The sequence below is a fragment of the Nothobranchius furzeri genome, chromosome 4 (assembly GCF_043380555.1).
Source record: "Nothobranchius furzeri strain GRZ-AD chromosome 4, NfurGRZ-RIMD1, whole genome shotgun sequence".
NCBI lineage: Eukaryota > Metazoa > Chordata > Actinopteri > Cyprinodontiformes > Nothobranchiidae > Nothobranchius > Nothobranchius furzeri.
The window spans coordinates 15,287,874-15,356,341 of NC_091744.1; the positions used below are offsets into that span (position 1 = coordinate 15,287,874).

Below are 68,468 nucleotides of genomic sequence, written 5' to 3' on the forward strand. Positions count from 1 at the left end.
CAAATATTTTGTTTAAAATTGTTGTTAAAAATGACTAGATACGAATAATAGAGGCGAAAGAGGAAGAAGAACAATACGATGCTGGTGAAACATTATTATTGACAATATTTGATGCTCAACAGCCTATTTGAGGTAAACAAAGTGCTGAGCGGGTCTGGTGAAGGGATAAATCTGAGCCACTGATCCACAGAGCTGCTGCAGGGGTCCACAAAGTCACTCCAGGTAAAGCCTGCTAAAAAATTTAGGATGTGCCAAACTAAACTCACTTCAAGTAGACAATATTGGATAAATGAAGCGGTGCAGAAGAGAGGTCAAGTGGGACAGTGAGAGTGTGTATGGGGCCACGTGTGTGGGTGTGAAAGAGTGGGAAAATATGTAGAGCTGCAGACTCTTGTCAGGTCTTGTTTTGGGGGGTTTCAGCATTCACCAGTGAGCTAGGAGAGTTTAGGCTTCACCATATCTCTCCCTTATTTATGTCCCTCACTCACACGGTTATCAGCCTTTTTCTGTTTTTACCCCCCTCAATGTTTCTCCTTTTCTCTCATCATTAGTCTCTCTGAGTGTCTCCTCATTCTCTCAGGAGCTCAGAGAAGATTTGGGTCTCCTCTCCTCCTAGTCTCACCTACATCCTTTCATCTTCTTCTTCTCCTCTCCCAGACTCTTCACCTGAACTGCTTCATGACCCCCCTTCCATTCACACAAACCCCTTTCCCCCAGAAAAATAAAATAAAACACACACACACACTAACTGCAGAACACTCTGTGCAGAAGCACAGAATCAAGCTCAAACCTATCTGCATCCAACAGCATCTAATCCCTCATGCTTGGGGAGGAGGGGAACCTTGCAATCACTCCTGCTTTTTTCCTACTCCACCATTCATTTTCTTATCTTTCCACTCTTCAATCATTTTCTCCATCCTTGAATGCACGCCCAGCATCCCACTGAGAGGTGTAGCCTTTTGAGGATGGACCAGAGGGCTGCTTCCTTTGAACATTTTGCATCATGCCCAGTGGTTGTCACTCATAGGGGCAGACCTGCGTACCATGCGAGACATAATCAGTCGTCGGTGCTCAATGTAACAAAATATAAAACACCTTGGTTAGACATTTATTTGGAGGGCAGCATGCTGTCTGTTATTTGTGTGAGGCACATGGTGTCTGAATTGAGAGCCACTGGTCTTGAGGTGATGATGCTTGTTTCCAGCTGCGCTGGATGATGCTGCCATCTTGTGGCCATCCAAGGGATCTGCAAGCCCCTCTGATATAACGACCATCTGATTTTTAGAAGAGTTGCATCACGAGCCCCTCCACACACACACACACACACACACACCACCTCTGCTTCCCTTCCCTTCTACATCCACACTACCAACACAACCCCTCCTCTCTCGTGAGATAAATACTGCTGGAAGATACATAACGTGTTGCCATGGTGATCAGCATGTGAGGTTTTTTCTCTTTTTGGTGGTGCACAGGGAGCTCAGAAGATCTGGTGTGTGTGTGTGTGTGTGTGTGTGTGTGTGTGTGTGTGTGTGTGTGTGTGTGTGTGTGTGTGTGTGTGTGTGTGTGTGTGTGTGTGTGTGTGTGTGTGCACGTGCGTGTGTGTTTAGAAGCACGTTTGTGGTTTAGGAAAAATTAGGAGAGAGGGAACCGGGTGGAGGAGATGGGGGAATCTTCTTTTGAGGAGGAGGCACAATAACAAAAACTGCACAGTCCAACACATAAGAGACACCCCCTCAGACCCGGTGATTTTATTCATGCCACGCACCGCATACCTACTGTTCCGTATGAGCTCAAAACCAAGAGCCCTTACTAGCGGCCTTCTCCAGGGAGTGTTTAACCTCTCTTCCTCCTCTTTCCTCCTTTCCAATTTCTTCAACCACCACTTCATCTACCATCACCACCCCTGATCTCCGGCTGCCCCATCTCTCTAGGGACACATTTTCAGACTGCCTGATTGGCTTCTGCATATGTGCATGTGCTAATGTGGTAATCTGTGTGTGCGTGCATGCAAGAGCATAGGCGTGCTGTCTTCAATCAATTAGCGCAAGCTGGCGCAGCAATTGCCATTATCCGTTGTGTTTTTGCTGTATGTTGACACGCATGCACGCGAGGGATAAGTGGTGCATCACTGATCACCAGCTGTCTACCACTGAAGATTCCCAAACGGTCAAGCCCGCACACACACAATAGCTACGATGAAATACACATTTGTGTGTGTGTGTGTGTGTGCGCGCGAGCGCCGCGTGTGTGTGTGTGTGTGTGTGTGTACACCACCAGCTCTCTCCCTCAGACCAGACGGCATCCTTGGAGACACCTATATGTGTGTGTTTATGAGTGTCTGTGTGTGAGCACGGTCCAGATGGCCATCTTCGAGGGGTTTTCTGGAACATTCAGACACTTGTTGCTTCTTGTCATGTCTTTCTCTTTCACTCTCTCTCACTTTCTGCCTTTCCCACACACACACACACACATAGTGCTTCTTTTGAAGTGTGAAGCAGCTTGCGGTCAGCTCTTTTCCTCTTCCATCGCTCTATCAAACAGGAGCCTTTAGAACTTTCAGATAAATAATGAAACAGAGACAACCGTACAGTATTAGCAGAGGGGAAACAGCAGATAGTTTTGCTTGATGTGGTGTGAGACACCGCTCTTCCTTTATTCAGCTCTGCAGTGATGGCTGAGGGGATTAAAATGTGTTTTTTTACTTGGTTGAGCCCAAAACGTGTGAGGTCAAGTGTGTGCTCTTGACCTGGTAGCTTTCCTCTCTGGCATTTCAAGCCTGCAGCACCTGCCGTATGGCTGTTGTTCCTGGTAGCCTCTACGTAGTGATGTAGTGAAGACACACAGCGGTTTTGTTGGCTCTAAAACCCAACCTGCTATAAGATCAGTCTGAACTGTACAAAGGCCAAACATGAAATAAGAAATGACAGTACAGTTTTTGTCTTTTCTCCTCAGCTTTGAGGAGATTCTGGTCCACCATCCGACGCCTCAGGAGGGGAAAGCAGTGTGCTACCAACACTGATCAGTGAGCAGAGTACTTCAAAGACCTTCTCAATTCCGTCGGCACATTTTCCAGTGAGGAAGAAGAGCCTAGGGACTCTAGGTTGGGCTCTCTAATCTCTGGGGCAGAATTCACAGAGGTGGTCAAAAGACTTCTTGATGGCAAGGCCCCAGAGGTGGATGAGACCTTCTTGAATATCCTTAAGGCTCTGGTATGCTGTAGGGTTGTGTTGGCTGATGCGGCTCTGCAGTATTATGTGTTCATCAAAGGCAGTTCCACTGGATTGGCAGAATGGGGTGGAGGCCCCCCATTTAAAAAGGGAGACCGCAGGATGTGTTCCAAATACAGGCGGATCACACTCCTGGTCCTGGGTTCTGCAGAGGAGGGTTTGTCGGATTGTCGAACCTCAGACTCAGGAGAAGCAATGTGGTTTTGTCCTGGCCGTGGAACACTGGACCAGCTTTATACCCTTAAGGGGGTCCTGGAGGATGCGTGGGATTTCAGCCAAACAATCTACTTGTGTTTTGTGGATTTGGAGAAGGCGTTCGGCCACATCCCTTGAGAGGCCCTGTGGAGGGTACTTCAAGAGTATGACATACCAGGCCCTCTGATACAGGCTGTTAGTGTCACGTTCTGAGGATGTTAGGACCCAAATATGCAGTTACCCAGGATGACACGAGGCAGAGATGATGAAAAGTAAGAATCCTTTATTTTTGAAGGCGGAACAAAAGTAAATCCAGGCAGCGAGCCAAAGTCCAAAAACTCCAAGGCTGAAGAAACATAGCTCACCAAGAGCACGAGCAAACACTGACAGAATTAACATACAGATACATTAATGGACCGACACAAGACAGAGACAATACTGGGCTTAAATAGACTGGGAGACAAATTAAGGAAACAGGAAGCAGGTGTGTGGAGTGAGGGCTGGAGGGAAGGCAGGTGACACTAATCAACTCAATGGGGAAAACAGAAATAGAGGAAGGCAAATACCTGAACACAGAACTAAACAACAATTACCTAAAGACAGAGAGAAGAACTCACACAATAGCTGGAGGAGGACATAGCACATACACCCACACACACTGAGCGGGGGACAACGAGGCTGGAGCTGACCTGGGAGGAAAGAGTAGAAAAGATAACATAAGACACTAAACTGACACGCAGAAAAAGGACACATGAGGGCGCCAAAGAGCTACAGCATAAGACACATAACAGGGATGCAGACAAGGACACATGAGGGCACTAAGAGAGCACAAGGGGGGGACCTGGAGTGGAGCACAAGAGGAGCTGGGGAACAAAGGGACACAAGAGGGAATCTAGAGAGGGATGGAGGACACCAGGAGGCACAAAAAGGGAAGGGGCTGACGCAGACCATGACAGTACCCCCCGCCCAAGGGGCGGATACCAGATGCCCAAAACAAGAACAACAAACACAAAACAAAACACAGGACACGAGAAAACCAGAGGGAGGGAGAGGAGGGAACCAACAAAACACCACCCAAAAAGGGCGGGCGAGGAGGGGACAGAAAACCCCGGGAGACCGGTGACAGGGAACCAGGAGGCAGGACCGGAGAAGCCTAGGAGGCCGGCGACGGGGAGGCAGGACCGGAGAAGCCTAGGAGGCCGGCGACGGGGAGGCAGGACCAGAGAAGCCTAGGGGGCCGGCGACGGGGAGGCAGGACCAGAGAAGCCTAGGGGGCCGGCGACGGGGAGGCAGGACCAGAGAAGCCTAGGGGGCCGGCGACGGGGAACAGGAAGTCTCAGAGGAGGAGGATGAGGAAGGAACTCCGGCGACTGGGGTGACTGGAAGGCTAGAGACTGGGGAGGCTTGTAGTGACGGGAGGCGTCTGCTTCGGGACTCCAGACGGGAGGCGTCTGCTTCGGGACTCCAGACGGGAGGCGTCTGCTTCGGGACTCCAGACGGGAGGCGTCTGCTTCGGGACTCCAGACGGGAGGCGTCTGCTTCGGGACTCCAGACGGGAGGCGTCTGCTTCGGGACTCCAGACGGGAGGCGTCTGCTTCGGGACTCCAGACGGGAGGCGTCTGCTTCGGGACTCCAGACGGGAGGCGTTGACTTCTGACCCGGGGGCCCATGGATGGGCTGGACCGGAGCCCGTGCGTCCTCCTCTGCCGAGGCAGGATGCGATGCGTCCTCCTGGACCATCACGGAGACAAGGTGCGATGCGTCCCCTTGGACCACCGCTGAGGAGAGGTGCGATGCGTCCCCTTGGACCACCGCTGAGGAGAGGTGCGATGCGTCCGCCAGGACCACCGTGGGAGCAGGAGGCAATGCGTCCACCGGGACCACCACTGAAGCAGGAGACGATGCGTCCACCGGAACCACCGCTGGAGCACGATGGTTGCTGCGGCGTCGGCGTGGGAGTTTCTTGCTCTGAGGCATGGAGATGATGCTGGCAGGAACCGAGGAGGAATGACAGCCCACCGGAGAGTAAGTGGTGGCGCTGTCAGGATCTGGTGAGGGTGTGGCGGTGTGACTCATCTGAGAAGCCGAGGAGGCTTCAACATGCATAGGGGAGAATGAAATGAATCTGGTTCTGAGGGTCTGAGACGGGGAGGTGACGTCAACAGGTGCAGATGAAGTGATACAGCCCACCGGAGAGGAAGTGGTGGCGCTGTCAGGACCTGGTGGGGGTGTGGCGGTGTGACCCATCTGAGATGCTGAGGTGGCATCAGCGACTGGTGGAGGAGGATCTCGGCCAAAAGTGCGGAGGAGCAATGCAGCAAAGTCCCAAAACGACACCGCCTTAAGATCCTCTACGTCGAAGTGGTCAGCAACCCACCGCATGGCTTTACCCCTCAACCAAAGCACCATATACGACACTTTGTTGAACTCTGAGGATTCTAAGTCCAAACAACGGGCACAGTCCCGAATGAACTTCACACAAAGGTCTGGATCACCATCGTAATAGATCATCTCCTGTGTACCTGGAGTTCCTGCTGGGTCCTGGGTTGGTCGGTCCATTCTGTCACGTTCTGAGGATGTTAGGACCCAAATATGCAGTTACCCAGGATGACACGAGGCAGAGATGATGAAAAGTAAAAATCCTTTATTTTTGAAGGCGGAACAAAAGTAAATCCAGGCAGCGAGCCAAAGTCCAAAAACTCCAAGACTGGAGAAACAAAGCTCACCAAGAGCACGAGCAAACACTGACAGAATTAACATACAGATACATTAATGGACCGACACAAGACAGAGACAATACCGGGCTTAAATAGACTGGGAGACAAATTAAGGAAACAGGAAGCAGGTGTGTGGAGTGAGGGCTGGAGGGAAGGCAGGTGACACTAATCAACTCAATGGGGAAAACAGAAACAGAGGAGGGCAAATACCTGTACACAGAACTAAACAACAATTACCTAAAGACAGAGAGAAGAACTCACACAATAGCTGGAGGAGGACATAGCACATACACCCACACACACTGAGCTGGGGACAACGAGGCTGGAGCTGACCTGGGAGGAAAGAGTAGAAAAGATAACATAAGACACTAAACTGACACGCAGAAAAAGGACACATGAGGGCGCCAAAGAGCTACAGCATAAGACACATAACAGGGATGCAGACAAGGACACATGAGGGCACTAAGAGAGCACAAGGGGGGAACCTAGAGTGGAGCACAAGAGGAGCTGGGGAACAAAGGGACACAAGAGGGAATCTAGAGAGGGATGGAGGACACCAGGAGGCACAAAAAGGGAAGGGGCTGACGCAGACCATGACAGTTAGGTCCCTGTATGACCGGTGTCAGAGCTTGGTCCGCACTGCCAACAGTAAGTCGAGCTTGTTTCTGGTGAGAGTTGGACTCCGCCAAGGCTGCCCTTTGTCACCGATTCTGTTCATAACCTTTATGGACAGGATTTCCAGGCACAGCCAAGGTGTTGAGGGAATCTGGTGGCCTGAGGGTCTCTGCTTTTTGCAGATGATGTGGTCCTTTTTTGCTTTCTCAGACCGTGATCTCCGGCTTTCACTGCAGCGGTTCACAGCCGAGTGCGAAGCAGCTGGGATGAGAATCGACTCCTCTAAGTCCAAGACCATGGTCTTAAATTAGAAAATAGTATAATGCCTTCTCCAAGTCAGGTATGAGTGGAAACATATAAGTATCTCAGGGTCTTGTTCACAAGTGAGGGAAAGATGGAGCATGAGACTGACAGGCAGGTTGGTGATGCGTCTGCAGCGATGCAGGAGTTGTACCGGTCTGCCGTGGTGAAGAGAGAGCTGAGCCGGAAGGCAAACCAACCCCAGATAAGCGGATGAAATTGGACGGATGGACGGACGGATGGATGGACGGACGGACGGATGGATGGATGTTTGTCTCTTATTTTAGGGGATAGGAGTATTGTTTTATGGAGAGTTATGTGTGATCATACCCTAGGTTCTGGTATAAAGTAAGGCTGGGTGATGTGGCTTCAAATGAATATCATGGTATTATGAACATTTCACCTCAGCAACAATAAACGATAACTACCCGTGAGGTGACGGTTAGGGGGAGCAGTGGGAGATTTGGATGAGGAGAAACCTGTTTCCCATAAAATTCCTTCAACAACGTTTTGGCAACATTTTGGCTTTTGGGAAAGTGTTATGAAGGTCTCTACCACTAGCATAACACTGTAACTCTACAACAGACACAGCCATGTTAAGCTTACTAGTGTTAATTAGCTGCGGAGACTATCTTGACTGAGGTTGACTTCTGAGGTGGATAAGCTGAGTATTTATATCCAGTTAATGTTTTCAAGAAGTTCCATGAAAATCTGTTAAGTGATTCATGGAATATTTGCATCCGACCTTGGTTGTTTGACATTAAAACATCTTTTTTATGTTCATTCTGTGCATTTCATCCAACTGCATTATTTGGTTGTTTTATTCAACACAGCAGAAGAGTTGATTCCGTATTTTTTACCGATATCTAAGTCTTAAGTTCTGACATTACATTTTAATGCAAAAATCGGCCGATAATAATGGTAGACCAATCATATCCGACATGGTAAGCTCACACAGACACAAGAAAAAACTAAGCAGTAAATAATAACTACTGTTTAATTATCATGGAAATCCTTTTAAAGAGAACACGTTGGGATATTCTGAGTGTCATTCAGTATGCATCAAGACTAATAAAAATTGTACAAATGGGAAAATAAAAGTTCAATTTGAGAATAAGAAATCTGTGAATGTGTCGATGGTAGAATAAACGGGTATGTAGATGATTTGTGTTGCTACAGTTTATCCTGGATTTAATGTGTATTTTAAGATCCATCAAGGGCTGTGGAAACAATCTCCTGAACGAAGGTGGATTATTCGTATCATTTTAGGTTGCTCCTTTGCATGTGTTCACTTATCTTTCTGACTAGGTGGAGTAAGCACATAAGTACCTTGAATTACTCATCGGCTGTGTGCATCAGTGTGTCATCTGCACACCAGAGAATTGAGTCACATCCAACCTCATCTGAAATGCTACAGTTTGAATAAATTTGTCACGTATCACTCGCTGTTGTGGTAACAAGCTTTGTTTGATGTTTTGTTTGGGTTTTTTTTTTTGGGCTGTTTTATGACAGTTTGCTCTGCAACTGGTGCGTAAATAATGCAGGTAAGTGTAAATTTCCACAGGGGGGAAGGATATAATACAAAGCATGAAGTTTTAAATAACCATAGAGCATAAATGGATCTGGATCTGGATAAATACAGCGTATTTTTTAAAGGCCATGTGTGTATTGCACATTTACTCCTTGTTTCACATATTTTCATTCTGGATTATGTTTCAAAAACTGGGGTTTTGTTTATTGATCTTATGAAGCTTTTACACATCCGATTCAAAGGATGAATCAGAGTCGTATCTGCACACGAAATAATTTGACATATTAAACTGTATTTTGTTACCTTATTAGCTGTTGGAAAGACGTGTTTGTTTCCATCTATAAACAACAAAATGGATGTTTAATAAGCTTTTTAAAGTCTTGTTTTATCTAGTTTCTAAAGACCGAATAGGTCCGTCAAATGTTCACAGAATTGATAAATCTCTGGACGCATGCCAAGATTTTCTCAAGTGATATCTCTTGATGGTGCAAAAGTAGGATTTTATGCACATCAAGTTTTATTCAAGATTTAATTTATCCTCTCAGGCTCAAAATAAGTTTTGATAAAAGGACGAACAACTAAGTCCTTCAGCGGTACTTCTGAGTTTAAAAATGCTCATGAAATTCGTACGTGGAGTAACCAGGTAGGTAGGTTTTAACGTTGTTAATCTGCAACGCCTGCCTCCAGAGGGTTAAATAAGCCAGGCCTCACAATGTGCAAAGACTCCATTCAAAAGAGATTCTTTGCTAAACTAACTCAAAACCAGTTTATACTTGTAGTAGGTCTTTTTATGACTGATTTATTTCAGTAGTTTTTAAAAAGGAGAAAAAAATGGAGCAAAAAGATTCCCCATAACAATGACTCCATGGAAGCAACAGATTAGGAACTGAAAGGTGGCTCAAGATTGCTTACCTAGTCTAGGATTTAGAACTTTACCTTCCAATATGAAAAGAAGCTTTTTAAAAAGGAAAGTTGTCGCCCTCGTGTGATGAGGAGTGGAACTGCACAATGTCCATAAGCACTATTTATATTTATTAGATGGGGGATAAGAATTGTAAGATAGATCACATTAAATTTATTCAGGCAAGGACTGATTAAAACATTCCACCTGAATGGTTTATGTCACATCGTTAAATGAATAGACAACCCACACTTGTACAATCTTTAATTTCATAATCATTGTACAAGGACATCCCCATGGATTAGCACTTCTTTTTACAATATGTACCACATAACAGCACCTACATATTATTTACACACTTACACAAGATTGCATCACAAAACTGAGTGAAATTAGCAAATAAACTAACTTTTCTGCTGAGCCAACACACCCAATAATCCATGAGCTGACTAAACCAATATAATCTCACAGCCACCGGCCCCTTCTAGAGTTAAAGCTGAAATTACAGGTGTGAATTCATGAAAATCAAGGGACGTAAAATGATGGCAATGCAAAAAATCCCTAATCCTAATAATGGGTCAAATGTAAACACTGGGCAGGTGAAGCGAAGGCGGTTAAACACCGTTACTGTCTGCAATGCAAAACTCCTTTGTGTTGAAATGGAAGCTGCATGTAAACTTTATCATTGATACTACTGCAGTTGATGGAGAGAACAGCAAAAACAAACATTCGTTTTGTTAAGAATGCATTCATCCCATCAACCCGTTTGTCGGTGTGAATTTGGCTGAAGTGCAGCAAAATCCTAACTTGGAACAAGAAAATTAAATGGAGAAAAACAGATGGTCAGTTAGAGGAAACGTGTATGGCACACACACAGATATTGTAGCAGCTTTCTCAAAAGGCAGACATGTACAACACAGTCAGTGGCAGTTCTGCTGAGATATGCGAGCATGTAACAGCAGCAGAATGAGAGCCGCATGTTTCGAAGGATTTTAAAGTCAAACCAAACTACGAGCAGTTCGGCCTCCCAAGAACCCGGTCCAGTCCGGTTCAGCGACATTCGGCTCACACTCAACATAGAGACTAAACACGAAGTGGTGAGAACTAAAGGCAGGCAAAAGTCGGGTTTATTTAGTTCAAATCTGAAACACAAATGAGAGGTTTGAAAAATTCTAAGTTAGAAAGTGCTTGCTTCAGTTTTGACTGAGGACAAAAAAAAAGAAAACACACAAACAGAAGTAAACCATGCAACGGACAAGTATTCTGTTGAGAAAACAAAATGACAATGAAAGTAAAGAGGGGGCTAAATATGCAGGCTGATAATATTTCAAGCTTTACTTTATCTGTAACATTGCAACTAAAGAGGAAGATTTTAAATGGCTGGCCAAGGCATCAGTCCCCGTCGCCTGTCCAAACGGCCACCCAGGAGAGGACAGCTGAGGAATCAAGGTTGTCAGAAAGGTTCAGAGCATCCGGTTACGTTTATGAGTGGGTGAGTCTGTGATGACATCGCTGCAGGGTGCAGTGCCTCGCTTACGACTGGCAGCAGAATCTAAATGAAGAGCCATCTCCTCGGCTATGAAGGTGTTAAGGTCCACGTCATGGAGACCATTCCTACGCCGACCAAGAGACTGGGCAGGGTGAGTTGGGGAACCAGGAGGACCAGAGCGCACAGAAATGCTGGCCATGGCACCGCTAAGTCCTGAAAAGAAATAAACATTTATATATATTCATATGAAGACACATTAAAGATACTTTGACCATGCAACAGCTTCCATTGGAACATGTCATCATGACTAACCATGCAGGGCTATTGCCTCTCTGAAAGGCTGCAAGTCAGCGACCTCAGAGCTGTCGGTCTCTGGTGGTGATGGTCGACTTGCAGATACCATAGCGACTATGGGTGGTGCTCGAGTTGACCGTTGAGGTGGGACTTTGCCACACAGAAAGCTAATGAGTTCTTCTCGTCTGATAGTCCTTCGTCGCTTCTTCACCCATGCAATCACCTCCTTATTCCTGCGTTGGTTGCCTAAATGAACCCCTAGGTCATAGTTTCGCTGGTGGGCATCAATACTCTCTGGTAGCACAAGAAGAGTTTTAAGTTTAAAAAGTGAACTTTAAGATAGAATTGTTCTTTTAAAAAACTTATTGATTACCTTTATACATGTTGGTGACCGCTGTCGCTGCATTCTGGAAGGGAACCCAGAGAGAGAGACCTTGCTGCTGACAAGCACGATCTAAAAAATGTATTTAAAAAAAGTCAATGACACTAGATTTATGAAATGATGCCTATGGTGACTAATTAATTTTCGAATGTGTAGTTTTCTTTGAAAACAATTAAAATATTTCTTTCAAACACATTCATGTATGCTCAAAGTGAAAACCAACTGGGTAAAAGCGTTTGTTGTTTCAGGATAACAAATAGGCAGTATTACGGTAATACCGTATACACCCGGTGTTAAAAAACAACAACCATGTCAGTTCCAATATCATCATGAAAAATCATTTAAAAAATAACACTGTGCACGTAGGTGAGAAGGACAAACAATAAAAGAAATAAATATAATTCATTTAATTATAGAAAATTCATAATTATAGAAAACAGATGCATAGTTTAATTTTCTGTTTGAATTAAATGGTTTCAAATGTTTTTTTCCAACCTTTGGAAATGTTTGATATAGTTTATGAACGTGACATCATGTGACAGCGCAGAAGACACACACCAAGAGGGACAGGGAGAAAAATGGCAGAACGTGCACCAGTTGACTTGGTATCTAAACTAGGGTTGTCACGGTAACCGGTATAGCGGTAAACCCCGGTAAAAAAGTTGACAATAAAAATAACCGTCCAGTTTTTAATAAACTAAATTATCTCGGTGGGTTTACCGTGGCCGCGGTTTCGGCGCGGTGACCCTTACCAGCCACCGTCGCTTCAGCTGAAGTTCCCGCGGCGCGCACACGCACTTTTTAGTTTGCAACGGCACCAAAACTTTGAAGCTGAAATAATGGCTGAAGGAGGAGACGGCAGCGCCCAGGACATCCATCAGCCCTCAAAGAAGACTAAATCGGAAGTATGGGCATATTTTGGATTTCTGAAAAATGCTGAGGGACAGTTAATAGAAGACTGCTATCCCGTTTGCAGAACGTGCAGGAAACAAGTGTCTGCAAAACACAGCAACACTTCGAATCTAATGGCACATCTGCGTGACCATCACCCACGTCTCTACAGCCAGTGCAAGGTAAGCTAACATTAGCATTTTAGCTTAAATGCATGACGTGAGGACTTTTGGCTGAGGGAGAATGCAACGAGTCACTATATACTGCAGCCGCAGCGTCCTCTGCCAGCATTTAAACCGTGTCACGGACACCCTGTTGCTGGATGAAGCATCTTATTTGTTGATGATGAAGAGAAATATACAATTAGTTCCTTGTCATTGATTTGTTTACTTATTCAATGCCATTTATACTTGAACATTTGGATTTGATTACATAGTGTAGTAGTTATTTTAGTAATTTGTTTAAAGTGGCTATTTATTTTAAATACATATTTTTTAAGGTTGACTTGTACAGTGCTCAAGTCAAGTGTGGACTGGAGTTTTAGATTTTCATTTTGATAATGAAGAAAACAAGTATATGAGAAAACAAGTGGTGTTTCTTTGATTTGTTTACATATTGTTTATGTTTTGAATGTTTGGATTTGTATAATTTAAACCTGCACTGACTACTGTAACATGTTCCAGAAAAAGAAGCTATTTGTTCCTTTACTTGTGAAAAGTTGCACTTTTGCTAAGGCTTTGTGTTATTTTAGGTTTAATAAACATTGTTAAACCTTTTCAAAACTATTTCAGTTTGTGTAGAACAGGACTATCAATGCTTTCTGAACATATGCAACACCGTTTAAAAAATACCGCGATAATACCGAAAACCGTGATAATTTTGGTTACAATAACCGTGAGGTTAAATTTTCATACCGTGGCAACCCTAATCTAAACAGAACACAAATTCTGCAGTTTGGGAGCATTTTGGGTTCGAAGCGAACGATAAAAGAAAGCGATTAACACTGATGAGGTAATTTACGCAAACAAAAGATGCAGGCCATGTCAGCATAGGAGCGCGAGCCTGAGCTGAAATGGCAGCCTTCTGTTTGGAGCCTGTTATTAAAAGAGACAACGCACTTTAATGGTGGTCTTCCCCAGATGTCGCGACTAGCCCCAAAGCACCAGTGTGTCTTTGCCACAAGCTCATCGAGGCAGGTTTTCAGCTCTGAGGCAAAACTGTTGGTCCACAACGTCCAATGTTGAAGCCTGAAAAGGTAAACATGCTGGTTTTTCTGGCAAAAAATCTTTATAAGTTATGTATTTTTTTAAGTTGTTAATATTATGTGTGTTATGTTGTTATTTTTTAGCAATAATGTCTGTTATTCAATGTCTGAATGGTAAAGGTCCACGCCAACAGTTTGGTAATTCCATCCACTTTAAATGAATCCCGGTAATGCCGTACATCATGGTAAAATGTAGAGGAAGTTGGACGGTATTACAATTTGGATACCGCCCAAGCCTACTACCAACGTCACATGATGCCAATAATTACTTTGTTTTAATGTGTGATCCTAGGAAAAATGACTATGCCACCTAAATAATTCAAAGGAGTAAGACCACTTGACTACAAATAAATGTAAGTTTGCAGTGGAAACACCAATACAAATTATTTCTCAAATGATCAATTTCTAATAAATCAAAATTTCAATCATTCTGAACCTCGTCGCAATTCTATAATCATCCCCATGTTCCATTCACCCATCCATTTTCAGCCACTTATCCGGAGTCGGGTTGCGGGGGCAGTAGCCTAAGGCGAGAGGCCCAGACCCCCCTCTCCCCAGCCACTTGGGCCACCTCCTCTGGGGAAATCCCAAGGCATTCCCTGGCCAGGTGAGAGACATAGTCCCTCCAACGTGTCCTGGGTCTACCTTTAGGCCTCCTCCCGGTTGGATGTGCCTGAAAAACCTCACCAGGGAGGCATCCAGGAGGCATCCTAACCAGATGCCCGAGTCACCTCAACTAGGGATGGGTACCGAATTCGGTACTTTTTAAGGTACCGACCGAATTCCATAGTACTGACCGAGCACCGATTCACGTCGTTTCAAACGGTGCCTCGTTTCGGTACCCGTCCTTCATAACGAGAACTTGCCAAGACAGCTGCGCATGCGCAAGAGCGTTATGTCGTCGCTCGCTGCGAACCAGTTGTAAACAGAGCAGCATGGTAGAAAGAACGCACGCCAATGCTTGGGTCCACTTCACTAAATGTGATGGGTAACTGGGTGATGATGAAACCAGCGACAACGATCTAAGTGAGACATCCTCATCTCAATCTGCTCCGGTAGGTAAATATAATTAGCTTGATATGTTAGCTTCCGTTTCGCTAATGGTGCGTTCGCTTTCTCCTCGGAACTCCGAATTTCTGACTAGAAGAACATGAACGCGCTCTAAAGTTTGGCTTCACTTTACTAAATGCGACGGGTGATTGGGTGAAGATGAAACCAGTGACAACGTTTTAAGTGTGAGGCATCATCGTTTTAATCTGCTCCAGCAGCTAAATAAACTGTTAAAGATAACGTTAGCTTGATATGTTAGCTTCCATTGCCACCGTTGTTATCAGCTAATGGTGCGTTCGCTTTCTCCTCGGAAATTCTAACTTCCCAGTAGGAAAAATCAAATGAAAAAAGACGGCAAAAGGAATGAAGATACACAGTAAATTTAGTTCACAGTAAAGATGTTTGCTTCAGTTTAATTATCAGCTTATAAAACTACAAGGACGATGTTAAAATACAAACAGTTGTATGTTATTTATCGTGATATTTATCAAATATTGTTATATATTGAGAAAAATATATATTTAATTAAAAAAGAGAATTAAAATAATAAACACTCAAAAGTATCGAAAATTGGTACCGTTAAGTACCGGTATCGATTCGTAGGTACCGGGAATTAGTACCGGATCGATTCAAATGTCAAAGGTACCCATCCCTAACCTCAACTGGCTCCTCTCGATGTGGAGGAGCAGCGGGTCTACTCCGAGCCCCTCCCGGATGACTGAGCTTCTCACCCTATCTCTAAGGGAGAGCCCAGCCACTCTGCGGAGAAAACTCATTTCGGCCGCTTGTATCCGCAGTCTCGTTCTTTCGGTCACTACCCAAATCTCATGACCATAGGTGAGGGTAGGAACGTAGATTGACCGGTAAATCAAGAGCTTCGCCTTCTGACTCAGCTCTCTCTTCACCACGACAGACCGGTAAAAGTGTGACTGGAAAATTTGGAAGTTCTGGAAGAATAATGTCCCATACAAAGGAGCCTGAAAACAATAATGAATTCAGTAAATTGTACTTTTTATTTTAAGAAGATGATTAAAGAAATATCTTAAAGCCTAAAAATAGAACACTTTACAAACAAAATGAAATAAACCCTACTGTGCTAGAGGGTGTTTGGGACCCACGTCTATGACATTTCATAGTGAGACAACATACTTAAACACAACGTAATTTCAATACGGACACATTTACGTTGGACCTTTCGCCATTTTGTCGTAGCAATGAAAAAAAATCATAAATAAATTGAAGGGCGTCCTGGTCTAAAACACCATTCTGTAGCAGCAAAATAATATCCACAGATTCTTAACGTGTATTAGCAGCTCTTCGCAAACACGAGTGTTGTTTTAAGTCTACTATCTCCTCCCTGGATATCGCCATTTTGACAGATAACAGTTAACTGGAAGACAACATTTGCACCGAATTACATTCGAGCAGGAACAACAAAAGTGTTGTAAACTATCAATACGTTAGCTAGTGTTTAGGATAATAGCACATCTAAATGTTTGTGTCTGTGTTTTTAGACGTATGGGGGCTTTGTTAGCTAAGGCCACTGGGAGCAACATCACCGGTGTTGTCAAATACGCTGACACGGTCACCGGTCGGTGTTGTGTTGAGTTGTGTACCCCTGTCGAAATCCCTTTACCCCCCCACCCCCAGTTTCGCACCGTCTGACTAGTGAAAGAAGTGCAAACTTACTTGACGTCACCGGTTGGACGGGGCAACACAACTTGGCACAACACCAGCTATTAGCGGCTGTCTTAGCGTTAGCTAGCAACGAAACAGGGTCACGATGTCGAGATCAGAAAGATCCTTTCATATCTTATTAAAAACAAACCCATTAAAATAATGGAACGGGAAACACTTGTACTATATCACGTAACACGAAAAATAGATATTCGTTTGCATGTTTTGCATTAACAGTGCCCTTCGTATCTCTCCTAAAGGATACCGTTAGGATTAGCATTTGTTAGCACTAGCTCAGACGCCTGGCTCAACTTGAACTTTGGTATGTTTGGAGCATACCTTTGTAGAGCTGCGCCACAGCAGTGGCCGAATTCTGAAAAAGGTGCCACAGCTTTTGTTGATTTTGTTCTGTCTCCTCTTCGTTCGGAGTGTCCTGTTCAGCCTCTGCTAAGCACTGTCGTTCCCATTTGGAGAACCAGTGCTCAGGGCCGTGCTCTTGGATTTCAGCTTCTCTTTCCTCCTTCCTCTCCTCCATAGCTAACGTTCAGTCTTTGTCTAAAATATAGCCGTATTTGCTTGTTTTCTGGGCTACTTAACTACCCCTTTATATTAGATAACTATATTACACATCTTTATCAACCGACAAAACAAGTACAACAGCTGTTAGAGCCTCATTGTCAACATTACCCGGTCCGCTCACACACCCAACATTAAACATTCCAAACTAAGAACGCGGATGACAACACTTTATAATTTCTGAAACTAGCTCTTCCCACTTTTTCACCAAACTGAAAGCTGATTGGATAGAATCGTTTTGCAGGCGGGTCTTTTTTCTTAATGCGCATTTTGATTGGTCACATTAAAGAAGAGGAAATGTCAGCGTAAACCGAAGTTGGACGGGAGTTCCTCCTTCCTGCTATTTAACATTCTTTACAGTAGAGGGCGTACTGACCAATGAAATCACGCATCAGAAAGTTAAAAAGGGTGGGGAAACGTTTGACCCTATATTAATGTCGATGGTTTGACCATGTTCTTTTACAAATACATTTTACTCAGCTCATTTTTACAACCTTTATTGGCTGGTTTTAGCAATCTATACCTGGGATTTAAAGTTATTAATAATTGCTTTCCACAAAAAACCACTTCAATACTCTTAAAAGACAACATAACTCAACAGACTTGTTCAACTTTGTTGTTTTAAATAATATTTAGAAATTGTTTCACCAGATCTCAAAAAAGCTTTTTGTAGCATGTGAACACTTTAATGCATTAGTCTTGCTAATACCAATATTTTATAAAAGTAGCCAACTAAAAATATCCCAATTTCCATTATTGCCCTTTCTAATGTGCATGCCATTTTTATTGCAATATTATCAGAACAGGCTGCTTTATAATATAAATGTTAATATTTTATAAAATTTGTTATCCCAGAGTACTTTAATCATCCTGTGCAACAATTTTTTCTTGAAAAGGTCACAGGAAGCTGATGCCTAACGTCAGTCGTCACCAGGTAAAAGACACTCTGACAGGCCCATCCATCACAGGGCGTGATCACAGGAGTTAAAAATATATTTTACAAACTATTTAGGTCAGACCAAAATATTTAGTTTGTAAAATAAATATTTTGCATACTAAGGAAATATTTAATTTGGAGATAAATATTTAGCAATCTTAATATTTAGCTGCAACAAAATATTTATTTTCCAAAATAAACATTCAAATCCTAGATACATATTTATTTTGGAGCTAAACATTTAGTTTGCAAAATCAACATTTAGGTTTAACACCAAAATAAATATTTAGAGGGAAACCAAAAATGTTTTTTTTTTAATTATTATTTAATTAAATGTTTAGTTATTAAGTTAAATATGTATTTTACAAAGTAACCATCTGGGTCAGACCTAAATAATCTGTAATCTAAATATTTAATTCAAAATTTATTTTATAAATATTTATTTATTTATTTTATAAACTACATATTTAGGTCTGATCAAAAATATTTAGTTAGCTGTGACTAGTCATCAGAAGGTTGTAGGTTCAATCTCAGCTCTGTACAGAGAATTTTGCTGTTGTGTCCTTTGGCAAGACACAACCTGTCTTACCTGCTGGTTGTGGTCAGAAGGACCGGTGGCGCCTGTACTCAGCAGCTTCACCTCTGTTAGTGTGCCCCAGGGCAGCTGTGGCTACATCGAAGCTCATCATAACCTGTGTGTAAATGGCTGAATGATACACTGTAGTGTAAAGCGCTTTGGAGTCCTCTGACTCTGAAAAGGTTCTATACAAGTGTGGGTCATTGATTCATTAAATATTTTGTTTACAAACTACATATTTAGGTATGATCAAAATATTTAGTTTGTAAAATCAACGTTTAACTCTAAATTAAATAATTAAATTGTGAGATTAAATGGACATTAGAGCAAACATCACCCTCCGACTGTGCAAAGACCTTGTTTGGACGTCCTACAGACGTGGTCTAGACCAACAAACTCAATATAGGCATGAGCTGCACGTCCATGCGACATTGACCAACTACCCCTGACTGCCTCATTAGGACCCTCCCGACGATATCACAGAGAAACCTTATGGTAGGTTTATCCGGCGAGTAAGGATTACCCGATTTGGTGGCAGGGTTGACAGGGTTAGCCAGGGGCGGCATTAGGTCCGGCTACTTGGGCTCAAGCCCCGAATGTTTTATGAAAATCCCCGGATCTAAATCGCGGAAGTAACATGCAGTACCAAAGTCCAACAGAGAGGGAGCAGCTGGCAGTAGTTTGTACACAGCCTGCCTGAGCCTCCACCACTGAAGAAGAAGCCCTTCAGCAGTCAGCTTCTTCTACAGTCTCTGCCTGAAAGGCATGAGTGAAGATGGACATAAGGACGTTTTTTAGACCAAAAGTACCGCGACAGAACCCCAGCTTTGATGAGACTGGTGTTGACTCAGGTTTGTGAGTCTTATTTGAAAATATTTGTTGTGCTGCTGGTTTGCCTAAAGTTAGCTTACTATCAGGTAAAGTTGATGGAGAAAGAAAGGGAATATTTACTATCATCTCACACTAAACACTAACAGGATCAATACTCTGCCCTGAATATGCTTAATATGTAGCTTCAGATTAAAAATTATGTGGTACAAGACAAATATATATGAAGTTGACTAGTGCATGTCACATGTGTGTGTGTGTGTGTGTGTGTGCGTGCGTGCGTGCGTGCGTGTGTGTGTGTGTGTGTGTGTGTGTGCACGCGCATGTGTGTGTTAAGCCCGATCTTCTTCAGTCCTAAATCCGCCCCTGGTTAGGACCACTGATAACTGCTTAATTTTATGGCTAAATGGTGTCTCCTAATGAGAGCTCGAAACGTCCTGTTATATTTGCTTTCTCAGTTCCTTTTTTAAAATTTATCTCAACGTCAAGACCCTATTGATGTATTTAACCCTTAAAGCCCTTACTTGCCAGTACAACCCCTGACTGCTGCTTTTTAGTGTTATAACTGTGACTTTTGCTTATATAAATGTAGGAGCTACAGACGGAAGGAGTCCAAAGGTGAGATGAGCAACGCGTTCTTCTAACCCTTCTCTATCAGTCTGCACAGGACGTTGTGTCAGACTGTACCTCTGTCGCTTGAGTTACATCTTACGTTTTTATTTTAATTTTTTTGCTTGTTTTGTTTTTAGATCTTTGCTGATAACATTTTAGTGTTTGAAAATGGTGAAAGGGGGGGAGGTCATTTCTGATGCTGAAGCCTATTTTCAGGGACCTGGACCAACAGTCTCGTTCACCAAGCTGAATTATTGCGTTCAAGAGTCAAAGTTCTGCCGCAAAATCGGTTCTGAGAAATATATCCTCAAAGATGTAAGGTAGGTCATGACACCCACAGGTAAGAGTGAGAATTTGTGTTGTGACTCAGTCAGAAACAACAGTGTAATTACTCTATGTCAATGTAATATGCTGCATATCTTCAAAAATCCTTCTAGTCATACTTTAGGACCAGATGTACGTCAGTAACAAAAATCATCTTAAAGTTTTAACATTTGGTGCCATTAAAAATGCTCTCCTCAGTTAACATATTCAAGCTGAATTATAATTTATCTAAGTTGTAATGTCAAAATGAAAATGCCAAAATTATGTTTTGCATAAAACACAACACAGACGAGCTCTACTCTATGTATAAATCTTTGCAAATTAAAACATAACATTGTCCTTAAGAGTTTATTGGTGTGCGTGTTTAACCTCATTGTTAAAGTTGAGAGAAAACTGACTTGTTTTTTTTTTTGTAGCGGCATCATGAAACCAGGAATGAATGCTATCATGGGGGCAACAGGAAGTGGCAAAACATCGTGAGAAAATGGATTTTACAAACACATATACATACATTCCAGGGATTTCCATGCTTATCTATAAGCAACTTTTGTGATTTCTTCACAGACTCCTGGATGTAATTGCAGGCAGAAAAAATCCGGCTGGACTTCGTCAGGGACACGTTTTGGTGAACGGCCGACTTGTCACATCTGACCTCAGGCTGAGTTCTGCATATGTGGTTCAGGTAAATAAACACAAACAAGCTGATTCCTTTGTTTTTTGGTGGCGTTTCCGCAGCAGCCATTTTTTTCATTTATGTAGGATGACATCCTAATGGGAACGCTATCTGTGAGAGAGAACCTCATGTTCAGTGCCAACCTGCGTCTCAACCCAAAGCGTTACTCCTCCTCTGATAAAACCAGCAGAGTAGAGGCCGTCGTAGAAGACCTGGGCCTCACGGACTGTGCAGACACAAAGGTACAGAGATCAGCTGCTTCTGGTGGTTCTGTTTTTGTCAGAGTGAATGGGTGAATGTGTGCGTGTGAATTGGTGAATGTTGTGTTGTAAAGTGTCTTGGGGTTGTAGAACTCAAAAGGATGTTGTATAAATACTATTAATATTATTTCTGTTAGATGTTCCACATTCTTATGAGACAGAAGATCAGTTTCAAACTAATCTTTTCTATCTTAACCAGCACAGTTGACCGTAGCATCATGGCAAAAACCTCTCCTAATCCATGTTAAACAAGCAGTTCAATCAGTCTTGGCAATTTGCTAAAGGGTTTATGAGTTTAATGCAAGGGGCAATGTCCTGCAGAAGTGACAAAATGGCAGTTCCCCCCTCATCGACTAGGGCTGGCTCCAGAAAAGACAGCGTTCCCATTGACTCCCATGTTCAAAATACCAACTTCACAGCAGACTGGTACAAATAGCAATTTTAGGTTTATTAGATCAAGTTTGCCGTCAATTTTTTTTGTAACTCATTTGTTTAAATTTAATGAAAGTTTAAAATAATGAATACTTAGGGGTGTTTCCTGTTGATTGACAGGTGTCCCTCCAATGAGCAATCAGTGCTAGCAGCTTGCCTCTTGCTTGCTCCAGGAAATGGCTCAGTCTCATGGTAAATGTGAACCCTACTTCACACTGGAAGCATCAGCAGAGCAGAGCTGCACTTCTGGAATGATGCTGGAAGTAAATAAGCTGTTAAGTCACTTGTATTGATTTAATCTAGACAGGAATTTGCATCGCTGCAATTGTCTTTTATTGTGAAAATTAATTATATTTTCAAAACCGTATGTAATGTCCTGTCTAGTCCTGTGTTAACTGTAGAAATTTTCATGTCTCCGAGATGGCTTGCAGCAAATATAGAACCCAATCGCATCTTTAGCAGCGCGGCACATCGAGCCTCTTCTTGGACGCGCTCTAAATTTTCACGTTTTCATCACCCTCATAGACTATAATGGATTGTGGCTTGAAGCAGTGGCGTTCCGCGCTCCTGATGTTTCCAGTATGAAGTAGCAGCCTAGATGGCCAAGGGTCATCAGAGTCGCTCAACATGGTTTTCTGGCTGAAAGCAACCCCAACCTCCATTAGCTTTGGTTAGCTCTGTTAGCTCGTAGTTACATCGTCTCAGAGTTAGATGGGTGTTAATCATCTGCCCCCAATCTCACAGCCTCGTTCTCCGCTCCATTTTTGCATTAGTGACGAGATGTGTGATGCATCAAAGATGGCGTTGGTGGGAACCGCCCACTGGGCTTCAGCTCAGCTCATCAAAAACCTACGGGTGGTGGCGTGGAGGGCTTGTCCATTATTTCTATAACCATTGGTTTTATGATATTTGTTCACGACTATCAACAGATATTTTTAACAGGCACTGATGTGCAATCCAAAAGGTGAAGTGAGGGCAGTGTTGTGATTATCTTGGTACCCTCATTAAAGCTTGATGCTTACATAAACACCTTTAAGCAATTTTGTATGCTTTAACAGTAAGCTTATCAGGCTCTTTGTATTTTTAACCTTCTGATGCTTACATGAAAAACATATTTCTGGTTTTAGGTCATTTATTTTATATTGTGTTTTTATTTTGATAGTTTAAAAGTTGTGTTGCATGTCGAGGGGTTACATGTAAAGGGAATTTAGAGTCTAAAATGTGCTCCACCATAAATTTTCATATAGTTAAAAAAATAAATAAAAGGCTCTGTGATGGATGGGCCTGTCCAGAGTGTCCCCTGTCTCTTACCTCATGGTCTGCATCTGCCCCTTCTTTCATGTGCCTCCTGGTGTTTCTCCATCCTCTCTAGGTGCTCCTTTTGTGTCTTCTAGCGCTCTCATGTGTCATGTCTGCGTCTTCCTCATGTGTCTCCTGGTGTTCCCCATTTGCCCTTTAGGTTTCCCCCCTCAGACATCCCTTTCCCAGGTCCTGTGCTCTCTTGGCCCCCTCTTAGCCACGCCCCTGTTGTTTCTTTCTATGGTGTTTTCCTTTAGTGTCAGCTTCCCCTTAGTATATTAGTCATGGTTCATGCTTTCTGGTCTTTTGTTTTTCTCTTAGGTCATTTTCCTTTGTTACAGCCTTTCAGTAGCCTAGTGAACTAGACCAAATTCTTGCTTTGCAAAGTTTAGGCACGCTCCATTGGAACCTCCACAGCTCCTACCAGGACTCTGGCTAGCCAATCACGGCTCTCTAGAGGGGTTTCAAACACATAAAGAGCTGTGATTGGTCCATAATGGTGGGCCAATATGCCTGGTGGGTGGGATGATGCAACAGAGTGAAACAAGAGTATGTCACATTCATTGTCCAGTGGAATGCAGAGATCATTTGAAAAACAACGGTAGAACCCACCCCACAACCGAGAGCCGTCAATGGAGCGTGCCAGGCTAGCCTTTTAGTATTCAGTGTGTTTTCCCCACCAGTGTTTTCTTCCTCCTCCCTGATTTAGTAATTGTATTCACCTGGTCCCTCTCCCCACACACCTGCAATTATCTCCCTCTCACCTTCCCAGTCTATTGAAGCCCTGTCTTGTCTCTGTGTTGTTGTCAGTCCATTGTATATTTGTCAGCATTGTTTCATGCTCTAGTTGAGCTTATGTCTCCAGGTTTTGGTGCTCTCAGTGAGCTTTTGTTTTTGTTAACAGCGTTTTTGGATTTTTGGACTTTTGGCTCGCTGCCTTTGGATTTATTTTTGTCCGTCCTGCAAAATAAAGCATATTTACTTTACATCATCTCTAGCCTCGTGTCATCCTGGGTTTCTGCATATTTGGGTCCTAAACATCCTCAAAACGTGACATTTACGGCTAGTTGTTCCTTTCTTTCTGATTGGCCTGTTTCCCTTTTCTCACTTCAGTTATGAATATTTTATTTTAATGTGTGAAAAGAAATATGTGCCTTGCAAGGGAAGTGTCAGCTATGTCACACTCAGTATGTGTCACCTGCCAGTTTGATTCTGTGACTGTGACTCTTGGTTCAAAGATGCAACAAATTTGATCTTTTTCATCCTTTGGAGCAACTAAGATCAATCAGCCATCTTGGATTGAACCAGCGGTGTTAAAACAGCTAGATAAAGTAATGAGCTCTGAGAGAAAAAGTGGCAACAGAGTAGCAGTCAGTGACAAACTCCCAGGGTAAAATCTTGCAGATGTTTCTCTCTTTCTGATACAAAAGAAGACAGTGATTTTGTGTTTATGGGCAAGGGTGGCAGAGGAGGTTTGAGTCCCATTCGTCTCAGTCGTTGTGTCCTTGGGCAAGACACTTCCCCGTCTTTGCCTGCTGGTGGTGGCAGAAGGGACTGGCGGCGCCAGGATTTGGCAGCTTTGCTTCCGTTAGTGAGCCCCAGGCAGCTGTGGCTATTGTAGCTCATCACCACCTTTGTGTGAATGTGAGTGTGTGTGGATGAATGACTGGTTGTGTCATAGAGCGCTTTGGTAAGTTTTTGAACCCAAGAGGTGCTATATCAAACAGGCCATTTACCGTTTTTCCATTTTTGTGTGTGAACTCAGATTGGTACGGAGTTTCTGCGTGGTGTGTCAGGAGGGGAGAGGAAACGGTGCAGCATCGGGATGGAGCTCATCACGTCTCCGTCGTTGCTGTTTCTGGACGAGCCAACCACAGGGTTGGATTCCAACACGGCTAACTGCATCATCGGCCTTCTGCACAAGTACAACACTGTCAATTTAACAACAAATACCCACATAAAACAAAAAATGTGACCCTTAAGAGCACTTTTCACAATTAAAGCTGGAGTACGTTAGCCTAGAATCTCAACCATCTGTTGCTGAAGCAAAATTATTTTGCATTGCGTGTCAGTCTAGCCACGCTCCAGTGGAACTTCCACAGCCCCAGATTAGTGACGGTCCAATCACAACACTCTATCTGTTTGGTGGGCGGGGTGTTAGTGCGACTGATCAAAACTAAGATGGCGGCAGCTCATTTGGAACAGCTTTGACATCAACTTTGGGCTATTTAGGTTTGGCTTTCTTTGAGACAAGAGTAGATAGACATACAAGTTTATTTAGAAAAAGGACGTATTCTTCTTCGACAGAGTGGGGGACTGCCTCATTGACTGACATCCATAGAGGTGAGTACAACACGTTTTTTATTGTCAAATAACATGTGGAGACAGTTTCAAACACAACCGTAGATCCCGCCAAATGACTGAGCGCCATCAATGGGTTGTGGCCATCCTATATTTTCACATATATAGGATGGCTTGCCAGGCTAGGGGTGCATAGTTTTAAAAAATAAAGTAGGGTTCTACATCCCCCAAAGTGCTTCACAACACACAAGTAATTCACCCACACACACACACGTATTCACACTCTGGAGGTGATGAGGTGCAATGTAGCCACAGCTGCCCTGGATCACAAAAGTGAAGCTGCTGAACACTGGTACCACCGGTTCCTCCCACCACCACCAGCAGGCAAGGCGGGTTAAGTGTCTTGTCCAAGGACATGACTGCGACAGACTGATGGACCCGATCCCTCAACCCTCCGGTTATGACCCTGTCACTTACCGCCTCTGTCACCGTCGTCCCATCAGGGGCGTGCTAGCATCCTCGAGCTGGATTGCTGCTGATTTTTTTAAATGAATGATTAGGAGCTCCTGCAGAATCTGGTAAAAACTAGTGTTTCTGAACAGAAACATATAAAAAATGCAGCCACAATGGCTCTCCGTAAGCGCTACAAGGCCATTTGTGAAGCTATGTGAGGCATGGCTTTTAGCTAGCCCCCAGAAGGGGAGGGGGGAGCAGGGGCAGGAACTATAACTTACATTTCAAAATCTTATCATTCTCTCCTCGATGATGTCACACTATGGACCTCAGCTTTAATTAGCATTTTCTCGTCAACCTCTTCTGATTTTGTTCTAACATGAAAATGTTTAAACATCTCCAGGCTGTCCAGAAGGGGGAAGACTGTGATCTTCTCTATTCACCAGCCACGCTACTCCATCTTTAAATTGTTTGACCACCTGACACTGATGCATAAAGGAGAGATTGTGTATGCGGGAGCAGCGGACCACGCTCTGGAGTACTTCACAGACCTCGGTATGCTCTCCTCATTATGAAAGACAGAGGACTTGGATTAAGAGGTAGATGTTGAATACTTACAAAACAATTTAGTATACGTACAGTGCTCTACATAAATGAGTACACCCCCTTTAAAAAGTACAAATTTAATCAGCAGCTCAATGAACAAAAGAACAATTTCCAGAATTTTCACAAGGCTGGGTTTTATTGAACACTTGTTTAACTCCCTATCATGACATGAAGGTTAATAATATAACTTGGATCACAAAATCTTCAGTTTTACTAAAATTGGTTGAAGCAAAAATGAAAATACCCCACAACAAAAACTACTACATCTAGTATTTTGTATGACCACTGTGATTTTCAAGGACAGCACCAAGACTTCTAGGCATGAAATGAACAAGTTGGCGACTTATAGCAACATCTATCTTTTTCCATTCTTCAAGAAGAACCTCTTTTAGAGCCTGGATGCTGGATGGAGAGTGATGCTCAACTTGCTGCTTCAGAATTCCCCACAGGTTTGCTGTGTTCATGCTGTGTTGAGTTTCAAATTCCATCTTTCAGTTCTTTTTAAAACACAGAAAAGGTTTAATTACCTGCAACGTTTTGTTTGCGGCTGCAAACATCATCAGGCTCATGCCGATGGTGGCGTCACTTCTTTCGTTAATCTGCGGGCAGCAGAGGACTTTGTCGCCCTCTGCTGCCCGCTCTCCCCTCTCGGATGATGCAGTTCCATGCGCGATCCAACGAGTTAACTCCATCTTCCCTGTTCATGGTCCCACATCCACGTCTCCTTATCTCGATTGCTTATTTTTGTCACACCTTGTCCTGTCTCCCCTTTTGGTTTAGTCCTGTGTCTCTGTTAATTGCTCCCACCTGCCTCTCATTTCCCAATCACCCAAGCTCCCAGCCCTCCTGCATTTAAACCCCTTCTGTTTTGTGTCTCGTGTTGGATCATTGTTTCTATGTCCTGCGTGCTTCAGATTAAAGTTCTTGTTAAACGTTCCTACCTGTCTGCCTGTCTGCCTCACCCCATTTGGATCCTCACCTCATCTCCGCTTCGCTCACCGGCACGTTAGTGACAGAATGATCTAACCCTGTACAGGATCCAGCGGGGAGATTCTCCCCTGGGAGTGCCTGCTCCAGTTCCTCTCCTCGGACCACCGGCCGGCTTCTCCTCCTCCGGCTTTGCCTTCGCCTCGCCGCAGACGCCGTCACCGACCCTCAGCCTCGGCGTTCCTCTCCACCCTCCCGGAGCCAGATGAGAGGTTGGACCGGGAGACGCTTCCGGATCGCTCCAGCTTCATGGGCACCAGACTGGCTGTGTTCTCCCCCGGAACTGGCCCACGGCGTGGGGAAGAATGCCGGGCTCCACCGCAATCCTGTGTCCCAGGACGGAGCCGTGAGCTCACCGCTGCCCCGGCTCGGCGCACCTGCTTGGACCCGCCCCCAGTCAGACCAACAGTCCCGTCTCCGGTCCAATCCGCGCCTCCGTCATCTGCAGGCGGAGGAACCACGCCCACAGCCCAGCTGACAGAGCTCGCAGGGCTCCAGGCGGAGCTTGGCCGGATCCGTCAGCCTCAAGGAGTCCCACCTGGACACCCTGTCCTCCCCGAATCACCAGGAGAGGGTTTCAGTCCAGCCAGCAGCTCCCTCATCTCAGAGCCAGAGGAGCTAGCCTGCAGTCCACCCAGCAGAGCTCGCCGGTCTCCGAGCTGAGCTGGCCCAACTCCATCAGAGCCTCAGTCTCCAGGAGCTCCAGCTGGACACTCTATCCTCCCTCCTCTCCCAGTTTCCAGCACCACCAGTTCAGTTGCATCCTGTTCCAGTGGTGGTCCCGGTGGATGCACCACATCCTGTTCCAGCGGTGGTCCCGGAGGTCGTACCGCGTCCGGTCCAGCCTGTCCAATTGGTCCCGTCTGCAGCAGCTCCTCCTCCACTCCAGAAGCCGGCGGTCCAGAAGCCGGCGGTCCAGAGGCCGGTGGTCCTGAAGCCGGCGGTCCAGAGGCCGGCGGTCCAGAAGCCGACGATCCAGAAGTCGACGCTCCCGGTCCAGAAGTCAACGGTCCAGAAGTCGACGCCCCCGGACCAGAAGTCGACGGTCCAGAAGCCGACGCCTCCGGACCAGAAGACGTTGGTCCAGAAGTCGACGGTCCAGGACCAGAAGTTGACGCCCCCGGACCAGGGGTCGACGGACCAGAAGTCGATAGAGGTTGACGCCTCTTCCAGTCCTGTGGTCGACACCTCTTCCAGTCCTGTGGTTGACGCCTCTTCCAGCCCTGTGGTTGACGCCTCTTCCAGTCCTGTGGTCGACGCCTCCTCGTGTTCTGAGGGCGACGCCTCATCCACTCCAGAGGTCGACGCCTCATCCACTCCAGAGGTCGACGCCTCATCCACTCCAGAGGCCGACGCCTCATCCACTCCAGAGGCCGACGCCTCATCCACTCCAGAGGCCGACGCCTCATCCACTCCAGAGGCCGACGCTTCATCCACTCCAGAGGCCGACGCTTCATCCACTCCAGAGGTCGACAATTCATCCACTCCAGAGGTCGATGCCTCATCCACTCCAGAGCTCGACGCCCCCTCCAGTCCAGAGGTCGACGCCCTCTCCAGTCCAGAGTTCGACGCTCTCTCCAGTCCAGAGGTCGACGCTCTCTCCAGTCCAGAGGTCGACGCTTTCTCCAGTCCAGAGGTCGACGCTCTCTCCAGTCCAGAGGTCGACGCTCTCTCCAGTCCAGAGGTCGACGCTCTCTCGTGTCCAGAGGTCGACGCTCTCTCGTGCCCAGAGGTCGACGCTCCCTCGTGCCCAGAGGTCGACGCTCCCTCGTGTCCAGAGGTCGACGCTCCCTCGTGTCCAAAGGTCGACGCTCCCTCGTGTCCAGAGGTCGACGCTCCCTCATGTCCAGAGGTCGATGTCATCTCCAGTCCAACATCTCCGCCGTCTCCAGTCCATTGGTCGGCGCCACCTCCAGCCCAGAGGCCGACGACGACGCCTTCAGCCCAGAGGCCGCCGCCGACGCCTCCAGTCCAGAAGCCGACGACGACGCCTCCAGTCCAGAAGTCAAAGACGCCACCTCCGGCGTCTCTGCCTCCGGTCACCGTCAGTCCTGCCCTCGTCAGGCGCAGGCCCCCAAGAGTCCATCCTCGTCTCCTCCTCTGTCCCAGACGCAGGCCTCCTAGAGCTCTTCGTCGCCTCCTCCTCTGCCCCAGACGCAGGCCCCCAAGAGCCAGCCGTCGCCTCCTCCTCTGCCCCAGACGCAGGCCCCCAAGAGCCAGCCGTCGTCTCCTCCTCTGCCCCAGGCGCAGGCCCACGGACTCTACTGGTCCCTGCCTCCTCTTCATCGGGCCCTCGGTCCCTCTCGGTCCCCCTTCTCCCGCCCTGCTTTATGTTCCTATGGGCGTCTGGAATCTGCCCTTTGAGGGGGGGGGGGGGGGGGGGGGGGGTACTGTCACACCTTGTCCTGTCTCCCCTTTTTGGTTTAGTCCTGTGTCTCTGTTAATTGCTCCCACCTGCCTCTCGTTTCCCAATCGCCCAAGCTCCCAGCCCTCCGGTATTTAAACCCCTTCTGTTTTGTGTCTCGTGTTGGATCATTGTTTCTATGTCCTGCGTGCTTCAGATTAAAGTTCTTGTTAAACGTTCCTACCTATCTGCCTGTCTTCCTCACCCCGTTTGGATCCTCACCTCATCTCCGCTTCACTCACCGGCACGTTAGTGACACTTTTATCCAGCTTATTTCTGTTGTTCGGTGTTTATGATCCTTGTGTTGTCCCAGTCCATTATATGCTCTTCTCTTGTGCAGTGATCTGTTACAGCTGAGTCCTTTATTGTGCTTTCTGCTTCTTCTTTTGCTGCTCTTGTGTGTTTTCGACTTGCCTCTTTCTCACACTCCTTTCTATGTTCTATTGTTCGTGTGTTGAGTTGGCGTCCGGTTTCTCCTATGTATGTTTTATTGCAGAGTTTGCATGGGATTTCGTAAATGACTCCACATTTAAGTCCAGCTGATATTTTGTCTTTAGGGTGCACTAGTCTGTTTCTAACTGTTGTGTATGGTTTTGTTGGTGTGTTTATGTTGTGTTTTTTCATTGTTGCTCTTATTTTTTCTGTTATGCCTTTGATGTATGGTAGGGTTATCACTGGTTTTGGTTCTTGTCTTTCTGGGTTTTTGTCATGTTGGAAAAGTGCACAACGACCAAGTGCACATAGTGATGGCAGCATCTTCTCCCTCAGTAGTACATTGTTGAGTTCATGATACCATCAGTGAAGTACAGCTCCCCAACACCAGCAGCATTCACGCAGCCCAAGGACACTGTTTCCATGTTTCACTGTAGGCACCTTGCAGTTCTATTTGAAATCATCACCTTTACGACGCCATACAGCTTTGAAACCATTAGTTCCACAAACGGTGATCTTTGTCTCATCACTCCAGAGTATAGAGTCCCAGTAGTCTTCATCTCTTTCATTATGGGCCCTAGCAAATCCTAGGTGTGCTTTTTTGTGCATGGGCTTTAGGAGAGGCTTCCTTCGTGGACGATACCCATGCATGCCATTCGTCTGCAGTGTACGCCGTGTGGTGTCACGGGAAACGGTCATTCCAGTTTGGTTTTCTACTGCTTTAGCTAACTGCAGTAAACTTGCATGGTGACTTTCTTCAACCCTTCTCATCAGAAGACGCTCCTGTCCAGATGTTAACTTCCGTGGACGGCCTGAACGTCTCTGTAAGATGGCTGCACTTCCAAGTTTTTGGATCACATTGGCTACAGCATTTTGACTAATATGCAATTTTTTTGCTGATCTTCTTGTAGTTCTCAACTTTTTGTGTAAAGAAACGATTTCCTTTCTCAGATTTTGTGACATTTCTCTTCCACGTGGAGCCATTGTTGACAGCATGAAATGGGAAGAGCTTTTCTTTGTTAAGTAACGCCCTTTTATAGTCACCTGTCATCTGGACACCTCTTAAATGAATCATTAGACTCACCTGTGGTTGAACGCCTGTTAATTTTGTTGTCTCAGGTGCGGCTTTTCTCTTGAGACTATATTTGGGTGTACTCATTTTTGCAACATGGGCTTGAATGGATTTGTTAGGAAAATCAGTTTTTGTGTGCAACCGAACAAGTCTTGTTTGCTATCAGTGGCCCACATTTGTGGGAGTATTTTGTAGTAGTCTCATTGAAAAAGTTGATTCTGAAAGGAAACTAAAGGTCTTCTGACAAATGTAGTGGGGTGTACTCATTAATGCTGAGCACTGTATCAGTTACAGTCCCATTAGTGGTCACGTACACACTGGTGTGTGTGCAAAATATCTTCTCAGCATTTGGCCCATCTCCTGGGGAAGCAGTGAGCTGCAGACACAGCTGTGCTCGGGAATCATTTGGTGATTTAACGCCCAAATCCAACCGCTTATTGCTGAGTGTCAAGCAGGGAGGTAATAGGACCTATTCATTTTGTCTTTGGTATTATCCAACTGGGATTTGAACCCCTATCTCCCAGTCCCAGGTTGGACACTCATACCACTAGGCCACTGAGCTGGCAGTGTATAGCTGTATGTAGTATGTACTCAGTACTAGAAGGATGCAGAATAACCAGCTGAATGTCTTCCTGTTCGGACAGGATATCAAATTGAGGCTTTCAACAACCCTGCTGACTTTTTTATGGACATCACAAATGGAGACGCAGCGTCAACACAGGAAACAATGACTGCAGGTGATTTGCCAAGATAAAAGTTTTCTGCAAAACAATTGCATAAATCACATGATCTGCTCCATTATTGTACAATAAACTGAGATTAAAGTGACAATTAGATTAAAAACTTTTAGGCTATTAGTGATACCCCACTCATTTAGCTGCCAGCTAACCTCAGATTGCTTACTTACTTGCAGTGGTTGAGTATTTGAAATTGTTAGGCTTCTTCATAACAAAATCAAAGCTGCATTGGCAAATCTTGAGAAAAAGCTAGCTTTTAAACACAGTCACAGAACTCTCTCCTCTCCCGTCGGCTAGCATCCGTAGGCCACGTCCACTTCCTACCGGAACTTGAACTGCCACACTAAATGACAGAGCGCTAAACACCAGTCGCCATTTTCTACGTCTAGACTCCTTTTGTTGTCTGTAACTTCAAATGGCGTTTTTCTTTTTGGGATTTCAGCAGTTTGTCCTAAAGTTGATAATACTGAGCAGAGAACCTCTTACACCAGTGGTGTTCTATTGCAAAATATGTGAGCTCGTAATGAGTGGAGAAATCAGGCAAATGCAGAAGTGCGGCAGTTCGGTGAGACCGACAACCAGGTGGTCCAATCGTTGGGTTCGAACTGAGCCGTGTTGTTGGCTAAGGTTTTATGACACATGTGATAGAACCATTTCATTATTTCTTTCCTCCTTTTTATCACAACAATATATTCATACAATTCGTTTTAGAAAATATGTCCCTAAAACCAGTTGTTTCAAAAAGCCCCCATTTGTGATGTCACAAACAGGAAAAGTAGAATAAACCACCTCTCATGTACAAGAGAGAGATGCTGCTGGAGGAGCAGCGGGTCAACTCTGAGCCCCTCCCAGATATCAGAGTTTCTTAGCTTACAGCAGCCTGAGTGGGGGTAGGTGGGCGTGGCCAGTTATAGCATGTTTTCTTACAGTGACAGAGCCCTGAAATGGCTCATTCTGGAAGGTACTGAGAATGTCAATAATGAAACTGCTGCAATCGCTTAATGTGAGGGATTTAATGCAAAGAAACATGTTTTGTATTGACTTGTTGTCAAACAGTCCCCATCACTGTAGGCCTTTAAGAGTCATTTGAAGACTTATTTTTAACATTTGGTTTTTATGTAATATGGATTTTTAGAATTTTGGGCTTTTATCGTATCCGTTTTGTTATTTTAGTCACTCTTTTATGCAGTTTGAATCTGTCTTGTGGTCTCTTTGCTCTTTTGTTGTTTTTATGTTATGTTCAGCACTTTGGGCTTCTGTAAAGGCAGTGGAAGGCACTATACAAATTAAATTTGATTCATTGATTGATCAACAATAAAACTTTTTTAAGTCATAACATATCTATTTAAAAACTGTTTGGTTTATTCTATTTTCATGATTTGTTAATCTCGTTTCTAAGTGGAGAGTAAAACCTCTTTAATGCTGAAGTATCACCAGTCCCATCTGTACCAGAATGTGATGGAGGAGCTGGAACATATAGATCAGAGCATCACTGGGGAGGCAAACGGTGATGAGACGGCCCAGTATGCCACCTCCTTCCTCTTTCAGGTGTGTAGTGAAAACAGATTACAAAACTTTTGTTTGTTTTTTTTACAACAGTCAAATGAAACTTGGTTAATGTGCAATGATTAACAGAAACAGGTGAGTCATCTACCTGTTTTATCACTGTTCCTAGCTGCCCGCTGGCTGAACCTGCTCATGGTCATAAAAACACTGATAATCGTTTAATATGTGTGACACAGATGCGTGTGGTGTGTGGCAGGACGGTGAAGAACATCTTAAGGAACCCTCAAACCTCTTACGCTCAGCTGGCTCTCAACATCTTTTTTTCGCTTCTGGTGGGACTCATTTACTACCAGATGCCTTTGACTCTGCCTGAGGCTTTACAGAACAGGTATAAATACATACTGTACGCTGCAGCCTGAATGTTTGGCTCAGTGCAAACGCTTCATTTCTACTCTATCTCATGAAACTAGAAAATAAATCAGTTTTATTTTAGTTTTCATGCAGAACTAAAGCAAAACTCAAGTGTGCTAAGACAACTATGTAATTTCAGATCAAAATAACAACAAATATAAAACACGGATTTTGTATGAAGAACAGCTTTCATGATGCTTTGCTAATTTAGCTCAAATTCAGGCCGGATAGACCCTCATGGTGAACTGAATATCTAAACTTTACATCTTTCTAGGAGTGGAGCGTTTTTCTTCCTCATCATCAACATGGTGTTTGGGAATCTCTCTGCAGTTGAGCTGTTTATCAATGAAAGGGTGATCTTCATGTAAGTATAAACCCTGCATAAAGTACTCTGCTTTACTTTTCTTCCTGCTTTACACTCATTAAAATGATCCTAACATGTTGTCTCAGTCTGATTTTTGGCTCCTCTCATCTACAACGCTAAGGGTGTTTCTCAATATCAAGGCACTGATTCCAGAAGTACACATAACAAAAAGCAAGGAGAACGACAGCATGTCTCCAAAAAGGGCTGGGGTTTGGGACAGCAGTAGCTCAGGAGGTAGAGCGGGTTGTCCAGCAATCCCGGCTCCAACCAGAGAATGCTGCTGTGTCCTTGGGCAAGACATTTAACCCATCTTGCCTGCTGATGGTCGAAGGGAACGGTGGCGCCTGTGTTTTGAAGGCATCGTCTCTGTCAGTGCTCCCCAGGGCAGATTTAGCTACATCACAGCTCATCCCCACCAGCATGTGAATGTGTGTGTGGATGGGTGGATGACTGATTGTGTTGTGAAGCACCTTGGTGGGTTGTAGAATCCTAAGAAGGCGCTATGCAAGTACAGGCTATTTACCATTTCATCTTCTGTTCTGTTTACATCAGCTACTGCGGTTTAAACAGGAAATTCTGTACGTTTACCTGCATTTGACTTTTATTTTTGAAAGTTTCCCGGTGTTTTACACAGCTTTAGTGTTTGACTTCCTGTCTGGCGTGATCTAAACTGCAGAGTTTGGCGTGTTTTGGAAGCACAGCGTGTAAAGAATAGACTTGAATCTTAATGATAGCGTCCCCCATGGACGTAATTTTGGGGGGGGACAGGGGGACATGTCACACACACAAACACACTTTTTCCAAAGTCAAGTTTTGACCCCTGCACTTTTTACCATCCAAAAACAATATTACGCTATATTAAATTGACACTGGTTGAGCTCTAGGACCAAGCAGAAAACAACCGTTTGTGTTGAAGCCTGTTTCGCATTAGAACATACTGTAAAGATCCCCCCCCCCCCCCCCACTTCTAAAGTGAAAATTACGTCCATGGCGTCCCCTCACTTTCTGGCAGATGAACGGACCTAGACCTGTTGCCTCTGTGACCAAACAGAAAATTATCAATGGATTGATGGATTATGACACTACTTTAAATACATATAAAAACAAACAGTCACACTATTTACCAGACCTTTGGATTTTTTTTTCATTTTCTTTTCATTTTTCTGCAGTCATGAGAACTCCAGTGGTTACTACCGCACATCTGTCTACTTCCTGTCCAAGGTCTTGGCTGACATCATCCCCAACCGCATAATCCCTATCTCTGTGTTCTCAGCCATCGCATACTATATGATGGGTAACACACACACACACACACACGCACACACACACACACACACACACACACACACACATATATACTCAAGTGTGCAAAGTCAAGTTTACTTAAAATGCTGCTGTTTAAACGTGTTAAGTCTCACTGACAGGAAGCTTGTTTTCACTCTGTTTTGTGCGTCAGCTGATTACATTTTTAACTGGAAGGCTCTGTTTAAGGTCATCCTTAATGAGCCCCATGAGGAGGAAACTTCTGAAAGCAGCTCTCCAAACTCTAATAGTATTTAATTGACCTTTTTTTCCTGTGTCATAAGGGTTGAAGCCGGCCTTTGAGGCCTTCCTGTGCTTTATTCTGACCATGTCTTTGGTCAGTCTAGCTGGGTGTGGGCTTGCCTTCCTCGTCTCGGCGAGTGTTTCTACGTTTGCGATGGCCAACATCCTCATCGCTTTACCCTTTGTCTTCATGATGGTGAGATGTACAAACCTAAATAACATTCAAGATTAAATGTTGACTAAATTACCGGTCCGACTCCTTCCCTTTCCTCGTCAGGTCTTCGGTGGCTTCCTCGTCAATCTCAACGCCATGCTGAGCTGGCTCTCCTGGCTGAAATGGATCAGCATTTTCAGATACGGACTGAATGTAAGATCAATCAAATTAGCTGAGGATGTGTTCTTGAGTGGGTTGTGGAAGATGCATGAAGCCTTTTTCTTTCCCAGGCTCTTTACGTCACTGAGATGAAGGGACAGTTGTTCTACAGTAACGCCACCATGTGAGTGCAACCTCACAGCTGCTTTTAGAGCCCAGTTAATCCCCTGTTGATGTTAAATATCTCTTCTCTGTGCTGCAGTCTCCCAGGGGAGGTTTTTCTGAAGAGCATGGACATTGACTACTCTGCGTGGGGCTTTTGGCAGAACCAGGTCGCTCTGCTGGGAATTATTGTCGTCTGCATGGTGCTGGCCTACGTGCAGCTGCTACGAATTAACCGCTGGAAGTGATTCCTACCCATCTGTTCATGCAACTGTCATTGAGAATTTTGTATTGTGTTCACTTAAGATGCAGCTTTAATATTTTAGATGCTTCAACCAAAAAGATTCATTATTTTGTGCACGTGGAGCCTCATGCACATGAAACACACGTGGCGTAACATTTGACTCTGCTAAGCTCACGCACAGCTCACTTGGCCTGTGCACGAGGGGGGTGTCTAACAAGAGGCACGTCGTCGTCTAAGTCTTCACAAATCCACTTAGAGGGAGTGAGCTAATATTAGCTTCAATAAAGACAACAAGGAGTTAATCCACATTTTTGTCAGTAAATCAAATGTTTCTCTTTTTATTTCAATGAAAATAAGTGCTTTCTATATAGCCTAAAGATTGGTAAAATCAGAATTAATATTTATATTATTTAAGTAAATTATAAAAATGGGCCAGATAATAAACATTTAAAGCCGCCTTTCTTCTAATATGTAACATTTATTAAAGATTTTGAAGCTTAAAGCTGACCTTTTCAGTTGTAACACATTTAGTAGAGTTGCCTTTCCAAGCATCTTAAAGATGCTTCCCAGCTTCACCTTGTTAGAAAATAAAGTTTCATTATACGTCACTAATACTACGGAAGCAGGTTAGGGCCACTGAAAATAAAAATAAAGAGAATTCTAACTTTGATCTCAGAAAGCAAAAATTCATAATTCTGAGATTAAATTCAGAATTCTTTTTAATTTTTCTTTTCAATGGCACTAATCATTTTCCATACTACTAGTCACTATTTACACTCTCGGTGTTCTCAACCTCAAATAACTCAATTATAGCCCTTGTGTTTTTTTCATTATCATATTCAGATTTAATGTTATAATTTTAAAAATCCATATCTGATTTGCATCAACTTCAGTTTAACAGGATAGACCGAAAACAAATACAAAACAGTCAAGAGTGCATCAATAAACCACAAGATGTCTGTCATCAGGTTACAGATCTGTGTGTTCTAGATCTACATTTGCTCCACAACTTAAATATAGTAAAATAAAAAAAACACTTTACTCTTTGCATCTCAAAGTAAATACTTAGAACTTAGTTTTGTTAATGAAAGGTTTAATGAAGGTAGTGAGATGCTTCCCTTCATAGATTCTACTGAAATAAGCTGTTTGTTCTGGAGGCATTTAGGAGAAACATAAAAAATAAATAAGAATATTTGCTGTAAACCTTTTGATCACAGATCACCTTTAAAAGCTTTTCACGCCACTCTCGCTCCTGTTCAGGCTGTCCCTCACTGTTACTGGTTTGTTCTCCAACCCACAGAGCCACTCGGTGCATTTCATCACCACATGCTCGTCCACACCGGAGTCGTCCTCTTCCTCGTACTCCACATCGTCGTACTTGTGTTTGTCGTTCAGGAGGGAGATTTTTAGAATTGAGCTGATGTCTACCAGTTCAGCATCGTGGGCATTCTTAGTTGCAGCTCTGCTGCTCGTGGCTCCAATCCTCTGACCTGCTGACAGGTGCCTCCTTCTTCTCGAGTCGGTGGTGCTCCCAGGAGCACTTGGAACATTTCTAGCAGATGAACGCTGATGTCTCTCACTGTTTCTCCTTTGCAATAGTAGAACCGCTTCAGGTGTGAGCGTCAGTGTAAAACGGGCCTCTGCCTGGTTCCTAGCTCTCGTTTTCACCACTGGTTCAGCCTTCACAGACTTGTGAGTCGAGTGTTTGTGCTGCGATGCCTTAGGCAGAGATTCTCCAGAGCTTGAGGTGGGAATGGAGTCTGCCTGTGATGACGGCAGTAAGCGGCCTCTTGCAACTGCACTGGTTGTTGTTAGGTGACTCTTGAGTTGATTCTTTCTCCCCAGCTGCTTCAAGTTTAAAGTCAGCCGCTCCTTGACTGAGCTGCCTTTGTCTTCTCCCAAAACCTTCGTTTTGGCCACACTGCTTGTGGACAAAGCAGTTGCGGGTCTCTCTTTCCCACTCAGGCCTGACACGGAGCGTGCAATCACTACTTGTGGTATAAACGGCATTTTGGCAACACACAGAAGCAAGTAGGAAAAAAGTTCAGTTTTGCGGGTGAAATGATGGTATAAAGAAAACGAGGAGGAAAACGCTGTGCTAAGGTAAACAAGATACTCAGACGCATCCTCAGCCATGCAGGGGTCAGCTAGTGCATCGCTGCTTGGGTCAGCCGCAGCTCATCTACTCTGGAGCAATGAGCATCCCGACTTTTTATACAGAGGGAGTGGTGTGGCCTTGGGAAGAGGTGAATAAAAGGCTTTGCAGCATCTAGAATGCTTGTTGCTCCCAGGCTCAAAGATCTAAAATAAGCCTTCACTATAATCCTCCAGGTCTGATCAGTGAAAGCACGTTTTACAGTGCACAGTCCAGGTGCACATGCAGACTTTAATCCAGAGTGACTCTTGTCCAGACGGAGAGAGAAAGAGAGCAGCAAACATGTCCTGGAAAACATCTAAGTGCATTTTCGCTGTTACAATGAGAAAAATATATTTAATAAGTAATTTATTGCAAAATTTTCAGAGTGCTTGTATAATTACTTTTTTTCCCCCAATATACAATAAGTAAGAATTTTACAGTGATATAATCACAAAACAGCCTGGTGTCTCAGTCATGTTGGAAGGAAGGTCACGTTGGAACAAATTTCATTCTCAGCCAGCTGCGGAGTTATCAGTTTTTGTCTTTAAAAAAAAAGGTTAGAGGGTCGTAGTCTTTACAGTTTATGAGCCTGCGAGGTTGCCATGTGTGCACTGACCTAACGCTGCAGCGTCAACACCAGGCGGCAAAAAGCAGTAGCGTTTTGTAAAGACCCTAATCCAGTCAACAGGAGTGACCCAGAAGTTATTTCTTGCACCCCTAAGTCACGCCATCATTTTGCTTTATGCTAATATTGGGTGACACAGGCTAACAATGCTAACAGTAAATTAGAACTCACCATCAACTTTAGGTTACAGTGAAATGTATTAATCTACTGATAAAATTACTGAATATGGACCACACTGGTCCTCTATCCAAGTGCTCGTAAGGTTGAGTGCATAGCAACCAAGTGGTTTAAAAACTACAGAATTGGGAGAGTGGGCATTACGTTGTCGACCGCAACGTCCTAACTGGGGATGCCGGTTGCTGTTTGTCCTACTTTACTGCTTAAAATTAAATTGAAACTGATAAGATGTTAAAACAAGTCATTAAACTTTTGACAAGTTGTGTCCAAAAACACCCAAAATACCATTTTCAATTAATATTTCAGATATGTAATTTGTCTTTCCAACAGAGAAACATTCTTTTGTAATCATACTGCATGTGCATGATGATAAAACATTCAATATTTTGACTGTATTGGAAAATATCCATTTTCGGAAAGAGCACTTGACCCATTTCTCTGCCGTCTCAAATTTCCAATTGTGAGCAATACATTTCGCCACTGATGCGGTCTTCAGCGAAGTGCAGCTCAAGGGTGCAAAAGGGTCCACACATGGGAATCGGGACACCCTACGCACATCTGGACGAGAATGCGCAAATTAAAAAAAGAAATTAAGTGTGGAAATGCGAGTATTGGAACTGGAACATCTGGAATCTTCTGGCGCTGAGCCATAGCTGGCATCAGCCATGAAACTCGCGGAACGGGGTGAGAAAATTGTTTTGAAAATAGACTGCAGTAACCGAATTTCACCACAAGATGTCAGTCTGACTGAGCTTTACATAATGCACCAAGAATTCAAGAAAACATAATAATTTGCACAAACACATTTATTCAATAGATATTTTACAAAATATGACTAAAAACTGGTGAAATATCTTACAATTGTGCATTACAGAACCTTTTTTGTCATTCATCTGAACAAATCTAGACTTTACCAAAGCAGAAAGCTTTCAGTGACAGCACTTCCTCTTCTCTATATGAAGAACTAGCAAGCAGTGAGGACATGTGTGGTGGGCATCTTTAAAGTGGTTTAGAAAAAATGGAATCAAGCAGCAGCCAAAAAACAACCTGTAAGAAAGCATTTGCAGACTTTTTACTGCCCATTCTGGGTTAATAGTTCCTGTAGGTGTATGAGATGACAATTAATACATTTGAGTACATCTTTCTCACCCACAAAAGACAAACAAGAGGCACACGAGCCAGGCGTAAGTCCCGACCTTAAAGGTGACCTCTGTGGTGACCTGTGTCTGACAGGAGGTGCACATCATTAGTGCTGGAGAGCCAAACAGCTTTGTTTTATAGCTCACAACCATTGGCCTGGGACCACGTGAAGGGATGTCCGAGACTTCAGAGATGACAAGAAGAGATTAAAATTAAAATCTGTGCTTCTGTTGTTGCCCATTAAGCAGAAGCTTTCTGCCCCCAAATAAGTAAAATAGTTTCCACCTACATTACTGAAATGGTGTAGTTTCAAAAGCAAACTTACATTTTGACACAAAGATCATTTAAAATGGCACAATATGGGTTCATGTTTAGACCTGGATGAAATTTAACGTGCACCTGGTAGAGGTGAGAAAACCGGAGGAGTTGGAGGGATGTAAGGCGGGTTTACATGGTAGATCCTCAGGTCTTGCTCTGGTAAAAGAGCATACATTTGTAAGTATCTTTAACTTTTAACAAAAAACTCTTTTCAGCTAAGAAAGCATGAGAATTAGGTTTTAAAATTACTATTAGTAGTAGTATTTTGTCTAGAGGGTTCTTTTACCTGATAGCAGGTGAAGTGGAGGTGGAGGAAGTGAATCATCCATGTTTAATGGCTCCACTTGTCAGCTTGATGAAGCACCACAGAGGAAGACAAGGTTCAAACTTGTATTGCTTTCATCTAGCAGCAGCTATCTGAAGACCTCCCAGGTGCTCTTAATTTAACTCTCCTCTGAATGGTTAAAAAGCCCATTACCCATGATTCAATGGAAGTAATGCCTTATAAAGAAATAATTTTTATTGTTATTTAAACAATAATCATTTATCATATTGATGCCTTTCCTATGGGGTGTAAATTTATTTTTGAAAAGTGCAATAACATTTATTAAATGAATTGGTCTTTTCCTGCTTTCACTCTGATGAATAATAGACTATAGAAGTAATACAACTCTTTAACCGCTAGAGGCGCTCTTACACACACTAGCTGTAGTTGTGAGACGCCGTCGTAAACGGCACCGTTCAGTTGAATGTAACATCTTAGCGTGATGATGCTAAGCTAGCTGTCAGCCAGGTATCCACGGGTTTAGCTGCCGAGCCGAGTTAGGTACCGGATGTTTCCGGTTCTATCTCACTGGCCGTCTTGACATTCCCTCTACATTCCTGGACGAATTCGTGTCGACTGACCAGAGTCCGCGAATTCAAGTCCATTCCTGATCTATAATCTCTTCCCGACAGTGTGGCTTAGCTTGCCGGCTAACTCGAAGAGCCAAACTGACGAGGTAAGTTAGCACCCGGGCTAGCGGGATGGAATTATGTAGAAAAGCGTCTCCTATGAGGAAACACCGAGGTCTGAAAACCGGGAACGCAGGCCTCCCGGTAAAGGTGTACATAGGAGTAAATCAGCATGTTTTTATCAAGCTGGCTTTCGAGCTTATATAACAATTTAAATATATATATATATATATATATATATATATATAGATTGTTGTACAACCTGGGATTTAAAATGATTAATATTTCGTTTGTGACGATTACAACCCGAGTGGGGCAGTCTACCCGGCTGTGGCTATGCTGCACTAGCTAGCTAACCGGGTTGACGTTTATTAGTAAAAGTGAACACCTCGCAATATACTGATTTAAAAATATAAGAATTGCTTGACGGTGCCTGGCTGATATTTCATTTACCACATTAATTTATACTCAGACCAGACCTCTTGGTTCTTTGACAGACTTAGGTTTAGCGGATGAATTCAAGCTATCTGCTATCAAGTATTAAACGAAATGAGGTGGCATAAAGTTACAGTTGTACAATTTGTCCCAGTTCGTAAGCATTTGGTGGTTTTCTGAGTGTGTGTGTTGTGTGTGAGAGAGATTCGATGCATTGCTAGTAGAGGCAAAGTTATGGTTAGGTCAGGAATGGCTATCGCTCGTTGCTAACTAAGTTTGTCTGTGACTCAGCAGCAGAGTTTACACTTAAGGACCACACCCAGACAAAGATGTCCCTTCACCAGTTTCTGTTGGAACCCATCACCTGCCACGCGTGGAACCGCGACAGGACACGTAAGGCTCAAGAATCACACCCACTTCAACACATGATTCAATTTCCGACAGTTGTCGCAAGAGACGTCAAATTACAAATAGAAATAATTTGTGAAAGAGTGGCCGCAGGTAAACAAAGGCAGTCTGGACGGACTTGTTTTTGGTGTTGAGCTGATAAAAGAATCCAGTCCAACTGGTTTGTCCTCTTCGTGGTCATCACAGCTCCTAAACTTGCTGGTTTGTTTTTCCCCCTTTTTGTCTCCAGAAATTGCTATCAGCCCTAACAACCATGAAGTTCATATCTACAAGAAGAGTGGGAACCAGTGGGTGAAGACCCATGAGCTGAAGGAGCACAACGGTCACATAACAGGTACGATTCAAGAGATCACCAAATTTAGCACGTGTGTTTTCGAAGGTGTGAAACACTGATTATTGTTTTTTTTTTTCTGTTTATAATCAGTCACTGTGAGTTTTTCCCTTCAGGCTAAGAATTAAAATAGTCTCCTACACCTATCTCCTGCATTAGCTTCTAAGAGAAAATAGTGAAACTTTAGGATTTGAAAAGCCTGACAGATCTACGTCACACTTTCACGTAACATTCTTAGACTCGCCCATCTTGACTCACGAAAGGGAAGGCTGTTGTTGGGTTAGCGTCCAGGAAACAGCAGAGAACATCATGACTAGAAGCTAACTGTTAGCATTAGCAGCACTGCCACAAACGAAAAACTCCTTCAGGCGAGTGTTATTTGTGGAGATAATGTATCCACGTTGCAAGTCAGCGGTAGGGTTTCATTGCTGTTATACAATTTGAGACAAGATGTCCAAAAATCAGAAATGAAGACTCAAAAACCTGCTGCCACTCTCTGCCGCAGCAGATTTGTCCAGGCTGATCCAAGCAATTCTAGGCTTTTTTTTTTTAGCTCTGAGTACAACTTGCAAGTCATTCGTTCCTGCCACTGCAAATGTATTGATTAAATCCAATATTGGATCATTTATTCAGCTTCTCAACTTCACATGTTTCTCCAGATTTTAGGTCTCAAACGTTTACTGTTGTTGAATAATTTACATTTTGCACCGATGTTAGAGAAACACTCTGCTGTTATAAGACAAATATCGTTAAAACCCTACAACAAAGCACACTTTTTTTTATGATATTGCCACCTGACTTGACCTGTTTTTTTGTTGTTGTCACACACATGGAAGCTTCCTTCAACTGTGCAGTGTTATTCGTTTAATCATTAGAAAATAAGGAGTGTGTAGTGAATGTCTGGATCAAGTCTCAATTTAACAAAATGCTAAACAAAAGCAACTGTGAGAGATGGCTAAATAGACAAGTGATTTTTGTCAAGTGAATGGGTCTAGTCTAGATGTAGACATCGTGCCTTGTTTGCTGTTCATGCTCTAATAGCATCACAGTCAAATGGCTTACAAAGTCTCACACTTGCCTCTGTTTTGTTTTTCTGTTGCAGGGATTGACTGGGCTCCCAAAAGTGACCGTATAGTGACATGCGGAGCGGACCGTAACGCCTACGTGTGGTCTCAGAAAGATGGGGTGTGGAAGCCCACGCTGGTCATCCTCAGGATCAACCGAGCAGCCACGTTCGTCAAGTGGTCTCCGCTGGAGAACAAGTTTGCAGTTGGCAGTGGAGCTCGACTCATCTCCGTGTGCTACTTTGAATCTGAAAACGATTGGTGAGGAAGGAATATCCTTAGATTTAGAATAACTGTTTTTGTTCTTCTGTGCTAGGTGCTAATGCTTTTTTAATTTGGGTCAGGTGGGTGAGCAAGCACATAAAAAAGCCTATCCGCTCCACCATCCTCAGTCTAGACTGGCATCCCAACAATATCCTTCTAGCTGCTGGCTCGTGTGACTTCAAATGCAGGTAAAATTCATCTACAAGTAGGGGAATTAGGAAGAAAATGATGTAATGACTAGAAAACTGACTAACCTTCTTACTTCTGATTTCTCCTCTTAACACTGTCCCCCTCCCTCTTGGCCCTCCAGGGTGTTCTCAGCCTACATTAAGGAGGTGGAAGAGAAACCAGGCCCCACACCCTGGGGTAGCAAGATGCCATTTGGGGCTATTCTAGCAGAATTTGGGGGAGCAGGTCTGTATTCATGGCTATTTTTATGAGATCTGTTCTTCTTCTTCAACTAAATGTAACCTGTTTGTGTGCCATTGTGTCAGGTGGAGGGGGATGGGTCCACTCTGTTTCTTTCTCAGCCTCTGGTAACCGTCTGGCGTGGGTCAGCCATGACAGTACAGTCACTGTGGTAGACAGCTCGAAGACTGCCAGGTATGTTTGGTTCTTCTGCACATCTGAGGCCTTGTCTGTTCCCAAATAACTGCGCTTTAATCCAAGCTGGCCTGAAATAAGGCTTTACTCACGTTTGTAGTTGAGGACTTAAAAACATCGACATATAAATACTGGACAATTCATTTCCATAGGCTCCAATATCACGTTTTTGAGGCCAAATGGGAGGTGGCCACCACCGCCATTTTGACCGTGTCACAGGTTCCGTCAAGCCCAGGCAATTCCATAAAAGGGAAGAGAGGTGGAGCTGAGGGTGGGGCTGTAAGGCTGGGATCAACTGACGACACCCGGTCGAACTAGCTACAAGCTAACACGGAGGTGGGAGCTAAGCTAACGGAGGTAGCAACCTAGCTACAACCAGAGTTAACTGTACACAACACCAGAGCTTCTGAGTCAGAGATACGCCGGGCTGACCGCTGGGTAAAACCGAGTGGAACACCGAGACCTCCACAAGCCGGCAGCCGCACAGCAGACAAGCGCCGCTGCGATCTGAGATGCGCAGAGCTGCTGCTGGGGAGAACCGGGTGGAAAGGTTTCCATCCCAGAGCTCCACAAGCCGGCAGCCCGCGCAGCAAACAGAAGCCGCGATCAGACAGAAACGCGCCGAGCTGCGGGGAGGGGAGAACGGGTGGAAAACATCGGTCTCCCGAGAGCTCCACAAGCCGATAGTTGGAACCCAGCTCCACCAACATGTTATATTTCTTCTAAAGTGCAGCATTATGTTAAATGCACTGGATTTTACCCTATTACATTTAAATTTCATGGTTAAACAGTACATGTTAAAATCTAAGCTCAGCTCGGCAGTGACCTAAAATGCATAAATATAATTTTACTTACCAAAAAAAATGAAGTGGAGACTCCTTGGATGCTCTATTAGTGCAATTAATGCCACAGCAAGTCATTTTGTCCAACAATTGCACAAAAAATATCCAAACAAGAATACACAAACACAGAGACTCAAAATCCCGGAACAGTTTCCAGGCGAGGCCGAGGCTCTACTGAGGCCTTTCCACGGAGCTAGCTCTGTGGTCACATGGGTCTGATGCTCATTAATTATACAGAATTTTAGGCTTTTAATACACTTAAACAGAAGAGTGAGAAAAAAATTCACCCCCCTCAGAGTTGTCATGAGTGTAAACTAGATAATTTAAACCAAAAACATGTTTTGGTACCAGGCTGTAAACATTTTTATTTCTGCTGTGAAATTGGTATTTTTAACATGGGAGTCAGTGAGGATTTGCTCGCTTCTGACACCAGCCCCTAGTGGATGAGGGTGGAACTACAATTTTTGGTACTTCCGGGTTGAGACCAATTTCTGAGCCGCATTGTTGGGGCTTGCTTAAAAATCATCAATAAGATTATTTTGTTGCATTAAAATTGTCAGAGCAATAATAATTTAGTAGGAATTAATGTATAATTTAAGAATACCACAATGTTATTTTGTCTGAACAACAATACATGTCATATTCATTGGTAAGTGGCTGTAATGAAATCATCTATTGAGGCTTTCGGTAGGTTGCCAAACAAGGGTGTGTACTGGCAAAAAATCTGATAATACACACCTGGGATTCTCAGCCACTGAGCTTAGTGCATTTTCTCGGGGAAACCCTGCATGATGGTAAACTCGGGAGTCGGCCAGCCAGCCCCTAGAGGATGAGGGGAGAATTAAAAAAACTTCACTTCCATGTTGGCTTCACATTTAGCAGGCAGTTTGCCCTTTGATCACAATACAGGGTATGATATAGTGTGACTCTTAGAACCAGATTATATTTGTATTTAAGACACTTCCAAGACCCATCCAGTGTTATTATGAGACCTTGTTGTTGCACATCGACATAATATTCGTGCACATCTTCTTTCCATAGGCTCCAATATCACTTTTTTGAGGCCAAATGGGAGGTGGCCACCACCGCCATTTTGACCATGTCACAGGTTCCGTGAAGCCCAGACAATTCCACAAAAGGGAAGAGAGGTGGAGCTGAGGGTGGGGCTATAAGGCTGGGATCAACTGACGACACCCGGTCGAACTAGCTACAAGCTAACCCAAAGCTAATGCGGAGGTGGGAGCTAAGCTAACGGAGGTAGCAACCTAGCTACAACCGAAGTTAACTGTGCACAACACCAGAGCTTCTGAGTCAGAGATACGCCGGGCTGACCGCTGGGTAAAACCGGGTGGAACACAGAGGTCTCCGAGACCTCCACTAGCCGGCAGCCGCACAGCAGACAGGCGCCGCTGCGATCTGAGATGCACAGAGCTGCCGCTGGGGAGAACCGGGTGGAAAGGTTTCCATCCCAGAACTCCACAAGCCGGCAGCCCGCGCATCAAACAGAAGCCGCGATCAGACAGAGATGCACCGAGCTGCGGGGAGAACCAGCCGGCATTCCGGGTGGAAAACATCGGTCTCCCTAGAGCTCCACAAGCCGATAGTCAGAACCCAGCTCCAACAACATGTTATATTTCAACCCATTTTCTAAGGTGCAGCATTATGTTAAATGCACTGGGTTTTACCCTATTACATTTAAATTTCATGGTTAAACAGTACATGTTAAAATCTAAGCTCAGCTCGGCAGTGACCAGTGGTCACGTGGGTCTGATGCTCATTAATTATACACAATTTTAGGCTTTTAATACACTTAAACAGAAGAGTCTCTCGTCTCGTCTCGTCTTCCTCCGCTTATCCGGGTCCGGGTCGCGGGGGCAGCATCCCAACTAGGGAGCTCCAGGCCGTCCTCTCCCCGGCCTTGTCCACCAGCTCCTCCGGCAGGACCCCAAGGAGTTCCCGGACCAGATTGGAGATGTAACTTCTCCAACGTGTCCTGGGTCGACCCGGGGGCCTTCTGCCGGCAGGACATGCCCGAAACACCTCCCCAGGGAGGCGTCCAGGAGGCATCCTGACCAGATGCCCAAACCACCTCAACTGGCTCCTTTCGATCCGGAGGAGCAGCGGTTCTACTCCGAGTCCCTCCCGAATGTCCGAGCTCCTCACCCTATCTCTAAGGCTGAGCCCGGCCACCCTACGGAGGAAACAGAAGAGTAAGAAAAAAATTCACCCCCCCTCAGAGTTGTCATGAGTGTAAACTAGATCATTTAAACAAAAAACATGTTCTGGTACCAGGCTGTAAACATGTTTATTTCTGCTGTGAAATTGGTATTTATAACATGGGAGTCAATGAGGATTTGCTCGCTTCTGACACCAGCCCCTAGTGGATGAGGGTGGAACTGCAATTTTTCTTACTTCCGGATTGGACTAAATTTTAAAGTTGCATTGTGGGGGCTTGTTGTTGCATCAGAATGAAGGCGGTAAAAACTGCTGCCACCTAGCAGCCAGAGTTTAAATTGCACCAAACAAAAGAAATACAGGAAATCTTTACACATAGATAAATAATCCAAACACTGCTTTTAAATGCAAATTCAGTATCATAACGTGAAATTTTGCTAAATTTTAGTGTGTTGGTGTTTTTTTACATCCCTTTAACCTAAGGTAACTGGAAATAACATTTTTTTAGTCTTTGTTTACAAAAGTCGGATCGTTTCTGTGACGACCCACCAAACTTGAACATGTTTTGGCCGGTTGTCTTTTTCAAATGTAATGAGAATAAAATAAATCTCCAAACTTTTTTCTGTCGTTAGTCCCTCACAGCTGAAGACAGAATTCCTCCCTCTCCTCAGTGTCATTTTTGTTTCAGAGAACAGTCTAGTAGCTGCGGTAAGAATAACAAAGCACACATCTTCTTTACCCTTTCTATCCACAGCTATCTATTTAATGTGGGGTGGGGTTTTTTTTCATCAGGGCCACGACTGTTGCCCTATGCTCTTCCGTTGTGACGACGGTGGAACGCTGACATTTGTGTCGAAGCTTGACCTCCCTAAACAGAGCATCCAGAGGAACATGTCAGCCATGGAGCGCTTCAGGAACATGGACAAGAGAGCCACCACTGAGGACCGCAACACAACCCTGGACACACTGCACCAGAACAGCATCACGTGGGTCCATCACCAAGCACTGATGTGACATGAAAAAATGTTCACAATTCTATCAGACTTATTGCTCATGTTGATCAAAATATCACAACATGGTGTCAGAATATATTTTTTAAAAGCCTCCATTTTCAGTTAAACGTGTTTATTTAAACGTTTGGGCAGTGCATCGTATGTTCATTTTTGAGATTTCCTGAAGGTTTTTGTTTACTTTTGATTTTTCCCTTCCCTTTTTTAACCATTTGTGTTCATCTACACTTTTTCTCTTTTAGCCAAGTGTCTATCTATGAGGGAGATAAAAGGGATTGTCGTAAGTTCTGCACCACTGGCATCGACGGAGCAATGACTATTTGGGACTTTAAGGTGATCATTCTTAAAATCAACAGCTCTATTCATTTTTGCCACTTTTAACACAGACTCCCCCTATTCTTACCTCCTCAGAGCCTAGAAGCTTCTATTCAGGGTCTGCGCATCATGTGAAGACGTATGAATGAATGAAGAAACGCTGCAGCCTCATGCCCACACACACACACACTCCACACCTGTGTGATGCAGCAGTAACATACATAACTGACCACCTTATTGAGTGTCTGCCTCAGCACTCAGACCATTATACTCTCTAGTGGGTGTGTACCTACATGCTCATATCTTCACACACACACACACACACAGCGTGCTGATATGTGAGATCACTAATTTTCTTTATTTGGTTTGTTTGCTTTTAAATGAAGGTTAACCAGGTGTAAAAGTGGGAAGGTTTTCTGACACGTATTAAACGTGATGTGACGTGTGTTTTTATGTTTTCTAACCTCCAGTACCAAAAGTTGAACACTAAAAGGTGTGTTTTATCCAAAAATCAGACTTTATTCACCTCAGATCAACCGTAACATGATCGATCAATGTAGGTGTTGAGTCCTGTACTCTGGTGGCTGGGAATCTGCTCTTCCCTGGAGGATCTAATTATCTGTTGTTGGGATTAAGGCCTGGGGGTATCGATGTTCTAAGTACGTGTTGATGGTTGTCTGCTAAAATCTGGAGAAAAGCAGCGGTCTCAAGTGTGGGTGGAGCCATGGCTGACCAGCACTAGGCTCTGTAGCCACTAGACTAAAAACCACAAATGGAGGATTTCTATGTAACTGATCATGAGGTAGACGTGAAATAAAGATGAAATACATTTACACTACACAAAAACTGGGGTTCTGTCTTGTTTTGTTGTGGATATTCTGCACTGATTGAACAGTAAGTTTTTGCATTGGTTTTTGGAAAGGATTTGCTTTTTTGAAAGAAGTCTTACATTAGGTGTTTAAAGTGAAGTGGCTTTTAGTAAAGTTGTTGCATTTTTTAAAACTTGATTTCCTGTTGGCATCCTAAATGGTTTATTACTGATATGCTAATGAATATTTTGATTGCATCAAATGGCTCTGATCTCCAAAATTTCAATGTGGTTCATGCAACAATATTTTTTAAATGTGAAAGCGGTAGCTCAGGAGGTAGAGCGGGTTGTCCAGTAATTGGAAGGTTGCAGGTTCAATCCTGGCTCTGACCAGAGAATTCTGCAGTTTTGTCCTTGGGCAAGACACTTAACCCCCATTGCCTGCTGGTGGTGGTCAGAGGGACCGGTGGCGCCAGTGCTTGGCAGCCTTGTTTCTGTCAGTGCGCCCCAGGGCAGCTGTAGCTACATCATAGCTCATCCCCACCAGTGGGTGAATGACTGTGTTGTGAAGTGCCTTGGGGGGTTGTAGAAACCTAAGGTGCTATAGAAATGCAGGCCATTTACCATATAAAGCTATTTGTCACAATTTTCATTGTGCGGTTATTTACAAAGTTTTTTGATTGTTTATTAAAGCAAATCTCACCAGCAGCACAACAAAATTAGGCAGGTGCTTAAATTTGGGCACTACATAAATGAACTCAACATTTAGTAGATCTTCCTTTTACAGAAATAACGGCCTCTAAATGCTTTCTATAGCTTCCAATGAGAGTCGGGACTGGCTGAAAATATTTTAGGCCATTGCTCTTCACAAAACATATCTAGTTCAGGTTTGATGGCTTCTGAGCATGGACCGCTCTCTAACTCACCACAGATTTTAATTAATATTCAGGTCTGGGGACTGAGATGGCCATTTCAGAACGTTCTTCTTGTCCCTCTGCTTGAATACTTAAGTGGAATTTGAGCAGTGTTTGTTGAAAGACCCAGCCCCAGTGCAGCTTCAGCTTTGTCACTGATTCCTGGACATTGGTTTCCAGAATCTGCTGATATTGAGTGGAATCCTAGCATCCCTCAACTTTAACAAGATTCCCAGTCCCTGCACTGGCCACACAGACCCACAGCATGATGGAACCACCACCATGTTTTACTGTAGTTAGCAGGTTTTTTTTCTTGGAATGCTGTGTTCTTTTTCCTCCATGCATAACACTGGGCTGCATGGTGGCGCAGTGGTTAGCACTGTTGCCTCGCAGCACGGAGGTCGCAGGTTCAAAACTCGGCTGCGGCCTTTCTGCGTGGAGTTGCGTGTTCTCCCCATGCATGCGTGGGTTTCCTCCGGGTGCTCCGGTTTCCCCCACAGATCACAACATGCCCTGTAGGTTATAAATTGTAAGTCGCTTTGGATAAAAGCGTCTGCTAAGTAAATAAACATAAACACCCCTTGTCATGCCCAAAGAACTCCGTTTTAGTTTCATCACTCCACAACACCTTATTCCAGAATGAAGCTGGCTTGTCCAAATGTGTTTTAGCAAACCTCAAGCAGCTCTGTTTGTGCTCAACTCAACTCAGCCTGTATTTATAAAGCACCTTACAGTCATGAGCATGCCACCAAAGTGCAGTACAACAAAAGAGTAAAACAATAAAACATATAGCGCTACAGACATAATTAAAACCACAAATGAGAATTATAAAATATAAAACGTTAACAATTGCTAACTCACAGAATTAAAAGCCAGATCATAAAAGTAGCTTTTCAGCCTCATTTTAAAAACTGCTACTGATGGAGAGTCCCTAATAGCTAGGGGTAGTGCGTTCCACAGTTTCGGACCCACAACAGAGAACAACCTGTCCCCTCTTAACTTTAACCTAGCCTTACACTAGCAGCAGCTAGTTCTCAGAGCGGAGTGACTGGGCTGGAGCATATGGCTGCAGCAACTCCGCCAAATAGGCTGGAGCCACACCATTCAGCTCCTTAAACACCATTAAAAGAACTTTAAAACGAATTCTAAAATCAACAGGCAACCAGTGGAGAGCAACCAAAATTGGTGTCACATGTTCATGCTTTCTTTTGCAGTCCAAGAATTTAGCTGCAGCATTCTGGACAAGCTGCAGTCGGGTTACAGCTACTTAAAACCAAATAAAACGGAATTGCAATAGTCGAGTCGTGAGGTAATAAAAGCATGAACAACAGTCACAAGGTCACGTCTAGATAAAAATGGCTTTAGCCAAACGTCTTAAATGATAAAATAAAGAGGATACTACAGTACCCACATGAGCATCCATGCAGAATGCACTGTCCATCTTTACGCCAAGGTTGACTGCTGAAACACACAGATAGGAGTTCAGTTCACCACAGTCTACATTGGAAAAATCTAAATGTCCACTCAGTCCAAACAACAGTGCCTCTGTTTTTTTCCATTGAGACACAGGAAGTTTTCTGCCAACCATATCTTAATTTCTGCCAAACAATCCAAAAAAATTTTTATTGTATGGTCACCGGCGCCATCTAGAGGTAAGTACAATTGGCAGTCGTCGGCGAAGAGATGGAATCCAGTTCCAAACTTTCATAGAATGTCACCCAATGGGAGAATATAAATGGAAAACAGAAGGGTCCCAGTATAGAACCCTGTGGTATCCCCCAAGGCAGATGTGAGAAGCCAGATGAGAAACCACCCATCCTCACACGAACCATCCTGTCACGTAAATAAGATCTAAACCAATTTAGGGCTTGCCCAGAAATTCCCACATAATGTTCAAGGCAATGGAGCAACACTTCGTGGTCTACGATATCGAAAGCTGCTGTGAGATCCAATAGGACTAGCAGCAATGGACTGCCACCATCTGTTGCTAGAAGAATATCATTAAAGACTGGGAGGCTGCGGGCGGGCCTGTGGGCTTGCCGCCGATATCTCTCGGGATTCTGCCGGCTGCTGGTTGTGGCCCCCCCGGGGCGATCCTCTGCGCTTCTCGAGGAGGGCGGGGGCTTTTCTGGTCGCAGTCTGGGGTTCCTATGCTCTGGGGCAGCTCCTGGATCTCTGGGACTTGGAGCTCCCTCGGTCTCCTGCACATCTTTAGGGGGCAGATCTGTGGCCCCTCACACTCTCTATTGGATGCTCCTATAGAGAAACCTTACATAAAAAAGCGCATGTACACACACAGGTGCTCACATGGTGTATGGACTTGGGCACGTTCAACACAGGTCTTAAGGCTATGGTTGGCACTAAATGCACTGTGATTTATCATCATGTGATTGTTCAGTTAAACAATGTTGATTATATATTTCTTCATCAAGTTGACGCAGTGATAGCTTGCTCCTGTTGTATTGTTGTTGTGTCCCTTTTTTTTCTCTCTCTCTTTTCCTGCAGGTCTAGAAGCAGACTCTTGTTCATTATTGTTTATTTTTGTGGAACCCCCCACCCCACCACCACCTTTTGTCTCTTCCTTTCTCTTTCACCTCTGTCTCCGTGTCTGGTCGGAATTAAAAAGCATTCAAAAACGATAACAATAAAGTTTTAAGTATCAGGCGTGACATTAAAAGCAGACGCTTTGACGCTCCACCTGAGAGTAAATCTGTAAGGCTTGTTACCATCATTCAGACATCGATTCTGTTTGCTTCACAGCCAGACAGGACACGGAAAAAAAAAGAAAACAAAAAAGAATATCATCAAAGACCTTGATTAGGGCAGTTTCGGTACTATGCAACATTTTAAAACCTGATTGGAGGGTCTCTAAAATATCAAAGTTCTTAAAGAAGTCCATTAGTTAGTATAGACACATTTTTCAAGCATCTTACCCAAAAAAGGGAGTTTGGAGATTGGCCTATAATTCACTGGTAATGAAGCAACCATCCCAGGTCTTTTTAAAAGTGGATGAATAACTGTTTTTTTTTTATCTGTCGGTACAAAACCAGAAGCAAAGCTGTTGTTGATTATGTGCAAAATCAGTGGTGCGACTGTTTGAAAAACTTCCATAAACAAACACGGGGTAAAATATCTTCTGGTGACCCACTAGGTTTAGCATCTTTTAACAAACTGGTGAACTCCGCAAGTGGTACTGGATGAAAAGAGACCAGCCATTCCTCAAAAGACGTAGAGGATCTTAACACACTAGATTTAGGCAGGGCGTCTCGCAGCATCACCACCTTGTCGATAAAAAATTGAAGGAAGCTGTTACACACAGATTCAGGGGCCTGTACAGGTGAATAATCTTCCACATTCAGCACAGAGTTTATAGCTGCATACAAAACCAGAGGTTTGTTGGCATTAGCATGCACAAGGTTGGAATAATAGGCAGTCTTTGCGGATTTAACAATTTCCTGATAAGATTTCCAACTTTCTCTAAGGGCCATTAAAGATAAATGCAGCTTATCATTTTTCCACTTTCTTTCACACCTCCTGCATTCCCTTCTTGCAGCCCTGGTGCTTTCAGTAGACCACACATTAGCACCATGAGTTGCCTTTTTTGGGTGAAGAGGCGCAATGGTGTCCATAATGTCCTTACAGGTCTGATTAAAATAACAGAGCAGATCATCCAAAAGTGACCAATCACCCACATAAGGCTCAGCCCTATTAAATAACAAGGAAAACTGTACTGATGTAGCACTGTTCACAGGACGAGAAAGTCAAATAGGAACTGTAGAGTCAACAACACTACCACGCACAGTAGCGTCAAATAGTACAGGCTTGTGGTCTGAAAAGACAGCATCCTGAATACACACGTTGGACACCATGCATCCAAGTGACAGCACAAGATCCAGAGTGTGACCGCATACCTGAGTGGCTGCATTTACCCACTGGGTAAAACTAAAAGAGTTCACGAGATTAACAAAATCTGCAACCAGTGGTTTTCCAGGGCAGCAAACATGAATATTAAAGTCTCCAAGCAACATAATCCTGTGCCGTGGGAGGAGAAGTCTTCCTCTGCACCACTCACATGCAGCATCTCCTTGTGTTAAGTGCACCCAATAGTTGAACGAGGCACAGTGACTCCATCTGCAGCAAGATGATGTTGTAGGTCTTTGGTTCTGGTCTGGGGGTTGACTCTGACTATTCTCACCATTCTTCACTTCTGTTTATCTGAATATTTCTTGGTCTGACACTTGGAGCCTTAACTTGAACTGAGCCTGTGTTCTTCCATTTCCTCAATATGTTCCTAACTGTGGAAACAGAAGCTGAAATCTCTGAGACAGCTTTCTGTATCCTTCCTCTAAACTATGATGGTGAACAATCTTTGTTTTCATGTCATGTGAGAGTTGTTCTGAGACCCCATGTTGCTGCTCTTCAGAGAATATTCAGAGGGAAACTACAATCCCCCCTTAAATACTCTTTTTCTTAACTGGATTCACCTGTGTATGGAGGTCAAGGGTCATTGAGCTTACCAAACCACTTTTCAGTCCCAATAATTCTAAACGTTTTGGAATCAAATGACAATAGAGCCCAAATTTATGCACCTGCCTAATTTTGTTTAAAGAGTGAGTCACCCCCTACCAGAGTCTAACTCCACTCCCACTTCATGTTTGGAAAATGCAACAAATGCTGTTGCCTGGCAGACCGAGAGGGCGGAGCCGCTAACAAATACACACACACACAGGCTCACAACAGCATTGTGACATCATAATGTAACAGTTTACATCATAGCATACCTCTCAGCCAATAGCAGTGGCAGATTTAAATTCAAATACAGTGCAGAGTTTTTACCTGACAACGGCACAACACTGCCAGTTTTAGGCAGAATATTTAAATTTTAACTAAGATGCACTGAAGTGCCAAATTATTGATGACACGTGTCTGCAGCACGATTAGACACTCGTTTATTTAGTTTATCAGCAAAAAGAGTTGATTTGTGGGTGACTTGCTCTTTAAACAATCATTTCACACTTTCTGTAAACCCTATAAACCTTGTTTCACTTCTCAAACATCACTGTGTGTGTCTCCTGTTTAATATATTTAACTGAAATTACCAACCAATGATTTATACAGGAAAATCGTGAAGATTAACAAGGCTGCCCAAGCTTTTGCATCCCACTGTATACTTTGAACAAAATATAAATGCAACTCTTGTTTTAATCTCATTTTTCATGAGCTGAACTGAAATATCTGAAACATCAAATTACACAAAAAATGACCCACTACTCTCAAATATTGTTCTCAGATCTAAATCTGTGATGGTGGGCACTTCTACTTTGCCGAGGCAATCCATCCCACATCGCAGGTGTGGCGTGTCAAGGTGCTGATTAGACAGAATGAATTTTGCTCAGGTGTGCTTTAGGCTGGTCAAACTAAAAGGACACTCTGAAACGTGCAGTTTGATCATGCACCACAGTGCCACTGATGTTGCAACTTCTGAGGGAGTGTGCAGTAAGCGTGCCGTCTGCAGGAATGCCTACCAGAGCTATTGCTCGTGAAATGAATGTTCTTTTCTCTGCCATAAGTCGTCTCCAAAAGCCCCTCCCCCATGTCCGAGCTTCTCACCCAGTCTCTAAGGGAGAGCCCAGACACCCTGCGGAGAAAATTATTTTTGGCTGCTTGCAATCTCATTCCTTCGGTCAGCAACTTGCAGGAAATTATTGTCCTTAAAATGATCCGTGAACTGCAAATGATAAATCTTAAATTTAATTTTAGACATTTCTTTAAACTGATTCCAAAACATCCATCTTCATCCAATATCTGCTTATCCAAGCAGGGTCACAGGGGGCTGGTGCCTATCTCCAGCAGTCTCCGGGTAAACAGGCAGGGTACATCCTGGACAGGTGCTAGTCCATCTCATGGCGACACAGAGGGACCAAAATCCATGAACACACCCACATAAGGACAATTCAGAGAGGCCAATCCACCTAAGTCTTATCATTGGCCAGTGGGAGAAAGCCGGCTCCCCCACACGACTGTTGTAGTAAGTAAGTAAGTAAGTAAAAGTTTATTTATATAGCGCCTTTCACAGATATAAATCACAAAGCGCTGTACAACATGATAAAGATCAGAGCAAATTCCTCTAACCAATAAAAACATCAGAAAAACAATAGCACTGATAAAATAGAAAATAAAATCATGAGTATAAACAAAGTGAAGGTGTGAACCCGAACAAAGCCATCTTTTTGAACATTTAGGGAGGGAACGCCTGGATGAAAAGGTGAGTTTTTAGACGATTTTTAAAGACCTCTACAGTGTTAGAGAGACGGAGATTTGAAGGTAGACTGTTCCAAAGTCTGGGTGCAGTAGTCTGAAAGGCCCTGTCCCCTTTGGTTTTCAGTCTGGTTCGAGTACTTCTAACCCTAAATTGAGGAAATCTAAAAAAAAAACATTTTTTATGTGAGTCGCATGAGTCGAGTATGTCTGTTTTTCTTTAAATTATTTCTATATCATCTGAAAGACCAGGTTCAAAATGTGAATATTTCCCTTTTTACATCTCATGGTGCCTCTCTTTCCTTCTTCTGTCTACATTTTTAGTTGTCTTCCTTCCTTTTTAACTAGTTCTTTTATGCACAAGTAACTGTCTGCTCCGCCCACTTTTTCCATTTCTTTCATACTTTTTCTGCCCTCCTTATTCAGTCCCCTCCTCCTCCTCCTCCTCTTTTTTGAGTTACATTGTCTTGGCTTCTTCTACTTCCCCCTTCAGTCTCCATTTCTTCTCATTAAACCTTACCCTTCACCTGGACTCCTATCCTAATCAAACCCAAAGTTTATCCACCTCTTAGAAAAACACTGCCTGATCACTAAAGTTGCAAACTTCCTGTATGTCAACGTTCCTGTGCACCTCCTCCTCCACTTCCCCTTCAGGCTTCTCCTCCCTCTCTTTAGCTCGGCTCCTCTCTTCCTGAGCTCACTCTTGTCGTTGGCGTTCGCGTTGACTGGCCAGAGTCCGCGGGCTGAACACCCTCCTTTTTTACTTTTTAGATTCACCACCTCCTTCTGCCTCTTCTCTTTCTCCTCTCTCCCGTCTCTGCAGCTTGTCACCCATTCATCTCCGTCCTGCCCTCTGGGTAAGTAGCCTACAAGTTTTTTTTCCTTTCCAACCCACTGAACATGTCACACACCCCCAAGCACAGTTTGTAAAGAGGGACACATTTCTAGAGAACGGCTCACAAAGGGTACTACCTTCATTCAGAGCAGACACAAGCGTACGTTGTGTAATATTTCATTTATCTTTTGCTTTAAAGATAATGTTTTAAGAACTTCCTCCTGTTTTCTCAAACTGTCTTAGGGATGTGTGACCCTTGACCTGCATATTTCTTTAGAGTCCTCTGAAAGTCTGGGTTTCTTTAGAGCAGCCTGAAATAAATGTATGTTTAGAGTGTGTTTCCATCTCACACACTCTAACCGAGGGTGTGTTTTATCTCTTAAACTGTTTAAATTTATAGAAGCTGTTAAACAAATACATTTTATAATCATTAATATTTCATCTGTCTTCTCTCTGCTTCCTCCTTTCAGTGATCTTAACTTCTGTTTTTTAGACTGGACTGTTACTCCCCCAGCCCACCTTCCTCTGGTTCCTCTCCTCACTTCCTGGTCTGAGTCTGACACCTGATTGGCCATGGCGTACCACAGCTTCTTGCTGGAACCAATTAGCTCTCATGCCTGGAACAAAGATCGGACCCGTAAGTCTGATCGTCCTCTGACTGTCTAAATCGAAAACCCTTTGGGTACGTTTTCCTCCGATTACTGTCTCTGATGAAGCAGAGGCAGTGTTACAAGCAGAGGTTTGCGATTGGCGCTTAGGTGGAAGAAGGCATTTCCTGTTTCCTGTAGCAGTCAGGGTGCAGTCTGGGTCTTTCTGAGAAGCGTTTGTGTTCCTTTAGAGGAAACCAGTGCCTTGTTTGGCTTTTTAGATCAGCACTTTGGTTTTTGTGGCATCTGCTGTAGGCCGTCCACATCGCTGCTCCTAAACACCTCTTCTGACTCATCTGCTGTGGGCTTTGCTGCAGTTTAGAAGCAGAAATGTTCTACCACACTATTTATAGACAGTCTGTGCTGTCCCCAGGCAGACGTTCCATGTTTCTGTAGTTTTCTCCATCTGCAGTCATCTGATCTATAGCTCATTTCACCATGTTACAACTATAGTCATCTCCATCTCTGAACTTGTGCTGATGAGTTTGCTCTTTATTGAGGATATTTGCAGAGGCATCTGGGTTTTGTTTTGGCGTAATTCAAAGTGTTTCTGTGTTCCAGAAATTGCCCTGTGTCCCAATAACCATGAGGTTCACATCTTCAAGAAAGACGGGACCAAATGGACCAAAATCCATGAGCTGAAGGAGCACAATGGTCAGGTGACAGGTGAGACATTTTCTAGTTGCATTTTTTGACTGTCCCAACTTCCTGTTTGTCTGAAACAATGTCACATATAGTAACCATGTAGCAGCCAAGAGCTTCACCCATTAAAACAAATGAGTTGGAAGAATACACTTCTAGTGATGCTTTTCTTGAGATTTTGGTGTAAATGTATTAATTTCTATAACTTTATCATTTTCTTTTATTCAATGAAAAAGATGAATTTGAGATCAACTGTTTTTATGGCGACTCCATTCATATGGTTTCCTCTTTTTCATTGCTGGCTGTTCTTATGCAAAACTGAACTCTTTTACTTCGTCCTCCCAGCTCTGACTCAAATGTAAATGTATTTGTAGAAAACCTGTTCAGACAAACAGATTTTTGCCTGATCAGTCTATGAAATTTTATTTTAGTAAAATTCTCATTTTGTTACTAAAAATGTGATTCTTCTTCAGATTCTCCCTTCAGTGGCATTCCTCAGGGTTGTATTCTAGGACCTATATTTACCATTTATGCTTCCTCTGGACCCATTTCTAGAAAACACAAACACAAATCCCTTTTCATATTTCTAAATGCTTCTCTTTCACTTAAACCCCATTTTTTATTATTATGCTAATATTGAAGCTCGGGTGAGTTTAAACTCCCTCACATGGACCAAAGACAATACTGGCCTTTGGTAAAAATCTGACAAATTTTGAATCCAAACATCTGTGTTTAAGGTTTGATTTTAATTTTGAGTCGAGAAACAGATTAGACCAATGATAAATCGAATTCTTAAAACCAAAGTTTTTATTTAGGGTGAAGGTTTTTGTTTGATTGCTTTTAAAGGTTGTTTACTATTTTGTGGTGTGTTTCTAGCTTGAATTTTGTCTTTGGTGCTTTAATGTGGTGTTTCCCCATTTTTCTTAAGCATCTTGGGTAAAAATGTGCTTACATGCTTCATAAGTGGTAACCTACCTGTTTTGAATGCTTATACCCTGCAGATAATGAAACTTTCTTTTCCTCCAGGGATTGACTGGGCTCCAGACAGTAACCGTATAGTCACCTGTGGAGCTGACCGTAACGCCTACGTGTGGACCCTGAAGGAGGGGGTTTGGAAGCCCACTCTGGTCATTCTCAGGATCAACCGCGCCGCTCGCTGTGTGAAGTGGTCACCTAAAGAGAACAAGTTTGCTGTGGGCAGCGGCTCACGGCTCATCTCCATTTGCTACTTTGAGCAGGAAAATGACTGGTGAGTTTGCAGGGAATTCCAATATGCAGTTAAATAAAGTAAATGACTTATAGGTACCATATTACTGGATGTAGTAGCTGTATTTGTTCTTGGATGCAGGTGGGTGTGCAAACACATCAAGAAACCCATCCGCTCTACCATCCTGAGTCTGGACTGGCATCCCAATAACGTCCTGCTGGCTGCTGGATCTTGTGACTTCAAGTGCAGGTGAGCCAAAGTTAGAAACAAGCTGATCTGTAAATGAAATGTATTATAACACTAAATAAATGGAAAACTCAATACACAAACAAGCTATTCCTCATTCTCTGCTCAGGGTGTTCTCAGCCTACATAAAGGAAGTGGAGGAGAAGCCCGGACCCACTCCCTGGGGAAGCAAGATGCCCTTTGGGGAGGTGATGTTTGAGTCTGGCGAGTCTGGAGCTGCAGCTCAGACCTCAGGTGGAGGAGGAGGAGGAGGTTGGGTGCACAGTGTGTGCTTCTCACACTCTGGAAACAGGCTAGCCTGGACATCCCATGACTCTACTTTGTCAGTCTCAGAGGGAGGCAAGACGGGAACGTAAGCAAGGGGGCGGGGCAGCACACCTGAGCGTGTGTGTGCGTGTGTGCGTGTGCGTGTGTGCGTGTGCGTGTGTGTGTGTGTGTGTGTGTGTGTGTGTGTGTGTGTGTGTGTGTGTGTGTGTGTGTGCGAGCGAGCGAGCTTCTGACTTTGACATTTTCTTCTGGTATTCTCAGGGTGAGCAGCCTGAGGTCTAAGACACTTCCTCTGCTGTGTGTGACCTTCATCACGGAGAACAGCTTGGTGGCAGCTGTGAGTCTTCGGCTAACATCTGATTTTAACAAAAATCAGCAACGTGTGCATTTTTGTATTTTATTTACCCTAACATTTTTTTTAGCTTGTAACTAATGTTAAACTAATGCTTCTTTTAAATTTAAACAAAGAGAGTCCAATCTTTTAGAAAAAGCTGCATATGAACTGCAAATCTGAAACAAACATTAAATATTGCCACGTAGAAACCACTCATGAAGCTCATTTTCATATAAAGAAAGCAGTTTTGTTTTATCAGGGGGTTGTTCGTGCATGGGTGTCGTAAAATCTACTGCTGGAACCAAACTTTTAGGAAGATGGCACAGAGACACAAACATCCTTAGTCGTGATCAGATGGGAAAAAAACAATTGTTCTCTCCTTTAATTGCACAAACTATTTATATGGAACATTTTGAAATGATGCTGCACTAATACTATATAACCTAAAATTCTAAATAATTTTCTAAACTGAATCCAAGCTTAATCTTTCTATGTTAGGGTCATGACTGCTACCCGATGCTGTTTGTGTATGATGGGGCCAAAGGGAGCCTGACATTTGGTGGCAAGTTGGACATTCCCAAACAGGCAGCCCAGAAGGGCATCAGCGCCAGGGAACGCTTCCAGAACCTTGACCGTCGAGCCTCAGAGACCCAGGGCACTCAGAAGGACCAGAACACACTCCACAAGAACAGCATCAGGTCAGCAATCAACAAAACTAAACTGTGTGATTTTGATAAAATGATCCTGTGCATGTTGACACTGTCTGGTGTATTACTACTCCCAGCCACCAGAGGCAGGAGTGAGTTGTGATGTAGCCATTATATATATATAAATATATATATATATATATATATATATATATATATACATACACCTGTACAAATAATGCACATTAGCTCGAAAAATGTTTTTTAAGCAAAATGGGAGGTTCCCACCACCACCATTTTGGTCGTGTCACATGTCTAGTCACTCCCAGACAGTCCAAAAATGGGAACAGAGTTGGAGCTGAGAGTGGTGCTGTAATGGTTGGAACAGGGTTGGAACAAATGAACCATTGTAGCTACTAGCTAACTTAGCTAACACAAGAAGCTAAGAAGGGGCTCTGGGGTAGCCGACCTGTGCAGGCTCTTGGCTTCACGCAAGGATGTAGTCATGCTGGTTGCCTTTTGAGCAATGATATGGACTTTTCAAATACAAGCAGAGCCTCAGACCACTGCAGTCAAAGCCTGGTGCCCTGGCCTCTTACGTGAGGTCATGCTCACCTCGGTCGGAGAACAGAAGGAGATTAGCTACATGCTAACTCAAGCTAACAGAGGTTTTTTGGGGCACTTTTAGTGAGAGAAATGCAATAAAGCGAATTCAAAATCAACTCAAAGTGCAGTGGTGTTTCTTTGATCTCCCTCAGAGAACTCCACAGCAGTGAAGCACAACTAAAACCTAGCATGAAGCCAGTCGGACACGTAGCGCGTCTCGGCCTCTTTCGGCTGTTCCTGGCCGTTCCCGGCTGAGAGACGGGAGAGGGCAGGCGCCCGCGCTGGGCTTCCTTTCGTAAGGATGAAGCAGCAGATTCACGGGTCTCTGATTGCAGGACTGCTGCTGTCAAAGGAAGAGGCACTTTACCGAAACTTTGCAAACATCTCTGCAGCTGTGACCTTGTAAATCTTTGACTGCAGTGGACCAGCGAAGCCCCGAAGCTTCTGCTAGCTAGCCTTGGTCAGTTTAGGAGGTTTGGTCCCCATTCAGCCAGCCAGCCAGCCCCACCAACAAGTTATATTTAAAACCATGTTTGACAAATATGTATGTTTTCTTTTCTTTTCTTTTGGTTTTTGTATTTTTGTTAGTTTTTTTAATTCAACAGCATATGTTAATTTTAATCCATATTTTGTCTTATTTTATGCACTTGGAATACGGATGAGTGCATGTGCACTTTTATGGGGTTTTTTTCAATTGTTTGAGATAAATAAATATAAAAATAAAAAATAATAAAAACAGGGCAGTGTTGTGTTAAATGCACACAAATGCACAGCATTTTCCCCTATTCAACCAGTGAAATAAAGTACAGAAATATAATTTTATTTACTGATAACAATGAAGTAGAGGCTTCTTGGATCATCTGTTAGAGCAGTCAATAACCACGGCTTGCCATCTTTGTCGTTGTCTAAATAATTCCATAATTAACATCCAGACACAAACACACAGAGGACACAACGTTGGTTACTTATTGTAACCCCAGATTCTATGAGTCTAGTCGCAGCCCTTAAGCTAGCTGCTATTGGAAGGATGATCTCCGCATCAGCCAATCATGAAGAGCTTAAATGTACGCCCACCAATAGTGGGCCCCCTCGTGGTATATAACCGCAGTGACCCCACTGCTCACCTCCAATGGCTCTTATTCCCATCATAACCAGTGGGGCCAGTGGCTTAAGGGCTGCGACTAGACTCATAGAATCTGGGGTTACAATACGTAACCAACGTTCTATTTCGTCTAGTCTTAGCCCTTAAGCTAGCTGCTATTGGAATAAAGCGCAGCTGGATGGGTTTACGCCCCACTGGTTAACACAACCAATGGACACACCCAATCAAATCTCCTCTAGTGGGGGACGTTCAGCCTCAGACCAGGCTTAAAGACTGAGGCAGGCACGATAAGAGAGGGGCCCCCACTAAAAAGCATCATCCACAAAAGGATGAAATCCATCTCAGCAAGGCCAATGAGGTGCCATAAGCATTCATTTAGCCTGCTGGGGTCCAAGCACTGAACGAGTGATGGATCCTGAAGACACATCTCGTAAATAATAACGAGTAAAGGAACAGGGTGAAGCCCATGAAGCAGCCTGACAAATGTCTTCCATTGACACACCACTGAGGAGCACCATCGAAGAGGAAATCCCTCTGGCTGAGTGAGCCCTGAGTGCCTCAGGGGGATCCTGCCCTGATGATGTGTAAGCGAGGGAAATGGCGTCACACAGCCAGCGTGAAAGGCGCTGGGCCGACAGCGCCTGACCAAGGGAAGACTCCCTGTAGTGCACAAACAGGTTTTGTGAGCGACTAATCCCTGAAGTGCGTGACACATATCGTGCAAGCGCGCGCACCGGGCAGAGAAGGTGAGAAGCCGCCTCCTCCTCAGAATTATGGGGAGGAGGAAAAAGTCCAGCCAATGAAATTGACCTGGATTTGAAGGAAGCATTAATGCTTTTGGGCACAAAGGCTGGGTTGGGGCATAAAACAGCAGACCCGCCATCCTCCCGGATCCTGAGGCATGCGGGAGCCACTGAGAGGGCGGTTAGGTCACTCACTCTCTTAACTGATGCTAGCGCCAGCAGCAATGCAGTTTTAAGCGACAGGAACTTGAGTGAGACCTGGTCCAAGGGTTCAAATGGAGCTTCAGATAAGCCACGCAGAACCACCGTTAGATCCCATTGGGGAAAAAGCGGGCGGGACACAGGTCTGTTCCTCCTGACACCTTTTAGAAAACGTTTTGTGAGGGGATGATTGAAAACAGATCTATCTCCAAAACCCTGATGACATGATGAGATAGCTGCAGCATATGTCTTAACAGTGCTGAATGCGAGGCCCCTGTCTATCAGTATCTGCAGAAACGATAGGACATCCGCCAGCTGGCAGGAGAGCGCTTGAACATTCCGTTCTGCGCACCAGTTCTGGAAAGCTGCCCATTTAGCAGCGTAAGACGCAATGGTAGAGGGCGCCCGCGCACTCTGAATCGTGGCGACCACATCATGCGGCAGCCCAGAAGCCTCTAAGCGTGACCGCTCAGCGGCCAGACCCACAGCCGTTGGCCTATTTCCGGAGGATGTTTGATTATCCCATCCGCCTGGAGAAGGGCGTCCGCCCTCCACGGGGAGCCGGACACTAGCACTTGCAGGTCCGGAAACCATGACGCGGACACGCGTCTGGGAGCCACCAGAATCACCGAGAGCTGTTCCGACCGAACTCGGTCCAGGAGACGGGGAATCAGAGGGACTGGTGGAAACGCATAAAGGAGCGTTCGAGGCCAGGGCTGGTGTGAGAAGGCGTCCGCCCCGAGCGGGGGTCCGTCCCGGGGACTCAGGGAAAACCACAGGCGACACTGAGCGTTTTCGCGAGCCGCGAACAGATCCACAGACGGTTCCCCGAACCTGATCCAGATCTGTGATATCAGTGCAGGATGTAGACGCCAGTCGGAGTCGCGGGGTCCCCCTCTCGACAGGATGTCTGCCGCTACATTCAGTACCCCCGGAATGTAGATGGCTCTGATGGACAGCAGGTGGACATGTGTCCAACACAGTAAATCTGTGGCGACACGCAACAGTGGGAGGGATCGAACTCCCCCTTGGCGATTTATGTAGGCTGCCGCTACCCGGTTGTCTGTGTGAACTTCGACATGACGGCCCTCTAGAAGGGCAGCGAAGTGTCTGATCACATTCCTCACTGTCATAAGCTCCAACACATTTATGTGCTTGTGCGTGTGGGAGGGCCAGCGATCTGCCACCGTATGGGACAAGCACGTGCCCCCCCACCCCGACAGTGACGCATCCGTAAACACAGATACGTGTGACGGGAACACCGCGTGAGAGGATGCAGGGGTTCCCCCAGTGAGCGAGGTCCCCGCCCACTGAAGGGGGAATCCTCAACATACGTCTCTTCTGACGTATCGGGTGTACCCGGAGGCGGACGAACCAGCGTTGCAAGCGCCTCTTGCGCAGCAAACCTAGCGGCACTACTGAATGGGCTGCGGACATCATGCCCAGGAGTTTCATGACTAACCGGGCTCTCACGATCTTGCGGGGTTGAACACGGGAGATCACCGTGGAGAGATCTGCCGCTCTTGCAGGCGACAAACGTGCTCTCATTAGGGAGGCGTCCAACTCCACCCCGAGATACACAATCGACTGGGATGGAAGGATGGAGCTCTTTTCCCAGTTTATAGAAAACCCTAGGGTTGACAGATGCCCTGTCAACCTCCTGGTTTGCTGTGACGCCCCGTCCTTGGACTGAGCGCACAGGAGAAGATCGTCCAGGTAAAATAAGACCCTCATTCCCTCCGTGCGCAGTGGCTGCAGCGCGGTCTCCAGACATTTGGAGAAGGTGCGCGGGGCTAGCGAGTAGCCGAAAGGGAGGCGATTGAACTGATATTGAACTCCCTTGAACGAAAAACGCAGAAACTTCCGGTGGTTTGGAACTACTGGTATGTGGAAGTATGCGTCTTTCAGGTCGATTGACGTGAACCAATCCCCGGGGCGCACATATTCCAGGACTTGTCTCATCGTTAACATGCGGAAATGCATTACTGCTATGGAGCAGTTGAACAGGGACAGGTCGAGAATCGGCCTCATTCCTCCCAACTTCTTCGGTACTACAAAGTAGCGGGAGTAGAAACCCGAGAGTTCTTGTCCGCGAGGGACTCGGGAAATAGCGTCTTTGGACAGAAGTTCCCGCAGCTCCAGCTCTAGCGCCTGAGACTGTACTTGCGATGTGAACGTCGTCTCCACGATCCCGTTGAAGGGAGGTGGAGTGGCCTGAAAATGAAGTGTGTGACCGCAATGAATGGTGTCCGAAATCCATTTGCTCATGATGCAAAGGCGGCGCCACTCGTGCGCGCGTTCCGACAGTGGACGCGTGTGCGCGGTCACGTGAACAACGTCTGAGGGTTGTGCATGCGCCCTTACCGCCGTCGCCTGTACCAGAGAACTGGGGGCGACCCATGGAGGGCTGCGCTCGAAAGGGCAAGTGCAAAACAGCTGGAACAGGCTGGTCCACACCGCGGAGCGTGGAGTCCGAGAGTGAAGGACGAGTGGGAGCCGGGCCTGTGCACGGGGGCGACAGAGTGCTAGCGGATGGAGCCGCGCACTGTGCCGCCGCGCGTGGTCGAGACAGGGACATGACATCCCGCCCCACCCAACGGCGTGGGGAGAGCGGGAAGAGTTGGGCCTGGCCGGATGCTGGGGCCAGAGCGCAAATGGAGCGCACCCTTACGGCTGGCCATGTATTATGACTACCTGCAGGAACATGTGTGCGTGCAGCAGTGCTTGGTGTGGGGAACATGTGTGAAAACTCGGCAGAGGATTCTGCGGAGGACTGTAGGATTGAGCTCTTTGAGTGACGTTTTTTGGGTTTTATTTCAAAACCAACAACATCAGAACAATCAGTAACACACACATTCCCCCCAAAGAGTCACTTCCGTGGCTGCTTTCGGCGAGGCTCCTGCACCTGGGACTGCCAAGACGGCGTCTGCTGGCCCCGCCGGAACCGTTGTCCGCCATCTCGCTGGTCCCGCTGATGTGGAGCCGAAGCGGGAGGCCGGCTCCGTGGAGCGGGCGGTGCAGCTGGACATCTGAAGTTTCCGCGCCGTTCGTCCCATCCTCTGGCTGAATGGCCGGAGTGCGAGGCTGACCGAGGGTGGACCAGGTCTCGCACCGTAGCCGATAGTTCGGCCGTCTTCTGAGCCCTCTCAATGACGCCCCTAAGATGGGGACCAAACAGAACATCGGTGGTGATGGGGCCATCCAGCATCTCCCTTTGCAGATGTTCCGGAATGGAGGGCAGGGCCTTCAGCCAGATCGCTCGCTGGATGAGGGTCTGCCAGGCAGCGATGCGAGCAGAACCGGTGAGCACAGCAGCACACAGATTGAGGATAGCATCAGCAGTCTTTGTTATGACGGCTTTCGACTCCTCGGGAGCTTCCAGCTCCTCCATCATCTTGGAGACGCCGAAGGCAAGAAGTGCGATGTTATTCCCTGCAGCGCCGGTCTGAAAGGCACACTGATGTGCGCGGTCGGTGAGCCGCGTCAGCAGCTGGTCATGTTTTGAAGCGGGAACAGCTCGCGGGCCAGCGAGGTGGTTCTTGGCGCCGAACAGCGAGGCCAAATCCAGCTCTAGTGGAGGAACGGACGGCCAGCCTTGGTCGGACAACTCCTCGACCTTGGT

The 68,468-nt window shown here is 44.7% G+C and overlaps 7 protein-coding genes across 10 annotated transcripts in view; 4 read left to right on the forward strand and 3 right to left on the reverse strand.

Moving 5' to 3' along the window:
* Positions 1-9,738: 9,738 nt before the first annotated feature.
* Positions 9,739-17,284, reverse strand: hapstr1b (HUWE1 associated protein modifying stress responses b). The gene is made up of 4 exons (XM_015964725.3): positions 16,876-17,284; positions 11,646-11,726; positions 11,291-11,566; positions 9,739-11,191 (listed from the first exon to the last, which is right to left on the reverse strand). Exons 1-4 carry the CDS (start codon positions 17,069-17,071, stop codon positions 10,953-10,955), a joined length of 792 nt encoding a protein of 263 aa, XP_015820211.1. The 5' UTR covers positions 17,072-17,284; the 3' UTR covers positions 9,739-10,952.
* Positions 17,285-19,352: 2,068 nt separating this feature from the next.
* abcg2b (ATP-binding cassette, sub-family G (WHITE), member 2b) lies at positions 19,353-37,172 on the forward strand. 2 transcript variants are annotated; one of them, XM_054743716.2, is made up of 16 exons: positions 19,353-20,072; positions 20,283-20,386; positions 20,807-20,866; positions 20,955-21,072; positions 21,150-21,305; positions 24,820-24,977; positions 26,212-26,363; positions 31,954-32,046; positions 33,446-33,594; positions 33,789-33,940; positions 34,238-34,327; positions 35,497-35,621; positions 35,914-36,068; positions 36,150-36,239; positions 36,317-36,369; positions 36,448-37,172. In XM_054743716.2, the coding sequence occupies exons 3-16, from the start codon at positions 20,814-20,816 to the stop codon at positions 36,593-36,595; spliced, it is 1,692 nt and encodes a 563-aa protein (XP_054599691.1). In that variant the 5' UTR covers positions 19,353-20,072; positions 20,283-20,386; positions 20,807-20,813; the 3' UTR covers positions 36,596-37,172. The 2 variants fall into 2 exon arrangements, with proteins under 2 accessions (XP_054599691.1, XP_015820200.1); XM_015964714.2 differs by lacking the exon at positions 19,353-20,072 and having other exon boundaries at positions 20,086-20,386.
* LOC129164184 (uncharacterized) lies at positions 36,774-38,727 on the reverse strand. The gene is made up of 3 exons (XM_054743464.1): positions 38,090-38,727; positions 37,864-38,059; positions 36,774-36,842 (listed from the first exon to the last, which is right to left on the reverse strand). The coding sequence occupies exons 1-3, from the start codon at positions 38,725-38,727 to the stop codon at positions 36,774-36,776; spliced, it is 903 nt and encodes a 300-aa protein (XP_054599439.1).
* A 1,732-nt stretch (positions 38,728-40,459) lies between these two features.
* On the reverse strand, positions 40,460-41,386 carry LOC107391431 (lipopolysaccharide-induced tumor necrosis factor-alpha factor homolog). Its single transcript, XM_015968745.3, has 4 exons — positions 41,275-41,386; positions 41,070-41,144; positions 40,680-40,854; positions 40,460-40,577 (listed from the first exon to the last, which is right to left on the reverse strand). Exons 1-4 carry the CDS (start codon positions 41,315-41,317, stop codon positions 40,460-40,462), a joined length of 411 nt encoding a protein of 136 aa, XP_015824231.2. The 5' UTR covers positions 41,318-41,386.
* Positions 41,387-41,692: 306 nt separating this feature from the next.
* Positions 41,693-50,235, forward strand: LOC107388895 (actin-related protein 2/3 complex subunit 1A). 2 transcript variants are annotated; one of them, XM_015964692.3, is made up of 11 exons: positions 41,693-41,989; positions 42,669-42,770; positions 43,015-43,119; positions 44,219-44,441; positions 44,525-44,632; positions 44,755-44,858; positions 44,939-45,047; positions 48,697-48,772; positions 48,857-49,050; positions 49,317-49,407; positions 49,486-50,235. In XM_015964692.3, the coding sequence occupies exons 2-11, from the start codon at positions 42,707-42,709 to the stop codon at positions 49,522-49,524; spliced, it is 1,113 nt and encodes a 370-aa protein (XP_015820178.1). In that variant the 5' UTR covers positions 41,693-41,989; positions 42,669-42,706; the 3' UTR covers positions 49,525-50,235. The 2 variants fall into 2 exon arrangements, with proteins under 2 accessions (XP_015820178.1, XP_015820188.1); XM_015964702.3 differs by having other exon boundaries at positions 42,672-42,770.
* A 7,414-nt stretch (positions 50,236-57,649) lies between these two features.
* Positions 57,650-68,468, forward strand: part of LOC107388883 (actin-related protein 2/3 complex subunit 1B-A) — a 12,985-nt gene continuing 2,166 nt past the window's right edge. The window contains exons 1-8 of one of the 2 annotated variants that reach the window (XM_015964674.3): positions 57,650-58,226; positions 58,675-58,841; positions 59,413-59,517; positions 60,520-60,742; positions 60,842-60,949; positions 61,056-61,298; positions 61,475-61,550; positions 62,046-62,245. In XM_015964674.3, coding sequence (XP_015820160.1) covers positions 58,778-58,841; positions 59,413-59,517; positions 60,520-60,742; positions 60,842-60,949; positions 61,056-61,298; positions 61,475-61,550; positions 62,046-62,245 — 1,019 coding nt within the window. In that variant the 5' untranslated portion in view covers positions 57,650-58,226; positions 58,675-58,777. The remainder of the gene's footprint in view (positions 58,227-58,674; positions 58,842-59,412; positions 59,518-60,519; positions 60,743-60,841; positions 60,950-61,055; positions 61,299-61,474; positions 61,551-62,045; positions 62,246-68,468) is intronic. The other variant, XM_015964681.3, reaches the window with a different exon arrangement.
* The window catches only part of LOC107388874 (monocyte to macrophage differentiation factor 2), a 31,072-nt gene continuing 24,804 nt past the window's right edge, over positions 62,201-68,468 (forward strand). The window contains exon 1 of the mRNA XM_015964659.3: positions 62,201-62,245. The gene's annotated coding sequence lies outside the window, so the exon portion shown is untranslated. The remainder of the gene's footprint in view (positions 62,246-68,468) is intronic.

What these genes read in the sequence shown, in the direction of transcription:
- LOC107388895 (XM_015964692.3), top strand. Translation starts at nt 42,707, where the DNA reads ATGTCCCTTCACCAGTTTCTGTTGGAACCCATCACCTGCCACGCGTGG. An exon ending in TCGTGTGACTTCAAATGCAG is followed by an intron (nt 44,633 to 44,754) that starts GTAAAATTCATC and finishes TTGGCCCTCCAG; the next exon opens with GGTGTTCTCAGCCTACATTA. An exon ending in CTGCACCAGAACAGCATCAC is followed by an intron (nt 49,051 to 49,316) that starts GTGGGTCCATCA and finishes TTTCTCTTTTAG; the next exon opens with CCAAGTGTCTATCTATGAGG.
- abcg2b (XM_015964714.2), top strand. Translation starts at nt 20,235, where the DNA reads ATGGTGAAAGGGGGGGAGGTCATTTCTGATGCTGAAGCCTATTTTCAG. An exon ending in ACAGGAAGTGGCAAAACATC is followed by an intron (nt 20,867 to 20,954) that starts GTGAGAAAATGG and finishes ATTTCTTCACAG; the next exon opens with ACTCCTGGATGTAATTGCAG. An exon ending in TTTTCAGATACGGACTGAAT is followed by an intron (nt 36,240 to 36,316) that starts GTAAGATCAATC and finishes TTTCTTTCCCAG; the next exon opens with GCTCTTTACGTCACTGAGAT.
- LOC107391431 (XM_015968745.3), bottom strand. Translation starts at nt 41,317, where the DNA reads ATGGATGATTCACTTCCTCCACCTCCACTTCACCTGCTATCAG. An exon ending in TCCACTTCACCTGCTATCAG is followed by an intron (nt 41,145 to 41,274) that starts GTAAAAGAACCC and finishes CTCTTTTACCAG; the next exon opens with AGCAAGACCTGAGGATCTAC. An exon ending in GGTTTTCTCACCTCTACCAG is followed by an intron (nt 40,855 to 41,069) that starts GTGCACGTTAAA and finishes TCATCTCTGAAG; the next exon opens with TCTCGGACATCCCTTCACGT.
- LOC129164184 (XM_054743464.1), bottom strand. Translation starts at nt 38,727, where the DNA reads ATGGCTGAGGATGCGTCTGAGTATCTTGTTTACCTTAGCACAGCGTTT. An exon ending in TCGAGAAGAAGGAGGCACCT is followed by an intron (nt 38,060 to 38,089) that starts GTCAGCAGGTCA and finishes TGGAGCCACGAG; the next exon opens with CAGCAGAGCTGCAACTAAGA. An exon ending in TGGAGAACAAACCAGTAACA is followed by an intron (nt 36,843 to 37,863) that starts GTGAGGGACAGC and finishes ACTCCCTCTAAG; the next exon opens with TGGATTTGTGAAGACTTAGA.
- hapstr1b (XM_015964725.3), bottom strand. Translation starts at nt 17,071, where the DNA reads ATGGAGGAGAGGAAGGAGGAAAGAGAAGCTGAAATCCAAGAGCACGGC. An exon ending in TGTGGCGCAGCTCTACAAAG is followed by an intron (nt 11,727 to 16,875) that starts GTATGCTCCAAA and finishes TACATTTTTTAG; the next exon opens with ATCGTGCTTGTCAGCAGCAA. An exon ending in AGAGGCAATAGCCCTGCATG is followed by an intron (nt 11,192 to 11,290) that starts GTTAGTCATGAT and finishes ATTTCTTTTCAG; the next exon opens with GACTTAGCGGTGCCATGGCC.